Raw genomic sequence first — 72089 nt, forward strand, 5'->3', positions numbered from 1 at the left:
TGCAATTAGATTGCGGAAAGGAATATTTGAGTTACAAGTTTAGCGAATGTCTGATGAGTTATGAAAAGAGTTTCATAACTTACACCTCCCAAAACACCACTGTGAGTGAAATGTCTGTGAAGATGTAATCAAACCATTTGTGACATGGTAAGATCAGAGGTGACATAAATAAATTTGCCATTATCCCCTTTTAAAGTGATGCTTTAGAGACTGTGGCTTTTACACTGAAAAGAGCTCCATCGGGTCTATTGAAATGATGCCATGCACTACTAGAAAAAGGGCTATAGATGGGATTGACACTAATGGCGCACCACCTTCTGATACGCCATTAGAGTTGAAACTACTAATGGTGCACCAGGCGCAGGGTGCGCCATTAGTATCAAAAAAAAATTTAACTAGTGCGCCTGTCCAAACATACTAATGGCGCATCCAGACACAGTGCGCCATTACTAGTTGTAACTAGTAATGGCGCACCTGGCACAGGGTGCGCCATTAGTATCAAAAAAAAATTTAACTAGTGCGCCTGTCCAAACATACTAATGGCGCATCCAGACACAGTGCGCCATTACTAGTTGTAACTAGTAATGGCGCACCTGTCCCAGGGTCCGCCATTAGTATGAAAAAAATTATTTATGCATTAGGAAATAGAAATTGGCTTGCTTGAAAGCAGCTTGAGACAATTTCATAGCCGGTGCATCCTTCCTTGTAACCACTGAAGCTACTAACTGAGAAATCAGCTTGTACACTATGAGTAGCTTATGCATGAGTCCTGATGGAATCACTACAAACACCAGGTCACTAAGACATGTGTTGATGCTCTGAAGTAGGTTTTCACTAAGAGAATTCAAAACTAAGACATGTTAAGTTTGTTCCATAAATATTCTTATATACCATCAAAATAACTTATGTTAATTATGTTCAGTACTGATGAATTTTTCATTGACTATTTTGAACACTGTCATTCTCAAGTTAAGTTTGTACTCTGTAACCTCATAACCTCATAAATATTCTCAATATATCTGTAACCTCATAACCTCATAACCTCATAACTGTTAATTGAAGTTCTAGCTTTGTCCTTATTCAAATTTGACCAAGTCCATAAGAAAAATATATCAAGACCTACAACGCCAAATTAGTTTCATTACACTGAAAACTAAGTTTCTGATTTATTTTGTTATAGAAGTGTATTTAGTTAGTTACTTACTCCTGGTAGCTAATAAGTGGTTACTCTTTGGACTTTGGTGGTGTATATATATAAAAACAGTAGCAAATAAAAAAAGCAGTAGCAAATTAGAAAAACAGTAGCAAAAAATTAGGTATAAAAACAGTAGCAAATATAGCTAGGGCAATTTTGTTTAGGTATAAAAAACAGTAGCTACAATTTGTAAAAAGCATGAGCAACTGAAAAATCATCCTGAAATATAGCTAGGACAAACTTCAGTCTTTTTTTGTTTGTAACAGAAACTACAGTAGTAAATATTTCCTGAAGTAAATATTTTCAGTCATTACAAATATGATGATGCACCCTTAGGTTTGTCAGGTTCAGCTAAGAAAAACAAACACATGTAAAAGCGACAAGGATGGCTCTCAGCCAAACCAAAGCAAGCATTCTCTTTGATTGTTAATATATTTGGGTACCCTTCTTGACGATGGAGTGCCAGCATTGCTGTTACCGTGTGACTTGTTTGCTTATCACCTCTGTTTCCATGGAGGATTACTTTTTTGTGCCCTTCTTCGTTGATTCCAAGTTACTTGTCAAACTCTCTCTTTGTTAGTTTACTTAGTTGTAGAATATATTACTTTTGTACTCCCACTTATACTGCAGTTGGCCGACTTACTTCATGTTTTTGTGTGCAGATTCGTGCTGTGGTTTGACAGCTTTGGGCCAGTTTTCCAGTTACCAGAGTAAGTAAGGTCTGTTTTCATGTCTTGTGCTGCTTTAATTATTGTTCTCTTGGTATGGTTATGCTGTTAATATATCTCATGCCTAGGAGATGATAGGCTTGGTAAGTTTGTGAAACATGTTCTTTTCTCTTATGTGATTGTTGTTGTCAAATTTGCATGCCTGGTTATTTCCCCTATGTAAAGATTCACTTACGTACGAATTTACTGAGTCCCTCACTGGAGTATCTTGTTTCTTTCCATACTCAGAAGGATGTAGTTTGCCCCTTCCGAAAAGTCTTACCAGTCAGTGCTTAGTTTGCTTAAGATAATCATTAACAATAATTAACCAGCTAAGATTCTAACTAAGAATAAAGTTGGTAGGCCTTCCTTGTTTGTCTATCGATTTACTTATGACTAAATTTTTTTGGTCTATCGATTACTATGTGGACTGTGGTTTCTCAAACCATAGGTCCAAAATGTTGCTTGTAGTGTTTTGTCCAAAATGTTGAATGATACTGCTTGGAGATGCATATATTGTTTCACCTCTTCACATGCCAATGTATTTTCCATGTTGTGATGGAGGCCTTTTTTGCCTTGTCCACCCGAGAGGCCCTTGAGTTTGCCGGAATGTCGATTAACTTCCGTTCCGGCAAATTCGGGTACTCCATATGTCCTATTTTCAGCAAAGGTCATGCTGAAATTTTCCGTGAATTTTAGCATGACTTTGCTAAAAATAGGACATATGGGGTACTTGTGACTAATGCATGGGCTGGGGTATCTTAGTAGTTAATTAAGTAGGATCAAGTGCCCCGGCGTACTTGTGACTAATGCATGGCTTTTAGGGTGCCTCGGTGTCGATAAAAACCGAAATGATGAAAGCTTAGGCTTTTAGGGTGCCTCGGCGTCGAAAAACCCTCAATGATAAAAGCTTAGCTTTTAGGATGCCTCGGTGTCGACAAACCCTAAATGATGAGACCATGATCTTGTTCCTTGACAATAACCAACTTTTTGACCAAACTTTGTTCCTATTTAGAGAGAAACATGGCCAACAACGATGAGGCCAGGGGTTCGGGCGTCGACAAGCCATTCTGGAAGCTGTCCCAGGAGATGGAGGAACAACCTCACTTGTATGAGGACGCCGCCTTCCCCACCGATCCAAAGACCACTGATGGTACCGCCGAGGATGACCCCACTGATGCCACCACTGATGGTGCCGCCGAGGATGCCACCACTGATGATCGCGGCGCACGCACAGATGGCAGCCAACCGAAGAGGCAATGGAAGGACCGGCGCCCGACCGTGCTCCGCACCCTCAAGGAGGAAGTTACTGAAGTGGACTCCGACGGGAATCCAATGGCGCCGGAACGAATAGTCAAGGGGTACTCGCTTCAGCTCGGGTGCATTCTCCGGAGCACCGTCTCGATCAACACTGAGAACCTGAGGCATCCTGACCGAGGGAATTTGCGCAACCTCCTCTTCACGAAGCTGCACGAACGATACAAGTTCCCCGCTGAATTTGAAAACACAAGCCTCAAAGGGAATAAAGTGAACAATGCTGCCCTCACGAAGATGAGCAAGGCCCTGTCTACTTGGAAAAGCAATGTGAAGAGAATGATCGAGAAAGGTGAGAGTTATGAGAAGATCAAGGAGAAAAATCCTTCGATCACCGAAGATGACTACAACGACTTCAAGATCATTTGCTCGAGCACTGCAAACTCCGAATCAAGTAAGTGGGGGAAAGAAATGCGGGAGCTGAACTTAGGGGAACACACACTCGGTCCCGACGGTTACAGAGTGGCGGAGCCTATATGGGACAAGGAGGAGGCGGACCGTGCCGAGCAAGGCCTACCGCCCCTCTTCGATAAATACGGTGACAAGCAGACCAGGAACTTTGTCAGGGCCCGGTACAAGAAGGACCCGAAAACAAAGGAGCTTACCACAGATCCGAAGACCAGGGCGCTTGAGCTTGTTCTGGTAAGGAATACACCCCCTCGTAATTATCTCCATATGGTTGCATTCTAATTAATGAAGCCAAATTTCTAAATGGTTCACATTCCTTCCGCAGGCGACTGAAAGCAGTAGCGCGGGGTCGACTAAGAGCAACCCTTGGGACACCACTCTAAATAGGGCGTTGAATGTAATGAAGAACAAGGATAAGCTCAGTAAGCCGACGTCAGCTGGTCGTGTGGCCGGCAAAGGCTTGTCGACAAAATGGTCGTCATACTATGACACTGCTGGGCGAAAGGAGAAAAAGATCAGCTCGGAAAGCCAGGCGCGCGAGGTTCAAGAACTCAGGGCACAGGTGGCGCGGATTCCAGAGATTGTCCAAGAGCAAGTGCAACAACAACTCGGAGCGACGATCACCGCCATTGTGCCTACCTTGATCCAGGGGATTAGTGCGTGGATTGCGGGCGGCGAACAGGGGCCGCCCCCGATTCCTAGCTTCACGGCCAGCAACTCGCAGAACGCGATGGCGGGGTCATTGGTGTCTCCGGCGGAGCCGGCATTGGTGTCTCCGACGCCGGCACGGGAGCTTAATGCACCCGGGTGTACGCCGGCCGGCACCTCTGCAGCAAGTGGCCCCTCCGTCAACTGCACGCCCGCCGTTGGCGGTGCCTCGACATTAGCCGAGCTCGACGCCATCATCACGGTAACTAATTAAGCCTCTCTCGGCCGAGGACTTCATCTCCTTGCCTTTGACTGGGCATCCCTAACGCCCTACATGTTTTCGCAGGGCGCCGCCGACGTTCCGTGCACTCTCCTGCACTTCGTGAACAACGAGTTGGTCGATGTCGCCAAGGGCAAAGTCGTTCAACCGGGCAACCCCTTGTTCCACGGTACCCAGATGCCACCCAACTTGTTTAGGGTTCAACTTGTTCGGGTGCTGCCAGGCTGCGATGAGGTGTTACCTCCGATTCGACCCATCGGGGCCGACGATGATGACGTGATGAACCTCAGCGCCTGCCTGAGCTGGCCCCTGCTTTGGCCGAAGAGCCAGATTCGTTTGGGGGCGGGGGACACCACCCCAAAGACAACACCGCCAGTCGTGCCGGCGCCAAGTCGGCCCCATGGCAAGACCGCCGCAACGGTGCCGGACATCCCTATGCCACTGGATCCAAACATGCATATGGCACAGGATCAGAACGATGACGACGACGATACATTTGCCAACGTCGATCAGTACTTTGCCGATCATGGGGACGGTGGCGACTTCATGGGGCCTCCTTCTCAAGAACCCAACCCAACAAAAGACGTGTGCGATCTAGCTGGTACCGCGGAGAAGCCAAGTTGCAACAGGCGTCGTCTGCAGTTCAGCTCTCAGGAGACGCCTCCAGCTGCCGACTTCACCGAGCCTCATATAGGCGAGGTGCGAAATATGATCAGCCCCAACACACTCAAGAAGGCGGTCTGTGAGCAGAACTCGGTCCCCTTACAGGAGATCAAGAAGAAGGCACGCAAAAGAAAGACTAACAAGGGTGCGGGCCAGCCGGCACCGAGTACGATCCGTGCTCAGGACGGGCCACCTTCAACTGCGGATATCTCGAGGAGGGTGCATGTGGCGGGTAGGCCGATGCTACCGAGAAATATGCTCGATGCTGCAACCGGTGCTATGCGGAGTCTACATGACAGTGTTCTTTCTTTGGAGAAGCGGCGTCTCCGAGAGAAGGATGTGGCATACCCGGTTTTCGCGGCCAAGGTGCCAGAGGGCAAGGGCTTTGTGGATAACTCCATCGGGGGTACGATCGTCCTGCGGTTTGATGACATCCATGCTATGTTGAACCTTCATCCGCTGCACTACACCTTCGTTCGGCTATTTTCGCTGAGTATGGAGATGCGGATCATTCGCGACAAGACCCCGGACATCGTGATAGTCGACCCCTTCTACATGCGTGCCAAGATCTTGGGCAGCGCTGGGGACCGGCAAGTCGCGAGTTCTTACCTCGAAGGCGTCATTCTGGCAAACCAAGATAAGGACAACTTCCTCGTGCCTTACTTTCCCGAGTAAGTCCTCCCCTCAACCGCCCCGTAACATATGAATTCTTAGATTTCGATCGTTTTTCTTTTAAAATTCCGTGTTTTCTGCAGTGACACACATTGCACGCTCAACCTCCTAAGCCCCAAATATTCCATGGCCACGTATTTCGACCCGGACCGTCAGTCGAACGTAGACTACACAAATGTGAAGAAGGTTCTTGATGATGTTCTCCCCGGCTACGTCAAATCTGGAGGCACCTTCACCAGGCCTATTCGTAAGTATGGCAAGCACGTGTTCTCCCACAACACGACGTTCTGCTGCGTCAAGCAGCCGCCTGGCGGTCAGAAGGGTGCCTACTACGCCATCCATCACATGCGGGCGATCGTACGGGACCATCATCAACTACTGCTACCGAGTAGACTCAAAGATTGGGCTGCGAGCGTGTCGGCAATCCAGGACGCGGACATCAGACAAGAATTCTTTCGCATCCAGTCGGAGTTTGCGGAAATCATCCATCAAGATGTCCTTCGTACCTCGGGGCAGTTCTACCTCAGAATTCAACCGTCCAACAGTGACATCGACACAATCCTACAAATGCAGGCTGACAACGCCCATTGTTTCATGACTCACACGATAGATGGCGGCTTCATCCACGCTCCGGTCCCTTGAGTCGAGTCGAAAGCAGTGATGCTGTGTCTAGTTCTGAAACATCAATTGGCTCATGTTGTAATTAAACTTTAATGAACTTGTAGTATGTCTCTTTGGTTTCGAGAGTCCTTCAACTTAGATGTAATCGATGCTATTAATGTCTTGCTTTTCTCTTCCGATCGTTCTGTTGCATACTAATATATTGCTTATGTATTGTCTGTGAATTGGTACTAACGTTTCGTTTGGCTACTGCATAGCGATGCCGTGGTATGTCGTGTACAAGGGTAAGGTTCCCGGAGTCTACGACGACTGGGAGGAGTGTCGGAGACAGGTTCACCGATTCAGCGGTAACAGTTACAAAGGGTACGCCACTAGGGCCGAGGCCGAATCTAGATACGCCCGCTATCTAGCGGGAGAGGGGAGGGAGCGTTGGAGGAACCGGATGAAGACGAGTTTCATCGTGATGATGCTCATCGTGATGACCGCAGCTCTCTTCTATGTGATGGTAGTTTAGATGATCGATATCGACTTGTAATGTGAAGACAAACTCGCGGTCTCGAGACTTGTAATATAATGATTCATACTTATACATTTTGTTCGGTCTTTTCAATTCGGAGACTAATATGATGAATTGTATTCGGAGACTAAAATGATGAATTGTATTCAGAGACTAATCTTGTATTGTATTCGATGAATCTGTTGTTGATGTGTGTTGTCTATATTTTGTCCAATTATACATTTTGTAACCTGTGCAAAAAACAGAAAATAAAAAAATAAAAAAACCTAATATTCATACTAATGGCGCATCACATCATAGTGCGCCATTAGTATGCCAGAGGATACTAATGGCGCATCACTAAACAGTGCGCCATTAGTATGCCGAAGTTACTAATGGCGCATCCAATTGTTGTGCGCCATTAGTATGCCAAAGCACCTGGGTATAGATGGCCCCCTGGGAGGCATACTAATGGCGCACTGTTGTATATACTAATGGCGCATCTGGGGTGCGCCATTAGTATACCAGATACTAATGGCGCACCAGTGGTGCGCCATTAGTAAAATATACTAATGGCATGCTACTAATGGCGCACCACTAATGCGCCATTAATAGCCAAATTAGGTGCGCCATTAGTAGGCCTTTTCCTAGTAGTGATGGTATGGTACGCCCAACCATCTTAAACATTTGGAATATGGGCCTTGTGTAAAAGGTTACAAACCTATTCCAAATCAGACAAGTGCTACTTTGTAGGTTATCCCAAGTTATTGGGTATTCCCCCACCACTATGCCGAGGTAAAGGTTTTTGCCATGAAACGGTATGCTTTTAAAGAGAATAGTTCTTGCAAAAAGGTGAGTGGGAGGACAGTGCAACTCGACGAGATAACAAGTATCTTCATCATCAGGTCAAAGGAAAGGAACCTTGGAAGTGATTCCAGAGTTTCCTACTGCAACTAATACGGAAGCCTCTACATGAGATATGGACTTCGGTCGAACTTGCAGCTGAACAACGTAGGCAAAGCTCGTGCAAACATCTCAGGTGCGCAAATGAGATATTGTTTTTAGACAACAGTATACCTACAATACACAAGGAAGCGTTGATGGGCCCTGACTCCGGCATTGGCTAAATGCCAATATAATCCGATAGTTTCCATAAATGATTCAAGATTTAAATCTTGATAAACCCTTCGAAAGACTTAGAGTCTAACGGATTGTAATGGGACTATAAACTGATACGGATAAAAATGTTTTATCCATTAAACTCGACTTGTTGTAGTAACAAGTTTAAGGAGCTGACTACAATGAGATTGTCTCACCATAGCAATGCTTAAAGTTGGTTCGGGTTAAACTAGCAATTAATACATATTTCAAACATGAGATATGAAACATGGATGACAAAAGAATTTCCATGAAATGGAAATACAACCTAGGACTTGTATGTGATACAATCGAAAGTATTTTCTCGGTCCAGAGGATGCTAGTAAGTATGCAAACTTCAGAGTTCCAGCAATGGACAGAAGAGAGCAAAATGGATTTTGAATCTTCGTTTTTGATGGAATGGTCAAAGGGGTTTGACTTCATCAATGGGTAACGAAGATGCTTGTGGTTTCAAGAAAGTAAGTGGGAGTGTAATAATATTTCTGAAAACCTTGTGTGCTTCACACATTGTTAATTGGAAATAAATTTCTTGACACGAATTAAGACTTCATTTGAAAATAGTTTTTCGATGAAGTGCTTGGGCTAAATAGCCTTGATATTAGGCATAATGATCTATGGAGATAGATTTACCTAATGGGGCTGAGCAAAAATACTTAATGACAAGATGCTAAAACCGTTTAGCACTAAGAACGACAGGGAGTGATTCTTGCCGAAATCACATGGAAAGAGTTTTTGCAAGACTCGGTGTCCCAAAACACTGATGAGAAAAATACATGATGGAGATTCCACACACTCCTGTGTTTGGATTAATCATGTATTCCATGGTATGTAAAACAACCAGATATGTCCAATACTCCCAAGTTGTTGCGAGTATAGATACCAAAGTGATCAAAAGTACTGATCATGGGACAACAGTGAAAAAAGGTCATTGAGTACTAAAGTAGCAACGATGACATGTTTTCTCGCAAGTGGAGATCATGAATAGTTCGTTGTAAAAGGTTACATCGATACAGCCTTCATCATTTCTCCATGCGATTTTTGATTTAAATTCAGGGTTTTGTGTAACACACAATATGGTGGCACATTTAGTTGGAAATTGTTCCAAACAAGTTACTGTGGCGAATGCTATAACAGAGGCGAAGTATGTTGCCGCTTTCAAAGCGACAAAGACAAAGATGTTGAATCATATAGTTCATTCATGACCTTAGTATGGTTCCAAGAAGGCTTTAGTCAATGAGACACTATTGCAGATAGTTGCTCCATAGCTCAGTCTGAGGAATCAGGTTTCGACCAATGATTCACATATATACAAAGCCAAGCCCGCACAAAATATGAATTTTGTGAAAGCATGAAACTGCGAGGATATGCAGAGATACACACCAAGCTGAAGTTGTCAGATCTGTTTGACATCAGGCTATACCACATGCGAAGGACTGACTAGATTACTGACTCTAGTGCAAGTTTGAGTCTGTAGGAGATATGCCCTAGAGGCAATACTAAATGTTATTATTTATCTCCGTGTTCATCATTATGTTTATGTTCCATGCTATAACTGCTATGGTTCTCGATTCTACAATAACACGAGGCTTGGAGGAAGACTCATATGCACATGTGGAATAATAAACAACAAAATGTATTCCTAGTCTGGCCTCTAAGACTAGCTCAAGTGTTGCATGATGGTTCTGTTTTGCTGATCATGGGCATGACTGTGTTGGCAACTTTGGGGACACAATGCTAGTAGAACACTTGTGGTTGAATCGACCCATTTGATGTTTTGCTATGAGATACCTTCTTCACAAGTTAATGGTTAATAACACAGAGGAAGTTTACATTTGCATAATTCCTTGGACCATGAGAGTATCAAGTTTCTTCATGCTTGCTTCATGAACTTTGGGTTTGTTAAACGTCATCCGTAAATGGGTGGCTATTACGGCGGCTTACGGGTTCATGGAAAAGTGTGTCAAGTACCTTCATAGCTCAAGATTGGGATTTTCTCCTCCGACTATGGAGATATATTCTCGGGCCCTCTCGGTGTTACAGTATCCATCATCGTCTGGCCAGACAACGTGTGATTTGATCACAGGGATGCCGGAACACGGAAACTAGAAAAGAGAACAAAACCGGTAACGAGGTAACTAGTATAGTGGAAAAGTTGTGGATCCATGGGGATGCAAGTAAATCTCACCTCGGGTATTTGTAACATATCGCGAAGCAACATGATTAGCACACGACAACTGGAGGTTCACTCGAATATTCATTCGTGTGGGTATAGGGGTCAATAGGGGTGTCCACGTCTCCGATGTTGAACATTGATTGGAAAAGGGTTTCGGTCATGTCTATACTTCACCGAACCTATAGGATCACACGCTTAAGGGTCATCTATCTGCTGAATACTAGACAGGGAGTCTGGGAGAAATTCGCCGAAAAAGATTCGGAGACAAGGGAAGAGTTACGGAGAGAGAATAGCGAAATAGTTTCGTAAAACCAAAAAGTTATTTCGGGGTATACCATTAAGTCAAACTGGTTTCGGCACACACCTGATAATTCTTGGAGGGTGCCAGAATCACTCTGGAAACTTCTGGGAATTTTTCGGGATAAAAAACAAAAATGTTGCGGAGCTGCCGAAACCGCTTTGGTTGCTTTTCGCTGATGAAAATCATTGATCTAAAAATGTTTCGGAACACGTCCAAAATTATTTTAGTGGGTACTGGAATTATTCTAAGACCCACAGAAATATTTTTGGATTTAATGGACGCGAAAAATTGTCTTTACGGATAGTGAAAACACATTCTTGTTTGCTTTTCGCAGATAAAAATCACTAATTCGGAATTATTCCGGAACGTGTCAAAAATTATTTTAGTGGGTACTGGAAATGTTCTAGGCCAACGTAAATATTTTTGGTTCGTACGGACACTGAAAAATGTCGTCATGAATAGTGAAAGGGATTTTTGGGTGGCTTCTTGGAGAAGCCATCTTGAGGGCCTTTTGATATTTCCCCCCTTGGCTTCTTGGAGAAGCCACTCTTGGGCTTGGCCTATAAATAGGGGTGGAGGGGGCTGCCTAAAGGATCATCCCTTGCTCCCATACGCATGACATAGACTTGTCTGGCTTCTCTCTCCCTCAAAGCGAAATAGTTTCTTTGAGCCGAAAGGCTGTCTGGCTTCAGGTGGGAACTAGTTCTGGACGGCGAAACCCTGTCGGATAGATGACACCGTATGTGTGCAACTCTGTAGAGAGATCGTAGTTTCGGTCTTAGTTCGAGAGTGCCTCCCCGAAGGGCTGTCCGAGTGACCGTCCGAGTTTCCAAGGTCCTCCCGAAGGGCTGTCCGCGACACCGTCCGAGGGACTGTCCGACCGCCTCCCGAAGGGCTGTCCGAGGGGCAGACGAGGGAATACATCCTCGCGGTTGGGTGGTTGTAAATCCTAGCTGTGGGGATCTGCACCGCCGATCGTCATCGACTCTACTTCCGCTACGCTACGAGTCGGTAACGAAAAGATCAAACCTTGTATGCAGTCTCCATAGTGGTCCTGGGCTGGTCTGTAGGTCAAAAAAAAATTGTTTTCTGTCGCGTTCCCCTACAGTGTGTGTGTGGGTCTGTTAGCGAGATAGCCGGGAAGTGGTCGCGTCTCTCACACTGGAAACGGCCGCGTCGTTCGCGTGGGAGCGCGACCGGTGCGCTTGCCGGGGAGTGCGGAGCTTGGCGAGTGTGTGAGTGCGGCGCGGCTTGAGCGCGGCGTGGCGCGTCTGTGCGCGTGCGTATAAGGCCCACTCGCCCCTATGTAGTCGTTTCCCAGTCGAGTTCGTGCTCGAGGAAAATCGCCGTATGTGCTGCGGGCGTTCATCGCTGGAAATCCACCATCAGCTTGTCGTCGTCTACCTCCGTCCGTGCGTGAGACACACACACACACACAGAGAGCAAGTCTAGGTTCGTCCCAACACTCTGCTGGTCACCGCAGCCTGAGCACGATGGCTCCTCCGCAGCGACCAGAGAGGAGACGAGCTGCAGCATATTGGGGAGGAGGAACACGGGTGCGGGAGCCGCCACCGCCGTGGCCGGAGGTAACAAGGAGGGAGGCAACGCGGCGGCCGATGGGTGGAGATCGACAGCGAGGAGGGGGTGATGCGGCGGCCTTCTCGGAGGAGGGGGGTTGCGAGGTGGGGGCGGGGCGGCGCGCGTTGTGCTCGATTTGCGGGCAAAACAGAGCCCATGATGTGCTTGATTTGGGGGTGGAAACAGAGCGCGCGCTCGATTTGGCAAAGTCATCGTGATACATGTAAGCCGAGTGTCAACCTAATACACGGTTTATATTTACTTTTTATATATTTTTTGCATTTTTTTATAATCTTTCTTTTTTGTATTTCATCTCATTATTTTTGGACGTATAACAAAGCCCCCTTTATTTCATTATAGCACATATGCCGATGCATTGCAACGGGAGAAAAAATAATATGCAGTTAAAGTTAGAGAGGATTATATATGCAAGTAAACCATGTGTGCACGTGAAAAAGGAACATTTAGCTTCCCGGTTTTGACGAGTGTGAAGTAGTCAATCAGCTATTTTTTCATTCATCGATCGAGGGCATTTAAGAGTTTTGTGACGTCATCGTACACCAGAGAAGGCCCGTGAATTATTCAATCTACCTTTCCTTTCAATCGAGAAGATTTTAAGGTATAAAGTTTCTGAATATTGTAGGAAACATGCATCATTTTTTAAATCCTGAATAATTTTGTTTAAATTATGTACACTTTTAGAAAACTGCGAACAAAATTTGAGACATGATCATCTTCTAAAATTCATAAACATTTTTTACAACAGCAACTTTTTTATAGAAACATGAACTTTATTAGAATTTATGAACATTTTTCTAGAACGGAAACATGTGTTGAAAATTCATAATATTTTTCGAAAATGTGCATCTAGTACATTATTTTCAATTGCTTAAATAAGAATATTTTTCGAATTTGGAACATTTTTAAAATACCATTTTATTTTTAGAAATATCAAACAATCTTGAAAAACAATATTTTTTGAAAAATGGGAAACATTTTTGAAGTTTCGAATAATTTTCAAAATAGCAACAAATTTTTAGAATTTTGAACATTTAAATAATTTGATTTTTAGAATTCTGAATGTTTTTTGAGAATTTTGAATTTATGAAATAAATTCTATAAGAAAAATAAATTTGGAAGGGAAACAAGTGATAGGGGAAGGAAGAAGTAAAACACAGAAACAAAAAACAATGGGTCAGCTCATTATTTGTTGTCCTGTGCGAAGCTCCGACTATTTGGCGCGCTGCGCGGAAAATAGAATGTTCCGAGCTGTGTGGGCGGAAAATAAGTCTGCTGGCTTCGCTGGGCCACAGCGTGCGGCCTACGTACGAAATTATGGAAACACTCTTTTTTTCTTGCAAACGAACGCATAATAATTTAGTACCACCTCGGATAGAAAAAAAAGCATGTGCGTTGCAACGGGAGATAAAATAGTATGTATTTAAAGTCACTGAGATATATATGTGCAAGCAAAACCCTATATGCAAACGAAAAAGGAACATTTAGCTTCAATCTGCTATTTTTCCTATTCACTGATCGAGGGCATTTAAGAGTTTAGTTACGCCATCGTACGCCAGAGAAGGCCCATGAGTTATTCAATCTACTCTTCCTTCCAATCCTTTCAATCGAGGGAATTTTAATGTATGAAGTTTCTGAATATTCAAGGAAACATGAACAATTTTCTAAATCCTGATCAGTTTTTTGAAAATTATGTACATTTTGTTTTGAAAATTATGTACAAAATAAACGAAACATTTTTTAAAATTCACACACGTTTTCTGAAAATACCAATTTTTTATCAAAACATGAACATTATTTGAATTTGTGAACATTTGTTTAAAATGGAAGCATGGGTTGAAAATACATAAGATTTGTACAAAATGTGTATCTTTTATACCCGCACATTATTTTTAACTTTGAAAATCTCACTAAAACAAGACTATTTTTTGAATTTGGAGCATTTTTTGAAACGCCATTTCTTTTTAGAAATCTCGAAAAAAATTGAAAAATAATAAGTTTTTTGAAAAAATGGGAAACTTGTTGGAAGTTCTCAATATTTTTCAAAATAGCAACAAAATTTTAGAATTCTGAACATTTTACCAATTTGTTTTTTTATTCTGAACATTTTTTGAGAATTCTTAATTTACCAAATAAATTGTAAAAGAAAAATAAACTTGGAAGGGAAAAGGAGATAGGGAAAGGAGAGTAAAATTAGAAGTAAAATACAGAAAAAAAATGGGTCAGCCCATTATTGGTTGTCTTGTGCGAATCTCTGACTATTTGTCGCCCCGTGCTGAAAATAGAATTTTCCCAGCTGTGTGGGAAAAAAATAAGTGGGCTGGCGTCGCCCACGTACGAAAATTATATTTCTAGCAGACAAACGCATAAGAACTTAGTAACACCTCGGGTAGAAAAAATTCTTCTTCAACTGTGAACGGATGAAAAATTGGCGAAACACACCTTTCTTTATTAATAGGTATAGATATAGGTTTCATACTTATATTAGGGGAACATAAAAGTCGGGGAGCTTTTTCGACACCCCCGTTTATTTCTTTCTGCGGTACTGTCGTGTTTGTGAGGCAAGTTCGTTTTTGGCCAAAAATGTAGAGGGTACATATTTTTGGACTTACCGACCAACAAAGGCATTCATCTAATAGCATGAATAAGGTACGCAACAACTTATCCTTTTCCATGTGATCCTAATATGGGTACACTAGGGGGTTGGAAGAGTACAAGGCCATCAAAATATTAAAGTGTCGGTGAACAAAGAGAGATAGGGAAATTGCTGGCATAAAAAATAACACCCATGAAAACTAGTCGGGAGAAAATGGGTGAAAAAGAAGGGAAATCATTTTAAGACCATTTTCGCATTAAGCCAAGTGCTCTCAAAGGGCACACAACTTACATGCCATCTAAGCCAAGTGCTCTCGCAGGTCACACGGCTTATAGGTTGCTCCGTGACCGTCAACCACTTCCGTTGTACACACATGATAGATATCTTTGGCGAGTGTGTGCTAAAAGCTGAGAGCTTTTCTGTGTAGAAGCCGTGTACCTCATGTAAGCCAATGGCTTTTCAGGACCACTCAGCTTACATGTACTATATGCATTTTCGCATTAAGCCAAGTGCTCTCAAAGGGCACAGAGAGCATGCCATCTAAGCCGAGTGCTCTCGCATGGCACACGGCTTATAGGTTGCTTCATGTAAGCCAATGGCTTTTCACAACGATGGTAAGAGGTCATCAGGTATACAGTATGGATTGCTTCGGTACAACCTCATCGTTCACAAGGCCGAGTTCATTGAGTGGGTGCCTCTAGGGTAGGATGGCAACAAGTGCACCTGGCTCATCAACCAGCCTGCAATTGCTCCAATTAAGGTAAACACGTCCAGTACATCCCAAATTTATCTTTTCCATAATACAATCGTTCATTAGTTTTATTGTCGCATAGAGCTAATACATCGGATATAAGAGTTTAACTGTCTAGACTTTGTATATGCATCGCAAGTTCGCAGCAACAGCATCTTACCTATTGAACAAAATTTGTATATACATCGGATATAAGAGTTTAACACACACCATTCACATTGAGAAAGACTACGAGCATTGTTTCAAGGTGTTGGTGCGGAATCTGCCTCTTACCGTGAAGAGCTCTCAGTTGCAACTCTTCTTCGGCAACTACGGCAAAGTGTCTAGCGCCAAAGTAATCTACAAAATTGGTTGCGCTGTACAGCAATTCCTATTTGTTTACTTCTTTTGTTCTTTAAATATACAACGCTACAAAAGCAGCATTTTTCCCTATTTGTTTACTTTCTTTTCTTTTCTTTTTTTTTCATTTTTACTTTTATGTTGTGCGGAAATGCGTGACATTTTTCATCAAATTCGATGAACCTTTTCAAATTTGATGAAATTTTAGATTCGATGAACTTTTTTCCAAACTCGATTAACGTTTTTTCAAAATCGATGAATTTTTTCCAAAATTGTAAAACCTTCTTTGAAAAACCGATGAACTTTTTTCCAAAATTGACGATTTTTTGTTTCAAAATCGATGAACCTTTTTCAAAACTGGAACTTATAAAAATCGTTGAACCGTTTTCATATTTGGTGAACTTTTTCACAATTCCTTTTTATTTTCCCAATTTTGGTGAACCTTTTTGAACCCAAGAACATTTTTGAATAAATCCATAACCCCTTTTTTATTTCACAAAACACCGAAGGCCGGTCTTTTTTCGGAACCAGCGGCGCATCAAAGAAAAAAATGGAATGCCAGGAAGGCGAGTTCATGGCGCGAACGATTTGTTTTGAGCGAGCGAGCAATAAAAGTCTGGAGCAACCGAGAGAGAAACTTTAATGGGCCGCCGCCCACTCCTGCTCACATGAGCGCCCGATTTCCTAACCGGCGCTAAGGGCACCGATTAGAGGTCTTGGGTTGTACCCTAGAACGTGATGTGGCCCCACGGTCTCAGGTTTCTCTCCCCCGACACATCCCCACCAACGAAACGAACCTGAGGAAGATGGATTTCAATTGCAGTTTTTATTTTGAAGGTAGACCCCTAATAATAAAGGGGCTATTGCTTCTGGCGGTACTTCATGAAAATTAACCTCAAAGTTCAAAATATTACCTACCAATGCCACACATAATAATTGATAAAAACACCATTTTACACAGGGGAATCCTCTGTCTGGGGCGGCCCATGCTATACTGCACTATGCGTGCTGAAAGAAGACACAACGCGGCCGTTTGAGCCGGCCCGTGTTTCTTAAATTTCATTTTATTTATTTTTCTTTTATATTTATTATCATTTAATTAATTTGGGACTATCGAAAAGTTCTGAAAATAAAAAAATGAGGTTTTTGAAAGAAATTTTTTCGAAATCATAAATTTTTTGTGGATTGAAAAACTATTCGTGATTTCGTAAAAGAAATGTTTGACTATCCAAAAAATGTTCAAAATTTTGAAAACATTGGTTTGAAAAGTCAAAAAATGTTCATAATTTTTTAAACAGTTCGTGTACTAAATTGTTTAAGGAACTTGAACAAAATTTTGCTAGTTCAAAAAATATTCACGAACGGATAACTATTCCTAAAATTCAGAAAATGTCCATGACTTACGAAATAGTTTAATCATTCATAAAATATTCGCATATTCAAAATATGATCATGAACAGTTCCCCAAAAAAATGTTCGTCATTCTAGAAATGTTTGCCGCTTCAAGAAAATTGTTTCAAAAAATGTTCCCAATTTTAAAGACAGTGTTTGCAAATAGTATAAACTGTTCATGATTCACAAAATGTTCTTGATTGAGGAAATGTTCGAAAATTGTGAAAGTGTTCATGAATTTGAAAATGTACACAATTTCATATAGGTTCACAAGTTTTAAAAAATGTCATGATTTAATTTTGTTCATGATTTCACGAAATTAATATTGATAGTGTATCTCGGTGATGAAGCAAAATATGGTCATGGCCGTGTGTGATCATGATTTTTTTTCATTTCAAATTGATAGTGCCCTTTTGCTAGTACCAATAATAATTATTATAAGAAGAGTAATAAATATAATAAAGTGGCTATTGCGTCTGGCCGTACGTCATCAAAATTGCTCCGAAAGTTGCAAAACATTACCAACAAATGCCACATATAAGTGATAAAAAAATGTTTCACACAGGGGAATCTAGGGATCTCCTATACTGCGCTTTGCGCGCTGGGTGAAGACGCAGCGTTCAATTTGGGCCAGCCTATGTCCTGGCGGCCTGTTTTTTATATTACTTCTTTTATGTTTTTTTTCTTTGTGTTTTTCCTCTTTTGTCTACTTTTAATAAATTGTGAACTCAAAAAAGTTCCGAAAATTAAAAAAATTATCATTTCGAAATAAATTGTTTAATAAATGATCAAATGTTTCTGTATTACAAAAATGTTCGTGATTATGTAATATAATGTTGTTTATTCAAAAAATGTTAAAAGTTTGAAAAACAAATTTCATAATTTTTTATAAAATGTGTTTTATAAAATTTTAATAAAATTGAACAAAATTTCATGAATTTAGAAAATGTTCATGAATGGAAAAATATCCTAAAAATTAAAAAACTCTTCGTGACATAGGAAATAGTTTATTGCATTCAAAAAATGTTTGTTGATTGAAAAAAATTTCTTTAAATAATTGTTTTTGTTAAATCATAAAAATGTTTGTAAATTTAAAAAATACATCCACCAATTTCCAAAAAAAGTTCATCGATTCTAGAAATGTTCGCTGATTCAAAAAAACTGTTTTAAAGATGTTCACAATATTTAAAAAAGGTTTGCAAATAGTATAAACTATTGATGAATTCAAAAATATTCTTGGTTTTAGAAAATAATCTAAAATTGATAAAAGGGTTCACAAATTTGAAAAATGTTCACGATTTCAAATATGTGCATGAGTTTAAAAAAATGTTCATGATTTTACGAAATTGAAAGTGATAGTGTATTTCGCTAATGCAGTAAAATGTAGCCAGTGCCATTAGAGATTATGATTTTTTTTCTTCTCGTTGCAAGGCCCGGGCCATTATGCTACTGTTAACTAAGTACTCAAAGAGGCGTCATGTATGGTTGGGCCAACCCCATGATCCTCTAAAAAAACACATCTCCACCAATGCACCAGTGAGGTCGTTGTTCATGTCTGGATGGTTGGGCCAAAGCTGGAGAAGAGGAGTCCGACGGGCACCGGAGACATGTATCTACAGTGTCGAACGTACGGATCAGGTCCAGCCGTAATAGTGGCCAGCAAGGTCATTCATCGACCTGATCCGTTGTCGTTGATTTCGTATCTCTATATTAGGCAATCTCACCATACCTCGTCTATTTTACTGTTATATATATATATATATATATATATATATATATATATATATATATATATATATATATATATATATATATATATATATATATAATTTGTTGATATAAATAATAAAAATATTTTGTCATGGATACCTCATGAAGGTATCAATTTTTATGTATACATGTATTCATCTATGCGTACAAAATTCACAAGCCGACGAGTCACATTATGCGTATGTAAATATGTATATCTCTTTCTTTTTATTCATTCATTCTCACTCCACCAATTAATGTGTGTCTTAATTCTATTCAAATGAATAAATAAAAATGGGTGGACGTACCAGCTATTAAATGCTAGGTGCCTAGGCACCTAGGTGCCTCAAATTATATATATATATATATATATATATATATATATATATATATATATAACAGAATATTATTTTGTTACCGCTCGGCCCTATAAGGATGCGACGTGCATGCCATAGCAGAAACTTCCCGACCCGACCCCAACCTAACCCGCCTCCTACCGCTGGAGGCAGCCGTCGCGGGCGAGCGAGCGACGGCAGCAGCCGGAGCGAGGGAGCCCGCGGCGCCGTGACGGGTCGCTCCTCCGACCCGCGTGCTGCCGCCGGCCGGCCGTCCGCACGCCTCCCCGCCGACGGGCTCGCCGGCACCTCCCCACACGCCTTCCCTCCGACGGGCGCCGGCCCCTCCCCGCGCACCTCCCCGTCGACGGGTACCGGATCCTCCCTGCGCACCTCGCCGTCGACGGGTGCCGGATCCTCCCCGCGCGCCGTCCCAGCCTCCCTCCGCCGCCGCGCACGGCCATCCCCGCCCCGCGCCGCCACCCCGAGCCCCTCCGCCGTGCGCCGCCACTCCGAGCCCAGCCGCCCTGCGCCTGTCACCCCCCGCCTTGCGCAGCATCCTACCGACCGGATCAGCCGCCGGCCGAATCCAGCCTCGCTCCCGAGCTTCGTCTTCTTCCTCGCCGAGACACGCGACAGCCACCCCAGTTCGGGCATAGTAAGTACCTCAGTACGAGTTAAAAACGGTGGTCTATTCGGAATAAAAGAAATGGCAGAAATTCAAATTGTAAAAAGTTCAAGTAAAAAAAGAAACCCCATGAAAAATCCTGCTTAGTAAGTATCTCAGTACAAGTCGTAAAATAAGAGAAGTTCAGAACATCGTTGTCAAAAAAAATTGAGTTCAAAAAAAAGAAAACAAAACATTTCAATAAACTTTTTAACAAAATCACGTTCAAAACTAACTTTAACCGTATTTGAATTCGTATTTAAACCGTAAGGAATTAGAAAAAACTTTCTATACGCAAAAGTTGCGCATTTTCCATAGCTTTCCAACGGCGTATCGTTTACGTCAGCCGACAAAACGTTTGCAAAAAACAGCGAAAATATTTTTCGTCCAGAATTTCACTATTTTTCAAATTACTTTTAAATCATATAGAATTTAAAAAAATAGTAGATATATGGAAGATGCGGATTTTCACAAGCTTTCGAACGCCATCTCATTTGCTCAATTCCGACACACCGTTTGAAAATTAAGTCCAAAATACGATTTGCGTTTTCGGTTTTGAAAAAACGGTTTTTTCAAAACTGCTCTTAAACCATAATTTTTTTGCAAAAAAAATTTATAAAATTGTAATGTGGATGTTACACGCCCCGTTTCGACAAAAAAATTGCAAAAAAAAATTGAACTAAAGAACATGATTTTTAACAGAAACAGAAAGCATCAGTTTAAGCGCTCGAATTTCATCAGTTCAGCCGCTTGAATTCATCAGTTCATGTAGGGTAACAGAATAACCCAGATATATATACTAAAAAAATGCCCTTGCGTTGGAACGGGATATAAATATTCTAATACGCTAGCTTGTGATTTATCTGTCAATAATAATGTGATTGTGTAAATAAATGTTCATCAAATTTTCACCGTGAATTATCATATATTTTGATTAGAAGTTTGGTAAGTAAATTAAAGTGAAATTGATTCAGAAGGTAAGTAAATTAAGGTGACTGATTATCATATACATGGAAGGTTGGACGAAGGGTTGGTGAGAAGAAAGGTGAAATGGAAACCTTATATTCTTTTTAAGTAGTAATGATACATGTATTCATCCGTGCGTAGAAAATCCACAAGCCGACGAGTCACATTGTGCGTACATCCATGTATACCTCGATCTAAAGAGGATGCATGTAACATGTATATCTCTTTCTTTTTTATTCGTTCATTCTCACTCCACCAATTAATGTGTGTTTTAATTCTATTCAAATCAATAAACGCAAATGGGTGGACTTGCGAGCTATTAAATGGTAGGTGCCTAGGCACCCAGGTGCCCCAAATAATATATATATATATATATATATATATATATATATATATATATATATATATATATATATATATATATATATATATATATATATACTAAAAAAATGCCCGTGGGTTGCAACGGGATATAAATATTTTAATACGCTAGCTTGTGATTTATCTGTCAATAATAATGTGATTGTGTAAATAAATGTTCATCAAATTTTGACCGTGAATTATCTTATATTTTGATTAGAAGTTTGGTAAGTAAATTAAAATGGAATTGGTTCAGAAGGTAAGTAAATTAAGGTGACTGATTATCATATACGTGGAAAGTTGGACGAAGGGTTGGTGAGAAGAAAGGTAAAATGAGAACCTTATATTCTTTTTGAGTAGTAGTGATACATGTATTCATCTATGTGTAGAAAATCCACAAGTCGACGAGTCACATTGTGCGTACATCCATGTATACCTCAATCTAAAGAGGATGCATGTAAACATGTATATCTCTTTCCTTTTTATTCGTTCATTCTCACTCCATCAGTTAATGTGTGTTTTAATTCTATTCAAATCAATAAATGCAAATGGTGCCCCAAACAATATATATATATATATATATATATATATATATATATATATATATATATATATATATATATATATATATATATATATATATATATATAAATAATGCCCGTGCATTGCAACGGGCTATAAATATTCTAATACGCTAGCTTGTGATTTATCTGTCAATAATAATGTGATTGTATAAATAAATATTCATCAAATTTTGACCGTGAATTTTATCATATACATGGAAGGTTGGACGAAGGGTTGGTGAGAAGAAAGGTGAAATGGGAACCTTATATTCTTTTTAAGTAGTAGTGATATATTCTCCTGATCTACAATTTGTTGATTTTACGCTAAGCCAAGGGTGCGTGCACGATCACGGCTAAAAACGTCACCCGGCTTACTCTAAGGCGTCAGTTTGCCGACAAATACTGTTTAATTACATATCGGCTTACCGTAAGCCGTGGGTGAGCCGCAGCACTCGGTTTACCATAAGCCACGGATTGGACGCCCCCATGCCGCTTGGCGCCATGGCCAGGCTCGATTCACCTTCAACTTAGGGAGATCGGACTGGAGGCACTTTCGGGGGTGGAGAGGAGGCGGCACTCGATCAAGACTCGAGGAGGGAAGGTGGCGCTCAGGTTACTGATATCTCGGGGCGTGGAACCTATGATGACTCGCATCAGATCAGGCTGATGAACGGGGGTGGTTCTAGCTAGTTTATTTTTTATAGGACGGTGTGTTGGTTTTCCCCAATCGGAGCCCCACGATTTTGGGGGCCGTGTGCTATCGCACAGTTCGCACAACCTTGTTGACGGGCCTGCTCAAGTGGTGGCATGAAGAGCAGGCAAGTTGTGGCGTCTAGGTTGTGTGTGAGTACATGGGCGTGAGTGCCTGGTCCCTTGTATATATACTACTTTCAGTCAATGAGAAAACGGGCCGTGAGGGCTAGAGGAAACGTGTAGTGCATATGTTCTCACCCCGAGCAAGTGGCAAAGCATTTTCTCCTTGGTGAAGTGTGTGTATGTGTGTGTTCTGTGTTCAGTTCTTCTCACTCGATGTGTGTTCTTGTGTGAGGCAAAGAAAGAAGAGAGTTGTGTGAGGCAACAAGAGGTAGAAGAAGAAGGGTGCTGTGAGAGGCAGCACCAACAATTGGTATCGGAGCCTTGTAGATCCACGGCGCTGATGACGGCGTCGCGGATATCATGTGGGGTGGAGAACTATACGTGAGGTGAAGCTGTCGGTCAGCGTGATGCCGTTGGTGGCCAGTTGCGGTGCGATGCCGCGAGATGGTGATGGCGTGGCGATCGGTGCAATGAAGGCGTCGTCCACGTCAAGAGGTGTCTGCTGCGTACGGCAAGACAACATGGTGATTGGTGCGGCGAGGGCATCATCCACGACAAGATGGTGCATGGTGACCAGCCTTTTGCATGTAGTTTAGTCTAGCTTATCAAGTGTCCAGTGAATTTTCATCTGTATGCGCGAAGTACGCGAGATGCTGGGCTGCCGTGCGATGCCGATGGTGCCGTGAGATACGGCGACGACGTGAGATGCGGCAAGATGCGACAGTGGCTGAAGCGTCACGAGCTGCTCGTTAAGATTGAGCCAAGTGATCTAGCCAAGTCATAGTTTGTTAGTAGACGCAGGTTGGTAGCTACATGTGAGTTGTGAGCTAGCTTTCCTCATGTATGTAGGTTGTTCGGCCACAAGTGGTTGCCGGGTCTTGTGGAGCATGGAGATACTTTAGGACAGTTAGTGCATGAAGCTAATTAGTGGAGTAGTGGCTCAAGTGATGGCGTGAAGAGCCGGCAGGTTGGGGCGCCCAGGTTGTGCGTGAGGATCTTCTGAAGATGCCATCATGTCTTTCATTTCATTCAAGCACTATGCTGATCCATTATAATCTCTCTTTCTTTTTTTCTCATTTTATGCTGGTGCTCTCTCCTTTTGGTACCTGTGAGTTTATAAAGAAAGATGCATGGTGTAGGGGCTGTGGAAGCACTCATTCATCACGCCCGTCTAGCTCATTTGGTAGAACGCAACCTTGACGGAGAATGCCCTCCGTTTGTTCTTGGCTTCTGGTGTTTCAGAGGCACTTGCGGGATCATGTAGTGAAGATGCTTCATCCACCAAACTCAAGCATAAATATCTATTTAACCCATATTTTCTATAAATAGAAGCATATAACCCAAAGTCGATCAAAAACAATATCATCGAATCAACATGTATTTTATTCATCACGGAATACAACAGCTTCCTTGCCGGGATATTATTTTATTTTAGGCCGGAGTGCACAATATATCGGCACTTACGTACTCACACAAAGACATAAGTATATATCCCTTTCGCATATATGGTAGCATAAACAGTTCACAGTTCTGGGTAATTGTGCTTCACCAGACGAGCAAGTGGAAGACCATCGGGCATAGGTGCCACACGGCAAACAGTAAGCCCGTCTGTTATCTTCACCTGGCTCGTTCCACTGCTGAAAATCAAGTCAAGCAGTGCACCTGCAGCAATCCCAATGACCACACCAATTCCGAACCCGACGACTGCTCCGACTACCGTGACAGCTGCAGAAGCGATTTGGATGTTAAGCGCTATGAATCCAGCTTCTACAGCAGCAGCAGCTAGGTCTCCCACCACAAGGCCAACTGCTGCAGTTAAAGCAGTCACTGAATTCCTAACCACTGCCTCCAGCTTATCCTCTGCAGTGAATATGTCCCACACCATTACACCTGCTGTAAAAACCAAAACTGCAACCCCGAATTTTCCCAAAGCTTCAAATGTGTAAGTCACCACGGGTTTTCCTTGTCCGGCTTGTGCAATAATATTGTCATATACCTGGAAAACATGCAGTTAGCAATAATCCTGCCACTAAATCCAGTTAGTGTTCAGGTCTAAGTACGTTTCCTTATTTGACATGTTAATTGACCCGTACGTGTGTCATAGTTGGCTTGCATGCCATATGCGCAGTCTTGGTACTAGCAGGTTTGTTCATGTCCGTGTAGGTTAGTACTAGCTTAGGATTAGGTTTCTAGTCTGGTTAGGAGTGGTGGTGTTGGTTATGGTACGTGTCAGTATTTTTGTCTGGCCGTGTGTGTCTAGGCTGAAAGCTTGTAACGTGAGATTGTATCCTGAAGAGAAGAAAAAGAAAAGAAAAAAAAGAAAAAAAGAGGAAAGAAGAGAGGCACAACACGTGCCTTTTGCTAAAAAAATTGCGTGACCTGTTCGTGGTGATTTGATGTGATTGATCCGCGGACGAAATTCCAACATATTTAGTACCAAGTTCTCACCATACATGGGTTAAAAAAATGGACTTGAAATCACCAAATTCAACTACTTCAATTCAGTTTAGTTTAGTTCAACAAATTGGAGCTCTGAAGAATACGGCATATATCCGTTCTATATCTTGACTCTTGATGAGTTGAAACATATTTTTTTATGTCCTGACTTCTTTCCTTTTTAAACCTTTTGTTCACACTGCACAGTACCACGAATCCTTTTATATATAAAAATTAGAATAATATTTAAGTACTGAGACAAAAATTGTACTATGACACCTTAAACATTGTTAATTAAGCAATTAATTTGTGATAAACTTATAAAGGGCAAGGTTTAGAGAATAAGTTAGTTCATACCTGTAGCTTTTGTATATCACCCAAGTTTTTGAAAGCCCCCCTAAAACCAAGCTTTGCCATATTACTGCAAGGAGGAAAGCAATTGAAGTTACATGTACTACCGCAAAAGTACTGTCATTAAGTCTAAAGAGTAAACAAGGATTGTATTCTCTAAGTGATTTAAAAATTTCTTTTATTTGTTCTCAGGAATGTTAAAAATATTTTAGCAATGTTAAGCAAGTACAACAGGATTTCTACAAATTTCAGCAAAGTTCAATATCTTACTATTTTCATAAAAAATCAATTTTGGTTTCCAGTTCCCATCATGTGAAATAATAATAATAATAGTGATAACAGTAATAATAATAATAATGATGATGATGATGATGTAGGGACATACTCTTGCACAAGATCTTCAAACAAGATTTTGCTTTCCTTGAGCCATTTTGAGAATTGATTTGGTACAAAATGCTGAAACTTTTTGGCATTGTCAAGCGCAGCTTTCTTATACATGCCGGCCTCAAGAGCAAGGCGCTGAGCTTCCTTCTGCTGGGTGGCTGGATTGAGCCACTTTAGCTGGTTGATGAGATCATCACTGTGGGTCTTGAGCTTGTCAAGGTAGGTGAGACGTGTGTTGTAACTACGGATGAATTGGAGGGATGTGCCAATAGTCTTGGTGCAGTAGTCATTGACATCCTTGGCAATTTGTTGCTTGGCAGGATCCTTGGTTTGCGCTATCATGTCCTGTGCACTTTCAAGGACATGGTACACCTTATCACGGGCATCTTTCGCATCTTTGAGATACTTTTGCTGCTCCGCATATGACTCGAACTTAAGCTCTTGAAGCTTCTGCACTTCTTGTCGGTGGATCAACTCAGCTAGCTTATGTAGCTGACCTGGACTTAAATCAACTGGATCACGAGACATGATGTATGCCTGAAGAAAAAAAGATACAGTAAAAAAAAGTCGAAGTGAGAGACGGAAGGATACAAGACACTAGGATTCGATTGCATAAACAAAAACAAAAATAACCGCGCTGCCCTTGCCGTAGGGTACTGAGTTTGGGCATGGGTCTTCTTGAGTTTCCAGTAGCGTCTACAGTGAGGGCTGGATCGACGATAGTCTTCGACGAAGTCGGAGTCGCTTGCTCGGAGATTAGGGAGGGCGATTAAGTTAGTTGGGGAGAAGTGATGACCATGAAGCTGGAGTGCTAGGTTATTGGGGTCCACTATGTTGAGGTGTGTGGAGTTTTATGTGTGTGCTGCTTAGTGGTTTGTGATCATTGCCGTCCGGTTTCCATTAATTAACTAGGTAACTCTCTTCCTTAATTAAGGGATGAGGGAAATTCTTTTGCCCCCGTTCAAAAGAAAAGCATACTAGCTAGGCCAGCAGCTGAAATGGTACTACTCGAACTCCAGATCAGATCTACCTCCATACATCATCTGGGCTGGGATTGGGGAAGGGAACATACTAGTATTACTACTTGGGAGTAAGAATCAATCAATCATAAAGTAAATTATGACAGTACGTCAGTGTGCACAATACAATACGAGCTGAGGAATGAATAAAAACTGAATAGTGATTAAGATTATCAATTCAGGTGGGCGTGTACTCCACATTAATAGATTGACTCCCCCCAAGAAAGAAAAATCCATGCATGGATTCTAACAACATGAACAGACAGGGGAGGGGAAGGAAAGGGAAGGGAAGAAGCACTCACCTTGGCCTTGGGGTTCCACGGCGACTACAGCCGCAAACAAGGAAGGATCAGCTTCGATTGACCACAAGGATAGGCAATGAAGGGGCTTGTTGTCCTGTCCTGATCCGAGACTCTCTCTCACGCCCACAAGACAGAGAATGGTTGTTGGTGTTTATAAAGAAAGAGAGGCAGAGGCCGTAGTTGGAAAGCCAGGGGCAGGGGCATGGGCATGGGCTTCTGCTTAGATTATACTAACCATTTGTGTATTTGGAATGAGGATTGCAACTTTGCCACTTCCATGCATTTTTTGTCTTATTCCTAAAGTTTATGCTGCTTCATAAAACACATGGCCTTTCCCCCTGCTAACATTATCTAATTTCTTAGAGTTCCTCCTTCGTCCTAGCCGTCAACGTGCACACATACGTCTGCTGCACCATGGAGGTTGGCTCGGAAGAGTCGGGAGGGGGTCCCTACAATCATGGCCAAGGCAGGGGCGATCACCTGAAAGAGTGGCGTGCCAACGGGAAGGCGGAGAAGATGCCTTCCAGATGGAGTTCGCCCATGTCGGACTATATGAACATATTACTTCAAAGACATGAAACAGTATCCTTAAACCTTTTTCATAATAGGTTTTTGTTATCTATGAGCAACCTAATCATATGTTCACGTTTGTTTTGTCGGTTCATATGTTCATATATAGAATAAGTATTGAAGTCACGCCTTAAAAGTGTGCCAGTGTCTAAAATATTGTGTACTGGTTGTAATGGAGAGTATCATGTCTATGATACTAGTGTATGATACTACATCTGTAATATATAGTACCATATGTTGGTATCATAAAGAGTTAAATTTATTGTCATGCATGACACAAAGTAGCACATCATTTAATATGATACGGTATCATATGATATGATACTCAAGCATTTCTTTCTTCATTTAATTTCATGCCACCTCATCAAAATAGCTTAGGTGGCATGTATGATACTCACATTTTATGGGCAGCCTTATACAATAAAAGCAGTGAATAGGATAGAAATATGTGCAAAAGATGAAAATAAATGATCAACTTTTTTCATGGTTGCAATAAAGATGTAGCCTTTGCATTTGCGATGGCCACCCTGCTAGTTGCGGAAATAGAAAAAAAAATAAGACCTGGCAATTTTGACAACATACTCAATATTCTGTTGTACTCACATATAAAATTTTGCCAATGTAGTGCTGACTTTGTTTTTTTTTCCATGACACCATCAAACTCATTCGTTGGCGAAACATTTTACATGAGTAATACATGATCATGTTTCTTGCCAAAAAGAAATCATGATGTTTTCAAATTAGTTTTGCAATTACTATAGTATCTTTGAAAAATGGTGCATATACAGGCAAGTTCTGGACGTCCTCCTCTCTCCCTCTTATATCGTCCTCAATGCATCTCTCTCTCTCTCTCTTCGCCTTCCCCACAGGGGTTGGTATCCGCCCTCGCAGTAAGAATTCTGATGTGAAAATTTAGCCACAAGATACTTGTACTATCATGCCTGTGTGCGTACGGTGGTGAGCCAAATCTATAGCGAGCGTCGAGGCCATCGGTGCCATGGCCGCGGAGAATCGGAACTTCGTCGAGGAGCAGCAGACACTCAACGAGACCGCATGCAATGCTCGCGTGGCACCCTCGGATGCACAGACGGGGCTGGCGGCGCGGGCATTCACGGACGAAAATGCCAGCAGCTGCACGTCGTTCCTGCTGCTACGCGGAAGAAGTCGGCCCGTACATGTTTATCGCTGACCTCGCCTCCACCGACGACAGCCTGGTAGCGGACTCTAACCAGGAAGAGTAATGCATGGGAGACTGCAGCGCCTCGTGGCTCAGGTGGGATAGTCTGCACTAGTAGAAAAAAGGCCTATTGTCCCGGTTCGTGAGGGCCTTCTGTCCCGGTTTGTGAATCGGGACTAAAAAGTCGTTACTAATGTCCTTGGCCTTTAGTTCCGGTTCTTACGCGAACCGGGACGGGGGGCCTTTGGTCCCGGTTGGTGACACCAACCGGGACCAATAGGCATCCACGCGTCAGCATCTGGCTGGAGCTGAGGTTTTTGTTTTTTTAGGGGCTGATTTAGGGGTTTTGGGGGTTAATTTAGGTTGTTATTAGGTAGCTATTAGAGAGAAGTGTCATCTCTTATATCTCCGTGCTTGGTTTACCAACGCTACGTACTGCTATGCCTAAACATGGCTTAGATTGAAGTGAAGGCAACATGTGGTGCATGTCGAAAGTAATACTAATCCTAACTTGATCAAGTTTGGATTGTACTACTTTCGACATGCACCACATGCATGTTTCCTTCACTTCAATCCAATCCATGTTCATTTCACCCGCTGATATATAATAACTCTTCATGCGCGCATCATGCATCATCATATATAATAACAAGTCCTACTAATCATCATCATACAACTTCTACTCGTTATTAATAACATGTCATACGATCATCATCCTCATAGTCATCGAACCAACCCTACTTAATTGTTCTTAGCACATGATCATCAGTATTAGGTAGGACCGAAATACCCTCTTTAAGGTAAAATAGTATAAAACAATATAGACCCTAACTCTCCATTATGGAGAATGGAGATCATCCTGTCTCCAATTTTTGCGCTTCGCTTCCTTTTGCTTCCAAGAACCTCCTTGCGACTGTTCATACATTTTTTCCATTCTTTAATTTGCATGTCTCCACTTCTTTTAGAAATCCGGTATGGACAGTTGAGATTCGTAGGATGACCTGGTTGTACGTTCAAAACATCAAGCCTACCATTCTGATACATCAAATGAGGCACACAATCCTCTGAGATTATCTGTTGAAAAACATAGTAATAACTTCATAGTTAGCAATGATGTACTAGTTTTAGAAGTATGCAAAATATGCACGGATGTCGTAATATTAAGAAATCTTACCAGGGTATCTCCATAGTAGTTACCGTAGTTCAACACGTGCACTAGTGGCACGTATTGACCATAATGTGGAGGAGTTTTACAATAGATATTGTAATTCTCAAGATCAGTACAAAATCCGACCAGATGAGTTTTCTCCTTATAAGTTAACTCAGAGCCATCGGTGTAGTAGGTCTGTCTACCATGTTCCGCACATTGTTTGAACAATCAAAATAAGCTGTCAATGAAAATAAGCTGTCAACTATTTTGAAATGAACAATATAAATTAGCTAATAACTATGTTTGAGAAACTCACATAGCGGTAGAATTGGAGGCGTATCAACAAGGACCCAAATGTCCATATTGTCTTGCTCGATGTCAGGATCACCAAGATCCATGGTGACAAGCATACCCTCATCAAAACCATACATCTTGCAAAATGCTTCCCAATTTTTGAAAACCAAAATGGGTTACGCTCTCAGAATTATACAGATTTACTTCAAAATCTATATCATGATGGGTCCTTAGGTGAATTTTTCTTGTTTCCATACTTTCATGGTCTTCAAAACCCATCCTCTTCAAGACGTAGCATCTTGCATGGCATGGGATAAGCTAGCCAAATTGTAAAAGATGAAAAGTACACGTTGAAATAGTTGAAGTCGTGCTTAATTACGAAAAATAACACTTGTCGTCGTTGCATACCGTTTCAACATCGAAGGTCTCCTCCAGCTTAATACTGAAGCGCCGATCTTCGTCCAGGTGAGGCCTATCGCACTGACCTCGGTCGTCGTGGCACCAGTCGCACTCCCCCGGGAGACTTTCGTCGTCCGAGTACGGCATTTCCTATGTTCATAATTCAAATATTAAACGTCTACAATTAAATATTTGTACTAAAAAACCTAAGTTAGAACATTATTATTCATCACGGGTTGACTATCGGTTTGTCGAGTCTTTTCTTGAAACTCTCAGCTCACGTGGTGTATACATTCGACCGTTGGTGATGGTCGCTCCTCCATTTGTCCCCGAGTGCATTACACCAAAATGTCTAGCACACGGAAACAAAGGAGAAGCGACCCCCACGACAACAGTCGGGATTCTTCGTCCTCTCATATATATATGGTGGAACTCTCCCTCACTGATTCCTCTCTGACATTTGCGACCGTCGGTGATGGTAGCTCCTCCTTTCGTTCTCGAGTGCATTACACCAAATTGTCTAGCACACGGGAACGAAGGAGAAGCTACCCCCACGACAACAATCGGGATTCTTCGTCCTCTAATATATGGTGGAGACTCGACAGACTTACAGTCAACCCGAAATATCGTTTAATTATCTTTCTAAAAGAGGATTTGGCTCGTCTCACCTCGATGTCGGAGGGGCGGTGACGGGGACGACGGCGGGGATGATGGAGGGGCCGGGGGCTCCTAGATTTCTGCGAAAACAAAAACCCTATAAGCTATCAACTAATCATAGTGCTCTCCAATTTTAGCATTCAAAGTAGGAGTAGTTTTCCACTTTGAGCATTCAATAAGCAAAATCAAATCACAAAATAAAGTAGTATTCAAATTAGGATGCATTCAATTATAAGCAAAACTACATCATCTCCATGCGTCCGTACATCGTCGAATATTATCACTAATACACCTCGAATACTATCATACATATAGCATCGCTAGTACAGCTAGAACAGTAGCGTCCGACGGGTATCGGCGCGGGCGGTGGACACCCAAAGGGACGGAACCATCACAGGATCATAGCTCCAGTGAGATCCCTGAAGAACCTGCCAGGTATTGTCGAACCTGCCCTCCAACGCAACCATGTAGTGACGGACGTGCTGGTCCTCCTCGCTGACACGGTGACATACCACCTCCGCGGTGTCCGGAAGCCTCGGCACCGTCACTGGCCCACGCGACCGCCACCAAACAAGGATGGGGTCAACGACGGGCTGGCTCCTCACCAACCTACGCCCACCGGAAGGTAGCACCTCCCAAAACCAGCCCGGCGGAGCCCAGTCCCGGACATGGCCCCTCTGATCAAGCCGGCCTCCTCCGCCGAGTCGACGACGAGGATGCGGGATAGGCATCGTTGACGTCGATGCGGGAATAATTGCTTTAACTAAAAAAACAAACTAGTTCTATTAACTTCCTTGCTAAAAATAAACTACTTCTATAGTAAAATAAACTAGTTTTGTTAAATCAACTAGTTCAACTACTAATTAAGCACTTACTATAAATAAATAAAGTAGTTTTATTAATTAATCAACTAGTTCAACTACTAAGCACTTACTATAAATAAATAAAATAAAGTAGTTCTTACTAAAAATAAACTACTTCTATATATAGTAAAATTTAATAAAATAGTTTTATTAATTAATCAACTAGTTCAACTACTAAGCACTTACTATAAATATATAAAATAAAGTAGTTCTTACTAAAAATAAACTACTTCTATATATAGTAAAATTTAATAAAGGTTGAAAGTTGGCATGGTATCATCATTTCATCCACATAGCATCTTCAAGAAAGTTTAGAGGGTTACGGCAAAAACTGGATGCACTTCGTGTACAAAACGGACAATCTCTTTCAAAGTATCCGGATTTCATACGGAAACTCGTCTGTTACAAAGGGATATCATTTTTTAAAACTTATTTGAACTCCTGACTTTTTTTGTGTTCAAAATGCACCATTCAAAGCCACATCATCATTTTTCAATCCTTTCTGACTTCATTTGTTATTTTTCATGCATTTACTAATTATTTTGAGCTATAAGACCCTAAAATTGAAAAGCATTTCAAATGAACTCTGAAAAGGTTGAAAGTTGGCATGGTATCATCATTTCATCCACATAGCATGTGCAAGAAAGTTGAGAGGGTTACGGCAAAAACAGGATGCACTTCGTGTACAGAACGGACAATCTATTTCAAAGTATCAGGATTTCATAGGGAAACTCGTCTGTTACAAAGGGATTTCATTTTTTAAAACTTATTTGAACTCCTAACTTTGTGTGTGTTCAAAATGCACCATTCAAAGCCACATCATCATTTTTCAATCCTTTCTGACTTCATTTGTTATTTTTCATGCATTTACTAATTATTTTGAGCTATAAGACCCTAAAATTGAAAAGCATTTCAAATGAACTCTGAAAAGGTTGAAAGTTGGCATGGTATCATCATTTCATCCACATAGCATGTGCAAGAAAGTTGAGAGGGTTACGGCAAAAACTGGATGCACTTCGTGTACAAAACGGACAATCTCTTTGAAAGTATCAGGATTTCATATGGAAACTCGTCTGTTACAAAGGGATTTCATTTTTTAAAACTTATTTGAACTCCTGACTTTTTGTATGTTCAAAATGCACCATTCAAAGCAGAGACTGATTTTGAATGGTGCATATTCAACACACAAAAAGTCTGTAAAGATCGCCAACCCCAACATAAAAAAATGAGCATAGATGCGCTTATAGAGAAAGTTCAACCTAAATTCATAATAAATTTCTATGAATTTCAGAGAAACTCACTCTGAATTTAGGTCAAATTCCCTGTATAAGGGCATCTATTTTCATTTTGAGAGGAGCTCAACAAGGCAAAGTGGAACGGGCTTATAAACCGGTGTGAGCGCCCTTCGGTTGGCGAGGTGGGACTAAACTCTGGCGGCAACGAGGACCAACCCTTTAGTCCCGGTTTGTGGCACAAACCGGGACTAATGGTCATGGGCCAGGGGCGAGGCGCATTGGTCCCGGTTCGTGCCTTGAACCGGGACCAGTGGCCCACGTGGCCCGGCCGGCCCCCTGGGCTCACGAACCGGGACTAATGCACCCCATGGGTCCCGGTTCATGCGAAACCGGGACTAATGGGCTGGCCAGGCCCGAACGAAAGCCCTGTTTTCTACTAGTGCTGTGTCCCATGTCCTAATCTACCTCGTTGATGAACACGCCTTCAATTCCCAGGGCTTACGGCCATCGGACATGAAAATGGCAGTGAATAACAAGGAATTGGAGGATAGGCATCGGCGAACATTTAGACTAGGTTAACTTCTAGATGCTTTTTATAATAAAATATATTTAAAATGTAATGAACTTGGTCCGATTTAAATGGAAATTGTCCTCCAAATCCGGTGTGAAATATATACGCAGAGGGTTGGATGGTCAGCTCCCGCATCAGTGTCGACGGATGCGCGGGCTGACGGATACAGTGTCCCTTTTCCGTGTCCGTGTTGAAGTTGGCCTTATCTGGAAACAATGGGCAAAGATTCCTTCCGATGGACATCTATCTATATCGTGCATGCTTTAATAATCTGCCATACCGATTGCACTGTGATGCCATGCCGCATGGACGTCTAGCGCTAGAGAGGAAGTAGTTTTGTGGGAAGCAACTTGTTTGCCCTATGACAATGCTGTTGGTGGGCATCTTTTTATTGGGGAGTGAGTTTATCTCGGCACAACGAGCAAGGATTCCTCACGATGAGCATCTATCTATCTCGTGCTTCTCGAGTGTGCTATGCTATACTATACTATAGAGTATAGTAGTAGTATACTATACTATCCGACTATCCCCGTGGGCCATGCCAGGCTTAGCTGCCTTGGACAGTAGTAGGAGCTCCTCCAGGAATCAAGTACTCACTCTTCCGGCAAGGGACCTCGCATTGCATTGCATTGCCAACGCGTGTATAAATACTGGCAGGACTACATGTACAAATTCATTCATTCATTCTCTCACAGCCATCGATCCATCTAAACTAGGTGGAGCAGTACATACACAACAAAGCAAGGCATAATGGCCTCAGGAGTGTTTGGTACCCCCATTTCGGAGAAGACGGTGCTAGCCACTGGAGAGTATAAGGAACCAATTACTCAAAAGGATGTTGCAGACTATACCATGAAGATGATCAACGCCGGTGGTAAGGATATTAACGCACAAACCTTCGTCGACAACCTCAAGGAGAGGTTTGTTTCTGTCTGTCTTTCTTTCTTTTCTTCTTTCGTTGTGCATCATATATTTCTGCTTCTAGCTTGTTGCCATCCAAACAAATTTCTTTTAGAGAGAGCTTAATCTGATCCATATTTTGGCTACACTGGTATATAGGTACGGTAACGGAATATCTGTAAAATGCCTCATCTACAATGCCACCGGTGCCACTTTGAACTTGGCTAACTACAAAGATTGGCACGGCCATATCTACGATACACCCTACCCATCAGATATTCAGAATGGGCAATGGGGGGCATTTCTCCACGTCCACCCAAGTGGTGCTGCGGTTGGTTCAGCTGGTGCCGTTGTGTATCGTACCAAGGTCCCCTCCAGCAGGAGCTCCTGCGATTGGTTGTTCTCCTGGACCGTCCCCTACATTGGTGCCAATGGGGTAAATACTGTGATTTATCTCCAAATGTTGTATCTTACCTTTTTCTCTTTGTTTATGCTCCAAACTAATTTTAAATAAATTTATATGTAATCAAAAGTAAAAGGTGAAATTCACTTGGCAGGTGATGCATTTACAAAGCTGCAAATTATAGTTCTTTTAATTAAGATATTATAAGATCTTGTTTCATTAGTCTTGATAAGTACATAAAAAAAATCATATTCCTATATAGTTATATGAAAAAAATTAATGATTTAAAATATGAATTACATGCGTGCCCATTAATAGTGTGAATTTTATTTAGGGACAAGGGAATATGTTAATATTCACATCTCAATTCATATGAACTTAACTCGTACAAATAAATAAACTAACCTAAACTTAATCAAATTGAATTTACTTAGTATATTTTTCAACTGAAAAAACATGGCATATATCCCAAAACTCTACTAGTGCATGTTCTAATATTTTATGTATGTAGATCTACACCGAAATCCGTGAGGAAGGGCACTATCCAAGTGTGGGAAGCTGGGATTATATCTATGATGTGAAGCTGGAAAATGCAGATCTCAACTCTACTGATAAAAACTATGGATATGTTTCCAAGACTAACATCGGTGAAGGCTCTACCATGAACGCCCGTGGAGTTTTCCAGTTTCCCTACTAGATCTCTTTGCGAGCATCGAGGGGTTATTGTGGTCTTCAAAGTCTTTTGTGGCGAGGACGTTTGGAGATATTATTTTCCTTTACTGTCTTTGTGGTGCATTTCCTAATATTCGGTGTTCATGAATAATCAAGGAAGAAGACAATAAAAGAGATGTAATGTGCAATTTTATATTATATATCAGTGTGAAACCAATCCTTTTCTAATGGAGTGCCAATAGGTGGGTGCTGGATTCTCACTCACAAGTTTATACCACGTTGAAGTTCTAATACACCGTTTTGCAAATAAATGCTTTAATATACCTATATCGAAATCTATGTATTCTTAATGTGAAGGCTTTAGACTAAAAAAAATAAGTTTCAATAATATAATTGTGAGACGTTACGTAAATTATGGATGTTCATAACACCTATAGTATAATCCAAAATACTTAATTGAACTAATGCTTCATCACCTGATTATAATGAATATGTTCATCCAATGAACAGCTCCAGTTGTTGGGCCCTGGCTGTGTCATCGTGCACATATCCAATTAGTACGATGTTGTCCGCTTTGGAGCCAAACACCCACGGATTTATTCTTGGGCTTCTTCCTAAAATATAGCTAAATTAGGTAATCTTAATGTGAAGGCTTTGGACTTCTTACTACGAATTTTTTTATTAGAAAATATATTGTACTTCAATTTCTTGACAGAAACAGATGTTTCCATGAGATATAATTGTCAAATGGTATGTACATTGTGGATATTAATAACTACAACAATCCAATAGAAAATATTTAATTGAACTAGTGCTCCATCACCTAATTATAATGAATATGTGATCCAATGCAGAACTCCAGTTGTTGAAACAAGTACCTTCTTCCTTATCTAGCCGATATGGGAACTGGTTTTGCATCCTAACAACAATAATATAGTGAAACCGGAATCGTTGGTGGGAAAGGACAATGGTTCCCCCCTACAGGGTCCAAACGCAGCTAGAGAACATGTAAATCAAGAGAACCTGTCGCCCAGTAAGCCTGATTGAGTTGGCTGCCTATAATAGGTCCACTCAGTCAATCGTAGGTTTGCCAAAAATAGGTAGAAAATTGGATACAAAGACATGAGTGCCCTAGGAATATGTTGCACTATCCTAGGTATCAATGACAATTACGCCCATTTTACTATGGGGTAGGGAGGGTATGTGAAGTAGGACATGTATTTGGAGCTCTTGGGTGCCCGTGAACCACGAGTGCGTATCTGGTGATACGACACATCATATCATACGGTGATCCAGTATTATATTGGGCACTGGATCTGTACCGGATGGACATGATGGAGCATACTCCCATCCCATTTGCACAATATGCATACTGCACCCTAGACTTATCTTGTAATTGAGCGACAAGTCTGGTCATCTTCGCCTCGTATTTGGTCCTGCTCGTTCCCCCACCGCCACCGGGCACGTGTGGGTTGTTCCACCGCTACTAGCCACCGTGACGGCAGTCCCATCTATTGTTGCTAACCCCAATGATACACAGCTTGTTTATCTCACGCGCGGTACCTGTCCGTTGCTCAGATTCGATACAAACTCTCAACCTAAGCGGGCCAAGACAAACCTCTCTCCACGGACACCGTAGTTGGAGAATGTACGCAGCAAGGACCGGGAAGAGGCAAAGCCGTCTTCTTCGTTGCATCCTGGGCCATTTTTCAATTGTTTGATTTCTTGATTTTGGTTTAGTTTTAGCACTGGATGTCTGCGCTGGGGGAGTCGGTGTCGATTGGGTGATTCCTCTCCGAGCCGCTGCAGTGGCGTACGATGGCGCAAGTCCAGGCTGTGCTGCCGGCTACCATGGGATATGTCCAAACATCAGCAGATTCTGAGCTGAACCTATTGGGGCAAGGCAAGTTATTTGTGTAGGTTGCAGCGGTTGAAGTTTGATCTACATGCTCCAAATGTGTTTGACATATGCATCCTCCAAATGCGTTATATCTGCATCCTCCAGAGTTGTACTCCATGTTTATTGGCAATCTGTTACTCGGAAAGTGCAACACATATCGAAGGTGTCGAGCTCTATCTGGTTACTTTATCCTCTAATCTCATAGTGTTTGTCCAGCATCTACTTTTTAGAATATATATGATTGTTTTGTGAGCTTTTTCTCCACAATGTAACCCTTGATGACATTCGCAAAATAAATTTAGCGGTTAATCAGTTGAAGCCTGCCATGAAAGTATTTACAGAAGTCTTTATGTTCTAATGAATTTCCATTAGGAAATAAGTTTGAGCACATATAGGCACACAAGAATGCACTACTTTCTTTGGCAAATTCCTTTGGCGAGTCATGGATAAGTTTTAGACAGGACTGGAGTGTCACAACACTTACACTTGATGTGGCTAACTGTCGTGGTATTTTCGCGGGAGTAGGCATGGGGTACCGCATCACGGCAGATGCCATGGGGTGGCTTGAGGTGAGGGCAAGACTGCAGTAGAATATCCGAGACGGGTATGCGAATAGCACGCGGGGGTTCACCCGTTTCGGGGCTCTCCGGAGAGATAATATCCCTATTCCTGCATGTTTGATGATATATGTGGAGTATATGTAGCAGTATAAAGCGCTCCTGTAACTGTATCTGAGATCAGTGCAGTGCGCATCTGGCCTCGTATATGTGTGTGAGCACAGGTGTGTGCATGAGTGCTCTTGGCACTAGTAGCAGTGTAGCATGGAGGTATGCATGCGTGAATGTGTGTGGCCAAGAGGCCATGGTGGAGCCTGTGGCCGTCAGCCTACCCTGGTGCTCCTTATAAAGGGAGCCCAGGGGACAAGGAATGGCCCGCATGACCAACTATACTATTTGGAAGACAGCGACGTGACGCATTATGCCTGCTACGTCACTATTAGTCAATAGTGTCTGACTATTGGCTACAATGTCTGCTTTATCAGCAATAGTGTCCGTGGTACGGCCATTTTGTCGGTGTCGGTGTCGGGTCGGAGCTGCGGTTGACTTCGTGCAGCAGGCCGACTGGAGCAGTCGGACGAAGAACCGGCGGGAGCAGCCGGGTGGCGAGCCGGCCGGGGCAGCCGAACGGGGAACCGTCTGGAGCGGCCGAGTGGCGACCCTGCCGAAGCAGCCAGACTGAGGGGCGTTGGCCGCCCTGATGTCTTGAAGCGTTGTTTGGCTGTCTTTGGGGTACCCGGGGGTCATTCCCCCGACAGTAGCCTCCAATCCTCCGGGAGAATTGGAATGTCGGGCGGAGTATTTTTGGCGGGTGTTGACGTAGAAGATGTTGATGACGGCCGGCTACGGACCGCAGCCGGGGCGGCTTGCCTCCGGAGGGGGTGCGCGAGCACACCCGCTGGGTGTAGCCTCCGAGCCTCCGAGAAACTTGGAAAAGTTGGGCGGACGGTCTTGTTGTTGATCATGAAGCCGACGGCGATGTCGAGAGTGCCGGGCGCGGACGTGGGGTCCGCCGGCTGATTGGCGCGGGGCCCTGCCCGGCGCGGACGTGGGGTCTGCCGGCTGATGCTGCCGGGCGCGGACGTGGGGTCCGCCGACTGAAGCCGTCGGGCGCGGACGCGGGGTCCGCCGACTGATGCTGTCGGGTGCAGACGCGAGGTCCGCCGAGTGGTGATGTCGGGCGCGGACGCGAGGTCCGCCGACTGATGCTGTCGGGTGCAGACGCGAGGTCCGCCGAGCGGTGATGTTGGGCGCGGACGCGAGGTCCGCCGACTGGTGGTGTCAGGCGTAGACGCGAAGTCCGCCGACTGGTGTTGTCGGGCGCGGACGCGAGGTCCGCCGACTGGTGTTGTCGATGACCGCCGGCTGCGGGCTGCAGCCGGCGCAGATTGCTTCTAGTGGGGGGCGCGCCAGCGCACCCACTGGGTGTAGCCTCCGGGCGACTCGAAGAGTTGGGCGGAGGGTTTTTGCAGTCGATGTAGCAGAGGCAGCCGGGAATGCTAGTTGCAGCCGGTGTCGGGCCTGTAACCAGCCTCCGAGCCTCCGGGCGAGGAGGGGTTCCCCACGGAGATTATCATGCAAAAAGACAAGATTAGTCTGCGCAGATGTATCAAATGTTTGTTTTTAGCATTGCAAGTTTTATGCGGAGGGTGTCGACTCGGTTTCGTCCGAGCCCCCTTCAATCTTTTTCATGTTCCCTCCGCTCTTTGGCTTGTGCTCTCGCTAGCCGGACAGCCGCATGATGGTCTATGGCTGAGAGCGGGCTGCGGAGTGAAGCGCACAGTATTCAGACTGTGGGAGCAGATTCCACGGAGCAAATACTTATAAAGAAAACGGCTGGGTCGCCCGAACCGTTTTCTCCCCGGACGTTTTTCGCGTGGGTGGCCTCCAGCGTTTGCTCTTGCTAGCCGGGCAGCCGCGCTGCGGTCTGTAGCTAAGACGAAGAGTGAGCCTTCGATACAGTGCACGCTGCTAAGCCGCATGTGGGAATGAACGTCTCAGGCCAAGCGGTCAGCCTCCGGGCCAACTCTGGCTGGCGCCGGGGCGAACAGTAGTGCAACTGTAATAAAATATGGGAATAACCCCCAAGCTTCACTCGGGGTTATCCGTGTTTGCGCGGTGCAAAAATATGCGGGTGGAAGCTCACATTGGTTTTGACGTATATGGGGCAGAGGTTGACGAAGACAGCCGGTGCGGCTTGGAACTCGCGGAGCACGCAGGCACACCCGTTGCGGGTAGCCTTCGAGCCTCCGGATGCTCAAAGGGGGGTCCCGGCCGATCGGGCCCGACCAGTTAGGTGTCGAGGCGGACCGGCCACCTGGCCGGCTTGGCACAGTAGGCCGGGCGCTGGAACGGGCAGGCTGGGCTGTAGTCGGAGCAGCGTCGCGGGCGGGTGGAGGCGTCTGGCAGGGCGGGTCACGACTGGCTATCCGAGTGGCGAAGCAGGCGGACGGGCAGCCGGACGGACCCTCCAGTCGGCCCGGAGTTGAAGCAGACGGGCAGCTGGCGAGGCAGGCTCGGCAGACGGACGGTAGAGCAACGTCGCGGGGCACAACAACATTTTCCTTCTTTTTCTCTAGGCCGGCTGTTGGCAGCTGGATCCAAACTTTCTTTTTGGTCAGCTGGCCCTTAACTTTTCTCTCACCCGGCTCAACTCTTTTTCTTTGCCCGCCCCCGCGTGGGCAGCCGGCCACATCAGTGGGGGAGAGGGAGCCGGCCAAGGCGCGCCGGGCATAGCCGAGGGCGGGGCGAGGAGGCGCACGCGGAGCCGGCGGCCGGACGACGCGCGGGACAGGGCGAAATGGGGCAGCGGAGCCGGCTCGTGCGGGGAGGCGGAGCGGTCGCAGCCGGGTCTGGCTGCGGCGGCGAGCCGGCGTTGGAACGCGGCAGGGGGAGACGGGGAGCCACGGAGGAGGACAGCGGGAGCCGGCAGCGGGCTAGCTGGGGGCCGGCAGCCAGCTAGGCCGACCGGGTGGTCGCAGTCGGCGCATAGGAGGCGGACACGGACGAGAGCCACAGGGTGCTCGCCGGGCTCGGGGCGGTAGCCGGCATGGGGTCGGCGGGAGGCCAGGTGAACGCGAGGCCAGGCGGCGAAGGGGAGCCGACCTAGGGCCGGCGCGCACGGCGCGGAGGCTGGAGCAGCGCAGCCGGCTAGCGGCGAGCCGGTCGCGAGGCGAGCGGCGCCGCACGCGGCGCGGTGAGGCGATGGGGAGGCGGCACACGGTCGGACCCGGCGCGGCGCGGGAGATGTAGCGGACGGCGGGGCTGCGGGGTCGAAGGGGAGGCAGAGCGCAGCTGCGCTAGGGGAGCTACAGGGGATCGGCGGCGCGAGGGGAGACGCGGACGGGGCCGCCGCGAACAGTGCTGAGAGGGAGAAGGCAGGGGCGCGGGCCTTCAGCTTGGGGGCGACGGGAACCTGCCTGCGGCGCTGCAGGAGGAGCCACGGAGGCTCGCCGGCGAGGGAGACCAGCCGGGTGGCCACAGTGATGGGGCACGAGGCAGCGGCGGCCTGCCTGGGAGAGGCCAGCAGGGCGAGGGCGTGCTGCACGGGGAGTGGAGGCAGTGCAGCAGCTCGTTTGACGGGTCTGTAGCCACGGCTGGGCGGAGGAAGAGGCAGTCTACAGGCGCAGGCGAGCGGCGCCATGGTATGGTCGATCTGGCTACACATGCCATGTCTGGTGGCCGAGAAGAGGTTGCAGGGGAGCTGCAGACCAGGACCGAGGCGGGTCTGTAGCAGCGTGTGGCTGCGGGAGGGGAGCAGCAGAGTAGCTACGGGAAGCTTGGGCCTGACCGGAGCGGATCCGACCTAGAGCCTACCGGCGAGGCTAGCGTGCGAGGCGCCGTGGTTGAGGAGCAGTAGCGAGGCACAGCCGCAACTGCATCGTTGCTACTAAGGATAACAAGATGGGATCTATATCTCCGCAATAGATAAACAGATCTTTTCTACATCATGTCATCGTTTTTATTGCATTACTCTGTTTTTTCATGAACTTAATACACTAGATGCATGCTGGATAGCGGTCGATGTGTGGAGTAATAGTAGTAGATGCAGGCAGGAGTCGGACTACTAATCTTGGATGTGATGCCTATATAATGATCATTGCCTAGATATCGTCATGATTATTTGAAGTTCTATCAATTTCCCAACAGTAATTGTTTTTCCACCATTTGCTATTTTTCGCGACAGAAGCCACTAGTGAAACCTACGGCCCCCGGGTCTCTTCTCATCATATTTGCCTTTGCGATCTGTTTTACTTTGCATTTATTTTCAGATCTATTAAACCAAAAATACAAAAATACCTTGCTGCAATTTATTTCTTCCGCAATCTATTTATCCTATCTACCACTTTTATCTCACGTTATTTGCCTATCTTGAGGCGCCGTACCCGAAAAGGATTGACAACCCCTTTTACACGTCGGGTTGCGAGTATTTGTTATTTGTGTGCTAGTGCTGTTTATGTGGTGTGAGGAGGTTCTCTGTAGCGACCACGATCCCAATGGACCAAAGTCTCTGTGCTTAAGTGCCATCCCTGGATCGGTAATGCTGACACACACAGTACTCGAGGAATTATAACAGAGTTCAATCACACACTTATTACATCGAGCCCTCAAAAAGAGTATGATTACACAAATAATATGGCTGAAGGCCATCTAAACTAAATAACTGCGGAAGCTTCGAAGGTAAATGAGTCCCTCAACTCCAACGGCATAGCTGAGTGCATGACAACGACCCATCGCCCCTTATTCGTCGTCTGAGTAGTCTGCAACATGAGACGTTGCAGCCGTGTAGGTCAGCACATTCAATATGCTCGCATAGTTACAATGTAAAGCAATGAATGCAACAACTATATCTACATGTAATATTTGTCTGGTGGAGGCTCTAAGTTTATGATTTTGCATAAAGCCAGTTTTTCCCTACAGCAAAGAAATTAATTTTATTTACTACTCCCAAGTTGAACCAATATTTGAGAAGGTTCCTCCAACTCAAATCCAAATTAAACAAGTATCATCATTAACCCAATTCAATTAATTAAGGAGTGATGATATCAACAATAATATCCAATTCCAGATACTCAAGATGTCCATAACCGGGGACACGGCTAACCATGATTAGTTTATACACACTACAGAGGTTGCGCACTTTTCCCCACAAGACTCGACCGCATCCATGATCGGAAGATCGAGACATAGTCTTTCTGAAGCATTAACTCTCTACCCCGGGCAGACCGGTACACCTACTTTCCCCTACATCTGCTAGTCCACCTCTTCGAGAGCTCATACAGCTTACTCAACTACGTCAGAGCCCATAATGGCTTGTGGCTGCACACGGAAGTTTCTTGGCATGAAATATCATATGATCCCTTTGAGCCTGGGTGGCGAACCGACGAAAAATCACATGGGTACTCCAGGATTTCCCAAAGGGACAAACAATGGATTCTCCAGGTGCCCCAACCAATCCACCCAGATGTGTATTAAAACTGCCACCTTAATGTTATCCAAGATTAGTAACTCTCATAACTTCCATGTGAATCACCATCCAATCCCCGTCTACGAGCATGGCTAAGCAATAATTGAGCATAACGTATACTCCCGGGGTGATAGAAAGGTATTAGGTTTCTACCTAAAGTACTACAACCAAACCACATGTTCCCAATCCTACTCATGCAAATATTTGAGGGATATAACTAATGCATAGTAAAAACTGGGTATAGAAGAGTATGATCAAAGTGTGACTTGCCTTGCTGACGATCTGCAAACTCTAGGTATTCGTAGTAACAAGCTTTGCACTACGGGTAATCTAGCGTAGACAAACAGTAGCATACATAAGCAATCACTCAAACGAAACAAAGAGAAATCGAGAAAAGATCCAAATCAAACTCGAAACAAGCAAACGACTAAACTAAACAGAAAACAAAACGTAACAACATTATTTTCATGTGGATTAGATCTTAACAGTAGGTACATGCGATTAGCTACGATTTGCAAAAAGAAACAACTCAAAGAGAGTTACGAAACTCAAGATACAAATGAAACAAGATCGATTACTAATCTGAACTAAACTCAAATTTTAAATTGTAAAAATCATATTAAGTTGGTTTATTGGAAATAAGAGATCGTTACCAAGATTTAGGCGTTGGTTTCATCTAATTTGGATAAACGAGCAAAAACTTACGCTAGTTTTAAGATCAGGGGCTAAATCACAATAAAACATATTCGCGGATAGGTGCCTGGCGGAAAATAAAACTAAAAAGAAAAAATCTACAGAACGAACGTTCACTAACAGATCGTAACGAACGAATTCGTTTGTTATTATAAACAAAAGGGTGAACGTTCATTAACTAACCTAAAACAAAAACGAAAAACCGATCTAACCTAATAAACCAAACTAAACCGAGAAAACCAAAAAAACCAAACGGTTTTATACCGGTCAAATCAGCGGCGAGGTCAACGGCGAGATCCGGCGGCGGCGGGGCGAGGCTCCGGCGGCGGTGGGGCGACGGCGGCGCTGCGCGGGGCGACGGTGGCGGAGGCGGCAGCAGCAGCTAGCAGCGCGGGCGGCGGCTCTAGGCGGCGGCAGCGGCTCTCGGCGGCTTGGGCGGCGCGGGGCGACGGTGGCGGAGGCGGCAGCAGCAGCTAGCAGTGCGGGCGGCGCCTCTCGGCGGCGCGGGCGGCGGTGCTGCGGTGGCGGCAGTGGATGCGCGAGGCTGTGGCGGCGGCTTTGAGGAGAGGAGGGGGGCGGCGGCTGCTCCTTATAAAGTGGCTGGGGGGCCTTGCTTGGGGAAGGGGCAGCGGCGCGAGGTGGAGTTCGGGCGGACTCCGTCGGCGACTCGGGCAGGCTCGGCCTTCGGCCCAGTTCGGTTCGAAAACTTTTTTTAGGTAATTTCGCCGCGAAGAAAAATCCTAATAAAATATAAAAAAATACTAAAAACTCCAGAAACAATTTTTACTGTCCAAACCTAATATTTAGTACAAGATGAACCTAATATTCAGTAGCGAGTTTTGTGCACCCGCGCTACTGCTAATTAGCAGTAGCGCTTCTTTTTGAGCCGCGCTGCTGCTAAGATTCTGTATATAAGGTTTTCCCTAGTAGTGGATCCCAATGGACCGAAGTCTCTGTGCTTAAGTTTCATCCCTGGATCGGTAATGCTGACACACACAATACTCAAGGAATTATAACAGAGTTCAATCACACACTTATTAAATCGAGTCCTCAAAAAGAGTATGATTACACAAATATTATGGCTGAAGGCCATCTAAACTAAATAACTGCGGAAACTTCGAAGGTAAATGAGTCCATCAACTCCAACGGCCTAGCTGAGTGCATGACAACAACCTATCACACCTTATTTGCCGTTTGAGTAGTCTGCAACATGAGACGTTGCAGCCGTGTAGGTCAGCACATTGAATATGCCGGCAGAGATACACTATAAAGCAATGAATGCAAGAACTATATCTACATGCAATATTTGGCTGGTGGAGGCTCTAAGTTTATGATTTTGCATAAAGCCAGTTTTTCCCTACAACAAAGAAATAAATTTTATTTACTACTCCCAAGTTGTACCAATATTTGAGAAGGTTCCTCCAACTCAAATCCCAATTAAACAAGTATCACCATTAACCTATTTCAATTAATTAAAGAGTGATGAGATCAACAATAATATCCAATTCCAGATAGTCAAGATGTCCATAACCGGGGACACGACTAACCATGATTAGTTTATACACTCTGCAGAGGTTGCGCACTTTTCCCACAAGACTCGACCGCATCCATGATCAGGAGATCGAGACATAGTCTTTCTAAAGCATTAACTCTCTACTCCGGGCAGACCGGTACACCTAATTTCCCCTACATCTGCTAGTCCACCTCTTCGAGAGCTCATACAACTTACTCAACTACGCCAGAGCCCATAATGGCTTGTGGCTGCACACGGAAGTTTCTAGGCATGAAATATCGTATGATCCCTTTGAGCCTGGGTGGAATACCGAGGAAAAATCACATGGGTACTCCGGGATTTCCCAAATGGACAAACACTGGATTCTCCAGGTGCCCCAACCAATCCACCCAGATGTGTATTAAAGTTTCCACCTTAATGTTATCCGAGATTAATAACTCTCATAACTTCCATGTGAATCACGATCCAATCCCCGTCTACGAGCATGGCTAAGCAATAATTGAGCATAATGTATATTCCCGGGGTGATAAAAAAGTATTAGGTTCCTACCTCAAGTACTACAACCAACCACATGTTCCCAATCCTACTCATGCAAATATTTGAGGGGCATAACTAATGCATAGTAAAACCTGGGTATAGAAGAGTATGATCAAACTGTAACTTGCCTTGCTGATGATCTGCAAACTCTAGGGATTCGTAGTAACAAGCTTCGCACTCCGGGTAATCTAGCGTAGAAAAAAAGTAGCATACATAAGCAATCACTCAAACGAAACAAAGAGAAATCGAGAAAAGATCCTAATCAAACTCGAAACAAGCAAACGACTAAACTAAACAGAAAACAAAACCTAACAGCATTATTTTCATGTGGATTAGATCTTAACAGTAGGTACATGCGATTAGCTACGATTTGCAAAAAGAAACAACTCAAACGGAGTTACGAAACTCAAGATACAAACGAAACAAGATCGATTACTAATCTGAACTAAACTCAAATTTTGAATTTTCAATCATGTTCAAGTTGGTTTACTGGAAAGAAGAGATCGTTACGCTAGTTTTAAGATCAGGGGCTAAATCGTGATACATCTTATTCGTGGATAGGTCCCTGGCCGAAAATAAAACTAAAAAGAAAAAATCTACAGAATGAACGTTCGCTAACAGATCGTAACGAACGAATTCGTTCGTTATTATAAACTAACGGGTGAACGTTCGTTAACTAACCTAAAACAAAAATGAAAAACTGATCTAACCTAATAAACCAAAGTAAACCGAAAAAAACCGAACGGTTTTATACCAGTCTAATCGGTGGCGAGGTCACTGGCGAGATCCGGCGGCCGCGGGGCGAGGCTCTGGCGGCGGCGGGCGACGGCGACGTGGGGCGGCGGCGGCACGGCGCGGGGCGACGGTGGCGGAGGCGGCAGCAGCAGCTAGCAACACGGGTGGCGGCTCTAGGCGGCGGCGGCAGCTCTCGGCGGCGCGGGCGGCACGGGGCGACGACGGCGGAGGCGGCAGCAGCAGCTAGCATCACGGGCGGCGGCTCTAGGCGGCGGCGGCTCTCGGCGGCGCGGGCGGCGAAGCTGCGGCGACGGCGGTGGATGCGCGGAGCGACGGCGGCGGCTTTGAGGAGAGGAGGGGGCGGCGGCTGCTCCTTATAAAGGTGCCGGGGGGCTTGCTTTGGGAAGGGGCGGCGGCGCGAGGTGGAGTCCGGGCGAACTCCGCCGGCGGCTCGCGGTCGGACTCCTCCCGCAGAGGAAGGCGGCGGCGACTTGGGCCGCCTGGGCCTTCGGCCCAGGTCGGTCTGAAAACTTTTTTAAAAAATAATTTTGCCGCGAAGAAAAATCCTAATAAAATATAAAAAATCTAAAAATTCCAGAAACAATTTTCACCATCTAAACCAAGCATTTAGTACAAGATGAACATTTTTCTCGACTAAATGCAATTTTCAAAAATGCATGTTTTTCTCTAATTCAAATAAAATAGCAAATAAAATACGAATAAAATAATAATTTGTTTAAAATTTCTTCTCCAATATTTCTCATCTGTTGTAGAAGTCATTTGATCTTCTCTCATTTATTTTTATTGTTGGGAATAATTGGAGAAAAAATTATTAAAATCAAATTGATCCTCTTTTCAAATTTGAAATAAATTCAGAAATGAAACTTTCGTGAAACCTCCAACTCTCTCATTGGGTCCTTGAGTTGCTTAAGATTTCTAGGATCTCAACTAAATGCAAATAAAATATGATATGCATATGATGATCTATGTATAACATCCAAATTGATAATTGGGATGTTACATTCTCCTACTGGTTCGATAACCTTGGTCTCATCACTGAGGGAAATACCTACCGTCGCTATACTGCATCATCCCTTCCTCTTTGGGGGAAAACTGATGTAGTTCTAGCAAACATCAGCATGACATTTTGATGATACTCTTCGAAGCCCAATTCCAATGATAGTTTTATTCATACTCTAAAAGATATAAGTGAAGTTCATAGAGCATTCTACAATTAATATAGATTAACCAATATCCAAGCTCAAAATATATAAGTGAAGGACACGAAACATTCTATAAAGCCATGCTCAGAAGATTTAAGTGAAGCACAAAGAGCATTCTATAAAGCCATACTCAAAAGGTTTAAGTGAAGCACATGAAGCATTCTATAAATCAATGAAGGAATAACTCATACTAGCATGGCGCATAAAGAAAAACAAAAGAAATAAACACAAAAGACAAATATCATGTGAACAAAACAAAATCCGAGGTATACCGATAATTGTTGGAGAAGAAAGATGGGATGCCAACCAGGGCATCGCCAAGCTTAGATGCTCGAGTATATTTGAACTCTTGCCTCTCTTTATTCTTCTCATATTGATAACTCCTCGATCTTTGAACACTTCATCCACATAAAACTTAACAAAAAAAATCTTGTGAGATCCGTTAGTATAATAAAGCAAATCACTACCTTTAGTACTATTGTAAACTCATTCCAATTTCATATTAGCATTATATCTACTATATTCCAACCTCACCAGGGTTCATACCCCCTGATACTACTCATAGATTCATCAAAATAAGCAAACAACACCTAGGAAACAGATTCTGCCAAAAACATGACAGTTTGTAGTAATGTGGAAACTTCATATACTTCTGTAACTCCAAACACTACTAGGAAAAGGCATGTTAGTGGCGCACCTATTTTTGCCATTAATGGCACACTATAGGTGCGCCACTATCACCACGCCACTAGTAACAAGTACTAATGGCGCACCTCTGGTGCGCCATTAGTATACCAGATAATAGTGGCGCACCTGGTAGTGCGCCATTACTACCTTTTCAGGTGCGCCACTGGTAACTTTTTTTATTATTTTTTGTCAATTTTTTTTTGAATTTGGAAGCGGGAAAATAGTAATGGCGCACATTCTAACCCCCACGGTGCGCCATTACTATTTTGAATTTTGAATCTGGATCTGGATCGCGATTTTTTTGCCCTTTTTTTGCTCCTTTTTTTTGCTCGTTTTTTTGCACGATATTTTTTCAAATTTTGTTCTCGTTTTTTGATCTTGTACGTTCTTTTGCCGGAGAGGAGGGCCGAGGAGAGACCGTGAGGAGGAGAGGAGGGAGGAGGAGGAGGTCACCGGAGAGGAGCTCGCCTACATCATCGGAGAGGAGGAGGAGGAGGTCACCGGAGAGGAGCTCGCCTACATCGCCGGAGAGGAGGAGGAGGTCGCCGGAGAGGAGTTCACCAGAGAGGAGAGAGGAGAAACCGTGAGGGGAGGGGAGGAGAGGAGGGAGGAGGAGCTCACCAGAGAGGAGGGAGGAGGAGAAACCGTGAGGGGAGGGGAGGAGAGGAGGGAGGAGGAGGTCGCCGAAGAGGAGGAGGAGGAGGAGGTCGCCGGAGAGGAGGAGAGGAGTATGGTGGAGGAGAGGAGGGGAGATGGAGTGGAGGAGAGGAGAAGATGGAGTGGAGGAGAGGTGGAGTGGATGAGAAAAATGAAGAGGTAAGGAGGAAAGGACCCCGCCCAGCCATATATACGGCAAAGTAATGGCGCACCGTGGGCAGGTGCGCCATTACTAACTTTGTTATTTTTTTGATTTATTTTGAATTTTGAAGGTGGGAAGATAGTAATGGCGCACCTTGGGCAGGTGCGCCATTACTAACTTTTTTTTATTTTTTGATATAGTTTGAATTTTGAAGGCGGGAAGATAGTAATGGCGCACCATGGGCAGGTGCGCCATTACTGAGTTTGATTTTTTTTGAACTTTTTTGCCTCTCCAGATCTTGAAAGCCCCGTAACTTTTTTTCTGTTAGGTTTTTGAGGATTCTAAAAATCTTCAACGGGGTTTCCACGGTTGAATTCGGATATAACTTTTCGTGTAAATGATTTTTCATATAAAATACTTTTTCACCGGAGTTCGTATGCAAAAGTTACGCCCATTTTACAAATTCTCGAGAGATTTTGCAAAAAAGTCGAAAATTCATGTTTGTAAATTTTGCTAACAACTAGACCACATATCACATGAGAATCTTATTTTCTTTTATTTTTTTGACATTTCTATCATTTTCTTTTATTTTTTTGAAACTGAAAAGGCGGTCCAGGGGGGTGCATTTGGTGAATTTTTTGGCCACCTCAGAAAGTTAGTAATGGCGCACCACCTAAGAATGCGCCATTAGTAACCAGGGTTACTAATGGCGCACCTGGTGTGTGGTGCGCCATTACTAGTTTTGAAAAAATATATAAAAAAACATGTTAGTAGTGGCGCACCAGTGGATAGTGCGCCATTACTAGTTTGAACTAGTAATGGCGCACTATCCCCTGCTGCGCCATTACTAGTTTTAAAAAAAAAGAGTAAAAAAAATGTTAGTAGTGGCGCGCAGAGTGTGTGGTGCGCCATTACTAGTTAAAACTAGTAATGGCGCACTATACCCTGGTGCGCCATTACTAGTTTTGAAAAATAAAATTGTTAGTAGTGGCGCACCGTGGGTGTGGTGCGCCATTAGTGATATGGACACCAATGGCGTACCTACACATGGCCACATATATGGTGCGCCATTAATGTTCAAATTAGCTATAGCCCTTTTTCTAGTAGTGAAATATTTTAAAAATTAGGACAATCTAAAATATTTGTATAGTTGTACTTTGCAAAAAGTTTTAGAAGCTTTTGACATTTCAGTAAAAAATGTAAAGTCACGCACTACAGCCAAAGTTTCTGTGTTTTGCACTGCTCATAGCAAACAAGCAATCTAATCATCATAAAACCAAAACTTGAGACATTATTTTTATAATACAATGAATATATACAAGGGGATAATTGTTTGAAACCTTCATGAAAATTCTACATTGTTTCCATGAGCATGAACAGAAAGTGTTCAAGGTCGACCCTCACTTCTCCAATGCATAACCTTCCAATCACTTCTCTTTTTGAAAAGATTTTAGGCATAAGAGGCAAGCAAATTTTCTTGAAATTTGCATTTTTTATTTTGTTTGTTTGTTTCACCCACAACTAAAGAAAACAAAAACAAAAGGGAAGACAAAAATCTAATTAGTTAAGAAAGCAAACAAGCACACACGAGAATATCAACCCCACGCTATTGCTCCCCGGCAACGGCGCCAGAAAAGAGCTTGATAATCCCCAAGTGCAAGGAATCATCGTAGCAATTTTCAAAGGTGGAAGTGATAAGTATGGAGTGTCGAACCCTCGAGGAGCTAAAGGGAAGATCAATATTCTCTCAAGTATCATGAACGTATTGCAACACCCTACAGCGGGAATCCTTCACGTGTGCGTGGCACAGAAAGCACCATAGGACAGCACCAAAATAAAACATACAGCGGAAACCAATCTAGATATCAATCAACCCAAAGGACAAAAGAAATCTACTCAAAACATCATAGGATGACAACACGTCATTGGATCATAATATGTGGCATAAAGCACCATGTTCAAGCAGGTGATTACAGCGGGCTGCGGGCGAGTGGACCGCGTAAAGAGATGAGGGAGATGATGAAGAAGGTGATGTTGATGAAGACGATCACCGCGGCGATGGTTCCCCCAGTGGCTATCCGGCGCCACCGAGAGAGAGGGGGAGAGAGTATCCCCCTTGTGCTTCCTCCCCATGGCCTCCCCCCTAGATGGGGAGAGGTTCTCCCTCTGGTCCTTGGCTCCATGGTGATGATGGCCCCCTCTGGAGTCCTCCATGGCCTCCGGTGATGATGGCCCCCTCCGGAGTCCTCCTCCATGGTCTCCTGTGATGATGGCCCCCTCCGGCAGGGTGCCAGAGAGGGCCTAGATTGATTTTTCGTGGCTACAAAGGCTTGCGGCGGCAGAACTCCTGATCTAGGTTTATTTCTGGGGGTTTTGGTATTTATTGGAATTTTTGGCGCCGGTCTGACGTCAAGGGGGTCCACGAGGCAGCGGCAAGGTAGGATCACCCTCCTGGGGGGTAGGGCGCGCCCCCTGCCTTGTTGTTGCCTCGAGATTCTTCTGGTCCAACTCTTGTGCTTCGGGGTTCTCTTTTTGTCCACAAAAAATCACCGTAAATTTTCATCCCATAACGAGAACTTTTATTTTTTCACAAAAAAAGACACCACGGTAGTTCTGCAGCTGCAGGACGAGACACTAAACACCAAGTATTATTCCGCATTAGTGCATCATACTCCTCACGCATAGCATTGTACATGTTTGGGTCTTTGAGAGCGGTACGGTAGGAGGAGGGGATGGGGCTAATGGCAGGAGCAATAGTGGTGTGGAGAGGGACCTGCTATTTGGGAAGTGCAAAGCCGGTTTTTGCCCGTGTGTCCATGCTGTGGGTTTTGTTTGGGGGAGCGACAGGAATGGCGTGTGGAGGGAGGGGTGGCGCACGGGCGGGGGCTGGCTGGTGTGCACTGCATGGCGATGGGGTGCACTGCATGGGTGAGGCGGGGGCTGGCTGGTGTGCACTGCATGGCGACGAGGGTGCACCGCATGGGTGTGGGTAGTGTGCACTGCATGCTAGCGGGCGTGCGGCAGGGGGAAGTGGCGGGCCCGGGGGAGCCGGCTGGAGGGGTAGTGGGGGTGGGCTCGGCAGTTGGCGGCTCGGGAGTGGGCGTTGGGGTGGAGAGCACGTCACGCGAGGGAGATGCGGGGGACGCGAGGGAGTTGGTCGGGTCGTTGGCGGCAGGTGCGGGCGCAGATTCCGGGGAGGATCGGTACAAGGTAGGTGGGATTCGTGGATCGGGAAGGATCAGGGCGTCGGGATCATTTGCAGCAGGTGGTGGACATGCGGGAGAGGGTGTAAGGAAAAACAGTCTCATCAAAAGTGACGTGACGGGATATCAAGAATTTGCGAGTCTGGAGATCCAGGCATCGGTAGCCCTTGTGTTCGAGGGCGTAGCCGAGGAAGACACATTTGGTGGAGCGTGGGATGAGTTTATGGGCACTGGTGGCGTAGGTGTTAGGGAAATAGAGACAGCCGAACACACGCATATGGTCGTACGAGGGGTGGTGTCCTAGGAGGCGGTAGTATGGTGTTTGGGACTGGATGGAGGAGGGCCATCGATTCAGCACGTAGGTGGCCGTAATGGACGGCTTCTACCCAAAACGGTGGAGGGAGTTGGGCGTGAATGAGCATGACCCTAATGATGTCGTTTGTGGTATGGAGAAGGCGTTTGACTTTACCGTTTTGCGGTGACGTGTGAGGGCATGAGAGAAGGAGAGAGGCACCATGGCGAGTGAAAAGCTGACAAACTTCGGTGGTGAGAAACTCGCCGCCGTTGTCGCATTGCATGCACTGGATAGGGACACGAAATTGGGTGAGTACCCAAGTGTAGAAGTGGTAAATTGTAGCGGCGCTGTCGGACTTGTGACGTAGTGGAAACGTCCATGAAAAGTGCGAGTAGTCATCGAGTATAACAAGATAATACTTATATCCAGAGAAACTACAAACTAGAGAAGTCCACAAATCGCAATGTACTAATTGGAAAGGAGCGGTGGTGACAGAGTGACATGAATAAAAAGGCAACCGGGGCTGCTTTCCTAATTGACAAGAAGCGCAAACACTAGATTTTGCATTGTCATTATTACAAGAAGGAAGGAAATTTTTGGCTAAAATGGAAACGGAGTTATTGCTAGGATGGCCCAAACGGAGATGCCATAAGTTGCCGACCACAGAGAGCGCACGCTGGACGCCAACGTTGCTGAAGAAAGGGTACAACTCGCCGTAACTATTGCACCTCATCATGATGCGCCTGATTAGAAGGTCCTTCACAGTGAAACCAAACTCATCAAATTCAATTGTACTCCCTCCGTAAACAAATATAAGAGCGTTTAGATCACTCAAGTAGTGATTAGCGTTTAGATCACTCAAGTAGTGATTAGATCACTCAAGTAGTGATCTAAACGCTCTTATATTTGTTTACAAAGGAAGTACAAGAGTTACCACGAGTAAAACGTCGAACAGAGATGAGGTTTTTGATGATAGTGGGTGAGACCAGAACGTCATTTAGCATGAAAAAGGAGAGAGAGGTGGTGCCAACAACGGTGATGGGAAGGCAATGATACCGCAAGAGTGATGCATCAATGGGGAAGAATAAGAGGCGAGTGTGTTCATCTTATTCTTACCGGTGACGTGTGATGAGGCCGCCGTATCGAGGAACCATTCTTGGGCGCCACCAGCCTGCTGCTGAGCCATGGATGGGTTCCGGAGGGCGGTGTAGAGGTGGTTGTACTGCTCCCAAGTCGGTGCGCCCTGCGGCGAAGGAGAGATCATCGGGTAGGCTGCTGCGGAGGAGGAGGCTGGGGACCGAGCACCCCGGCGGCGTTGGGGCAGACCCACTGGCCACGCTCCTGCGAGGTCGGCGTGCGGGATAAGGGCGCCATACGGGCCAAGTACCCTGTGTACGCCCCAAGCGGAGGAAGTGCGGTGCCGCGCCCGGACAGGAGGACCCACCCGATGAGGAGCCGCCGACAGGAGGACCGTGGCCACGGCCGCCCGTGTCGGAGTTGGGGGAGGCAGCCGAGTGCCTGCCCTTGTCGGTGGTGGTGTTGTGGCCGCGCTCGGAGCTGCATTCGGTGGAGCCACGTTCGGTGATGGTGAGGCCGGTGGGGGAGTGCTCGGGGCGGGCATTCAGGCAAGCATGCTCGTTGGCCGCGATCTCCTCCATGAGAAGAGGCGAGCGCGCCTGGACGAAGGACTGGAAGGGCGACTACATAGGAAGCAACGTCGCCATGACGTGGAATTTGCGGCTCAGGCCGCGAATCAGCTGGAGGGTCAGCGTCTGGTCGGTGATGCACTCGCGGACCTCCCCGAGCTCGGTGGCGAGGGACTTGAGGCGCCGACAATATTCAGCGATAGAGAGGTCGCCCTGCACGAGGTTCTGGAACTCGGCGCCGAGGATGACGGTGCGGCCCGCCTGGTTATCTCCGGGGATGCCACGCCGTCCATGAGCTCGTCGTCGACAACCCCGTCGAACCACAAGACCATCGTCAGGTCGTCGTTGCACCAGATGGCGCTCTGCTGGAGCGGCGCGGAGGGCACGTCGAGATGGTGTTGCACGTTATACTTGCAGCTACAAAGTAAAAGAGTTGACGAGCCATGGTGACCGCGGCGGTAGGAGGGACGGCCACGGTAGGTGCAGCAGTGGCCGCGGCAGGAGGCACGGAGACCGCGGCGGGTGCGGCGATAGCCATGGGGATCGCGGCCAAGGGATCCAAGGCCGGGCCGTCGAAGTTGGCAGAGCGGCTGCGGCGGAGGAGCCCGTTCATGGCGGAAACGAGAAGGGATCGGGAAGCGTCTGATACCAAGTTGGATTGCCGAACTCACTCTATGTTTATTCCTTGCCTCGATGGGCTGATATATACAGTTACAACGAGGTGACATACAGGAGGAGGGAGTGAGGCGGACGTTGCTAGATTTCACGATCGTGGCTGTTAGCCACTTGAGCCAGGTCGTGGGTGGATGGGCCTTCCAACATTAGCTACCATGTTGTGGGTGCAGCTAGTCCCGTGCGACTAGCCAACTAATCAACCTCAAGTTCTCTACGTATATTTATCCGCATGTTTGAACAAGAACACAGAAGAAGAAGAAAAAGGAAATTTTGGAGCATCCAGAAAAGACTGAATGTATTTTCGATAGCACAATTTTTTTCCCTATGAGTTGCATGAAGAGCATTCTTTTTTTCTGTAAGAGATGCATGACGAGATAACCCAAAAAACTGTTTGCATATGATTGTTCAGACCAGGAGCACAAAATGACAGAATATGAGAAGTAGTACCAGAAAAAACTCGACTAAAGATCTGGAGGGAACATCCACGTGGGAGGATGACCACCACCTAACACGTAGTACCCTACCAAGGTGATCCCCTCGACATCGTTGTCAACAATTTCATCTTCCTTGTAGTAAACACGACAATCGTCGTTGCTGGAGCTTGTCAGGAACTCTTGGGCGTTGTCAGGCACCAATTCTTTTTGTTTGTAGCATATGTGGTGAGAGTAGTAGATGTGGTTTCTCCGCAGGCCGTCGCGCTCACCTGTGGACACATGTATCGCCTTGGCGCAACCTGGCCCCAAGAATAAGGCATAGTCGCCTAGGCTGGTCACCTCTTCCCAGTTGTACATATGACGTGCCACTGTCCCTTCCGTGTCAGCATAAACGAGCTCGAAAACCATGAAAGAAGAACCATGGGTATTGGACGACCACGATCGCCGTCCCCCGGGCCTCCTCGTTGCAACAACAAGCTTGCCACGTAGCTCAAGAATATACACGGCATGCGCCTCTGGATCGTACTCGCCTCCCAGGTAGAGGTGCTCTATAACGTTTTGCATATAGAGCCGTTGGAGCCTGAACATGAGCACACCGTATTCCAAGCTTGCCTCAAACTTGACGATCACGTTTGTAACTGATCTGAAGCAGTAGAGATGGCCATTGCAGAAGGTAATATCAACGACCATGTCCCTGCAGAAGCTTTGTGGCCTCCATGCACACCTTGGACCGCCAAGCGCGCAAATCACAACTTCATGCTTGTCGGTCACGGCGGCGAGGATACAGCCGCGCGAGGTGGGCGGCGAAGATATTATTGCCTTGAGTGGAACAAACTGGTTATCAGAGCATTGGCGCGTTATGATCCTCATTTGCTTCGGGGTGAGCGTCGTCTCGGCCCAAGGAGGCAATGACCCAGCCGCCGTCGTGGCTGCCAACGAAACGCCTGCCAATGGCCTGGTGTGGAAGCTGGAAACGTGTCAGGACCACGCCAGCTTGGAGGCAACACAAGTGCTTCGCCTTGTCGCGGCCGCTTGGGTCGAGGATCAGCCAAGGAAGGACGTGCCGTGGCGTGTGCCTTGACGCGACGGCGCGCAATGACGTGCACACAGCCGCAAAGTGGACGCGGTCCACCGCACAAGCAACGAGCCCTAGGTAGACTATGTTGAGGAGGTCGGCGGGGAGGCTGGACCACCGCTCTGCCCCAGAAGCAGACGAGGACCACCGTATGCTGCCGTCGCCGCCGGCGGCCGTGTGCGTCGGCTCCTCCATCTTGGTGTTCTACCTAGGCTTTTAGGCATGGCATATGCAGTCCGATCGTAATTGTAGATCGATCGCTGGATGGTACAAGTTTGATGCGATAACCTAACGAGCCACGGCGCGCATGCAATGAAGACCTAGAACGGGCCTGCGCAGGCTCTGGGCCTATCTTATCCAGCACACGCCCAGATGAGACCACCTTAATGGCTTGATAAGCTATTCTCTTTCCTTTACTTTCTGTAATATAGTTCATGAATGTAGGAGCTCAAATTTTAAAGCTCACAATTTAGCGAAGCATGCACTTACCCTAGGAACTGGCCGCCATGTTTGGTTGGGGCACCCAGAGAATCTTCCGCCCGTCCCTGTAAACATTGTGACGAATTAATAAAGCTTCGTGAAATTGTCTAAAAAAATGCTATTCAGATGCATGTTCCTGTGGTTTGCCTCAAACAAAAAAGATGTTCCTGTGGTAAAAATGTTACTCATGTGCAAATTGCGAGGAGACAATAACACTGCAGAAAACAAGTAAAGATGTTTGAAGGATCGGTAATCAACCGGATACGTGCAGATACGTGCAGGTAGTACAGATATCCATACAATGAGATTAGAGGGAAAATAAGTATTCTTGTGTTTTATCACCGGCCAACCAATCCAGAAATAGTATCATCCAGTACAATACATATATTTGCATTGGCTTCTGTCATGCGTTCTTACATCGAAACATTCCAAAGCAAGTAATCATAACTCAAAATGACAAAATAGGAGAAACAGGACCATAACAAATATAGCTAAATATCTAAAGGAAAAAGCCACATGGGAGGATGCATGAGCACCACCCACCACATGGGAGGAGGAGGCATCACGATATAGTACAATACGGTAGCATCTCCCAGCCCACCGGATAGGGGGCACCCAATCTCCTCCCTCCTCGACCCGCCGCTACCACTAGCCTCGACCCACGATCTCCTTCCTCCCGATATGATCTAGGGAATCGAGCAGCCGCCGCCTCTCTCCTCACCGCCGGCGGAGCTTCACGGGGCAAAGCCTAGGCGAAGGACGATGGCATCGGCGGGGCCTTCCTCCGCCACGGCTCCAGGATGCGGTTACAGTGGAGATCCGCGTGGTTGTCCTGGATGTGTATGTTATCCGGCGTCGGCGGCGCAACGGTGAGGGGCCTCCGCTGTCGATGGCCCACCAACGGGTGGAGGTGGTTCCGGGAAATGGTGCGGCTCCGGTCATGCCGTTTCTCGGCGGTAGACGTCACCCACGGGGCGTGTTGGATGATGGAGGAGGTCGATCTGCTGGTCCAGCCAGGGTTGGGCGTGAATTTGCCAGTGGAAACTTGGTTCGGCCTCGGCTAGAACCGTGAACGGCAGCACCCGCGGGCATCCTTACCTTGTTGTAGGCGATGTGGGGTAACTCACGTTCCATATGTGCCCCAGTGGAAACCCCTGATTCGGGTTTCCGGTCCAGGTGATTGCGAGGTTCCTGCATCGTCACACCATGGGGCCATCACCTTTGGGGTTGTTGGTTGGGCGCAGGTCTCCTTATGCTTCTCGCGCGGTGAGCAAGGTGAAGTGGAGTGCCATCTACAATATTGAGGACCGTGAGTCTTGGCAGCAAGGTGCATCAGGGTTTCGGCGCTGGATACCGTTCGATGGGCGCACGTAGGAGGCAGGTGTTGTTCGGCTTTGTGGTGGCGTCGCAGAAGGGTCTAACAAGATCAGTGCATTAATTGCTCCTGAAGGTGAGACTACCGAAGAAGGCGGCGACCTATTCTATAACATGTGCATGCGGTGCATTTTGAGGGTCTGCTAGACCGGTGGGTGCTCCCGGCTAGCTAGCGGGCGGCTTGGTGGGGGCACTGGATTTCTTGGTGTGCGTGATGGGCGGTCAGGGCACATCATCAATCTTGTAGGTATGGTGACATTTTTTGCTAGAAAGGTGGCTTTGGATTGATCTATGTATTTATTTTTTAAGACCTTATCGAATAATGCAATAAAGATGGATGTGTGCATCGCTCGATGCAGAAGACGAGGGTAGTCCACCTTTTCGGAAAACAAATATATTAGGTTACTAAGCTCCCTCTATTTTGAATATCTTGGTGCATTGGGAGCAGTGGGGGTTATTGTTTCTTTTTGAGAGTAAGACACATCTATTGAGATGGTTTTCCTGGTTCTAAGAAGGTTCTATAAGATATTGCCTAGTTTTTTTGTATTTTCTTTTCATATCTTCTCTACTGGCTTTAATAGTTTTCTTTTTTATTTTACCTTTTTCAGTTACCTTTTCTTTTTATGATTTTTCCTCTTTTAATTTTTTATTTTCATTTTTCATATTTTAATTCATGAACAAAAACAGTGAATGTTTTTCCAAATTAATTATTATTTTTAAAATTCACATATATTTTAAGTATAAAAAATATTAAAAAATTGTGAACAGTTTTAATATTTTCAACTTTTCTGAAATTCATGAATATTTGTTGGAAGCTATGAATATATTTAAAATTCACAGTTTTCTCATCTCATTTTTTGAAATGCGTGGACATCTTTTGATTGACAAACCTTTTCAAATAAAATAGATAGACAATTTTTTCTGAGCTACCAGTTGGGCGCGCGGGGAAAAACCATAAGGACAGAGCAGGCTGGAAGCCATGCTGAGCGAGAGCTCAAGCTTTTGACAGAGCTTTTTCGAGACATTCCTGATCCCGGATGCAATAGTATAGCCATCCATGGACCCGTCCGCAAAAATGAGAGTTTCTACATCTCCCCTGTACCCAACTAAGACACTGCTCTTCATTGTAGCCTGAAATAAAAATTGAACTGTTGGACAAGAGAGTACAACATATGAATCTAAGGTGGCACGGTGATAAGTTTCATGAATCATGACGTTTTTTGGCAGCACACTTCTTTCCAACTTCCCGCATATTTAGATTAATGTCACACACATAAATGTGTGTGTCTTCTTCCATATAAGTAAGAGAAGCCTGTGTAGACCTGTGGCTCACACTCTTAATTCTTTCCACTACACGAAACGCGACATTGCCTGGAGTTAACATGGAAGTTACTTCAAATTTCATGATGGGTGTTTAGGAGAATTGACAATAGTAAAATACAGCAAAACCTTTCAGAAAAAGTTCTTAGCAGCATATAACCTTTCAATAGGAGTAACATACACAGTACACTCAACCTACAACAAGTTGTGCAATACACCCGCAAAAAAAAGCAAGTTGTGCAATAAACATCACGCAACAAGGTGCTTAAGTACTGCATCGCTTCATGGATACATGTGATCCTCTATTTGCAATTTTATAGAGGAAATATGAACACCAAATCATGCATTTCCACAGAGAGGAAGATTTTTAGATATGAAGGTTGAACACTGTAGTAGCTACAGATCAGCATTGGTACAGAAACAAAGACGGCTGACTGCTTGAATCTATCGGCGGCTCTCTATGTTTTTATCTTATAATTTATCAGATAAGTACTCTCTCCGTAAAGAAATGTATGAGCGTTTAAATCACTACTTTACTATTTTAAAGGAGAGTGGGTATACAAGAATGGGTACTCGGGTTATTTATTATCTCCCACCGGCCACATCGAGGTGCTTCATCCCATGAAAAGGATTCAGCTTTCCGATGAGCCCGCGAAAAGAAATCACAAGAATCGCCCTACCAGTGAATGGATTGAGCATCCATCCAAAGGAAAGCAAAGATTTGGTTAGTGAAGCAAGGAAGGAAGCAACCTGTCCTTCCATAGCCCGTGGAGGTCCTTCATGACGTCGTAGCTGCTGCTCAAGACGAGACGTTGCTCTTCTCATCCTCCCCAACCTGCTTGAATCCTCGCAACGTACCGAAGCTGGACGAGGTGTCGGCTGTGGAGGCCGCTTGCAGGGCCATGTTTGCTCCTTGGCGGGGCGAGATGGCTTGTCCGAGCCTTGATCGACGGGAGGCGACGACGGATGTGTGCGGACATGCGAGCGAGATGTACTAGGATATATTATTATTGTTTTAGCTCAAAAAAGGATTATCGTCGTCACCATTATCATCTAAAATATCTTCTAGATAAGAACCATACGTTTTTATGAGGTCATAAATTTTTCGTACATAAGAACCATGATTTTCTTGTTATTTTTGTTAGAAAACGTAGTAGAGAGCAAAACAAAATCGCCCTATGAAGCCAAAATCCAAGATCATGTATGAAGGGAAGGAGATTGGATCTAGATTGGATTGCTTCCCAACAAAGTGCAACAGAGATGAGAGTTGGTGAGCCGAGTTGATGTCCGCATCCTTGTTTGTTTAGCAATACCCTATGTTCAGAAAAACAGGATCGTCATGCAACACATAGGCTAGTCTTAGAGGCGAGACTATGGAACTAATTAGTGTTTATGTTTCCACACATGCATATGACGTTTCCACCTAATCTCTTTTATATGCAGATGCAAAACCCATTGCAAATCATGAACATGGAAATATAATAATCCATTTCTTTTTGGCAGGGCACGTTTCCAACATTTTTATTGTTAATATGGTTACATACCTAAAATAGAGTTAAGATGCTGTCTGAATCAATACTTATTGACTTATCAAAGGGAAAAACATCATTTTATTTCGTTAGTCAATAAGATGTGTGACAGTTGAGGTGGTGGAAAATATCAGTAAAACTGTAGAAACGACGTGAGGCGAAGTAGGAGTGATGTACCATTACGAATAGGAACCTTACCTAGGCAATGTCAACTGGGAGGGGTGCCAATTCCGAACATTTCGTGTGGCAATTTATGTCGTGGGAGGGTGACATCTTTCGGGAACTTTCATCTCCCACCAACGTAAACTTCCCATAAAATACGTTCGCTACCACCCCTTCCCAGCTGACGTTTGCCAGGTAACAAGTTCGTACCAATATGGGTGACTACTAGTCGTTGGATCATTTGCATTAGATGGATCACACTTCAACAAAGTTATTTAGTGGGCACCAAAAGCAATGGGATCGTAGGATCTGACGACCAGTAATGCAAGGACTCGCTCTATCTCTATTGTGTCCTTTGCAATAGTGCAAGGGGCCCAACTAAGAGACTCGGTCTATTATGAAGTACTCTAATGCTTGCGTCTTCTTTCCTTGCTTTTTGGTATGTGATTCCTTTTCTTTGTCCGTTCGAGTTTTCGAGTGTGAGAGGTGATAGGCCGAGGCTTGGAATTTTTCAATATTCAATATTAACCATCCATTAAGACTAAGAGCATGACATAATATTATTTGGTTTTAGAGGCCAATTCTAGACTTAGCGACAATTGGGTGAGAATAATATACTTTTCACCACAATTTCTAACTTGAAGTCACTTTGCTAGTTGTGTAAAGTGGTGAACACTCCAAGTAGCGACCATTGGTTGGTTAACTAGTGGGGTGGTTATACTTTGACCCACCCATGTGTCTCATTTTGTTAGTGCCATATATACAACGTATGGGGATTTCACCATGTGTGACTAGTTGTTGCACCTTATTCACACGCTTCTAATACTCTGCTGCACCACTCAAAAGATGCATGTTTAATAAAAATTAGCATTATCACGTCCAAGAGTTTACGTTGGAGCAAATGCAGGTGAGCATATTGAATAATCAAAACTTTAGGTGTAGAAAACTATAATATCATGTGCATTTTTTATTCTTCGGTGATTACTATTAGCGTTGCTACTTTCGTGCCTAGTACATAGCATAGACACGTTAACAACTTGTTCTAGACCTTGCAAGACACAATTGACTACAACAAATGGGTAAAGAATTGCATGAATGGTCTAATTCACAAGCTAGAACTTTCTAGAAATATTCTTACCTACTCATGCAGTAAAAACCTTGATTAAAATATCTGATAGACCATATGATTTAAAGATATCTACTATATAGTTTATGCAATTGATAAAAGTTAATTCAGGAAAAGATGTGTCACCAAATACAACCAAAATTCAGTACAACACAAATTTATTTTTTAATGGTATATATGCATGACAACTATTTAACAAAGCCCACTATAACATATTTTGGCAAAACAATAGCGGTTAACTATGCTTAATAAATAATATAAAATATATAATTGTTTGAATTTAGCATTAATTACAAGAAAAGAGTAACATGCAAAAAATCATGTATAAAGAAATAAAAGAAATTAGTATAAATTATTGTGTTTCTTCACCGCCTTCCCCTCCCGCAAATATTTCCTCCTACCCATAATCGCATCTAAAAACAAAGACAACAATTTGATCATATAGGGCATGTTTGTTCAAAAGGTGACTTGTGTGTGCTTCAATGAGGTACCACTTATCCGAGTCGACCCCTTCTCACCCTCCACATACCCGACCCTCTGTTGTTATGTTGGCTATGTCCTGAATATGAGATGGTTTTATTTAACATGACCCGGTGAGCTCCATGATTTGCCTTGGTCAGCCTCAATATGTGGCGAGGACATGTGAAGATGGGAGAATCCGTGTCTGGGATAACACCAGAGATCTTTTTCCTCCACGTCATCGAGAAGCTCCTAGACATCATGCAGCTGACGATGTCGTCATGAAGCAACACTTTAGTGATCTTCACATCTAGGGCTGGATATATCGATGTTTAAGTGAGAGCAATCATTGTGATTATGTGTCTAGTCTGATGTTCGTTTTACCTATGGATAAGGTATTGGCCTATTTGTGTCATATCTGGTCAAATTCTGCCTGAAGTTTGTGCGCATGTGAAAACCCGATGCACTTTGGGAAAAATTCTTAAATTTGTTGAATAGTTTTGCTCTACCGTTTGTTGTTGATCTGGTTAGTATTGATTACTGCATGTTGTGAGATTATCCACTCAGGGCCTTGTCTTGATTAGTATTGTTAAAACTAGGGCCTTGGCATCAGTTTCTTGCTGTTTACAACTGAGACAACATCCGGAGATGGTGCTATGCCCAAATAGAACTCTTGTACATGGTACTAGAAGTAGTGGTTATGCACGGTAGTAGAAAGTATGCATGCAAAGGTAGCAACCACAAGAGCAGAATAAGAACATGAGCCAATGGTTCTCAGCAAAGGACAAGAGCACCTGCGCCCTGTCCGACTCATGCTCGCGGCGATGGCAAACAACGGAAATGGAGGAGCTTGGCCACCACTAGCGGGCATGACTGTATCAATCTAGTACGACTAGGAGTGTATCTTTATTTTGCAGGAATACTTTCGATCTCTTAAACATCAATCATGGCAATACAACGAACAGTAGAAATAATAGAAATTACATCAAGATTTGTAGACCATCTAGCGACGACTACAAGCACTTAAGCGAGTCGAAGCATGCCACCGTCATCACCCTTCTCGTCGGAGTCGGGCAAAACTTGATGTAGTAGACAGTCGAGAAGACATCGTGCTAAGACCCCATAGTGCCAGCGCACAAGAACCGCAACCGCCGTCCATGAAGTGAAGCATAGATTAGAAGGATCCAACATGAAGACACACAAACATAGACGAACGAAGTTAGGATCCGAGTGGATCCACCTAAGACAACCACCGACCGAATACCGCGGGATCTGCCGGAGACACACCTCCACATGCCCTCTTTTCCAAACTTAAAAAATGATAATGAATTTAAAAATTGTTCGTGAATTCAAAAAATATTTGCGAATTTGAAAAAATATCCCAGTCCATGCAGGTGGGTTTAGTGACCCACACCAGGAATAAGTTTCCTCGTCCATGCAGGTGGCTCCCCCCTCTCTCTTGTCTATTCGATTTCCTGGCAGGACCCAAAGGGTCATGCCGTTTTCCTCATATTTTCCAATGGAAACTTGCGAAACTATAAGTTTAATTTTTCGTAAAATAAAATTCATGCATGGGTGATAATTGATACGTGGCCAATGTATCAACTTCTCCAAACACTTTTGCACTTATTTTCGACTCGAACTTGCATGATTTGAATGAAACCAACCCGGACCGACGTTGTTTTTAGCAGAACTATTTTGGTGTTATTTTTGTGCAAAATAGTTCTCGAAATTGGACAAAATTTTACACAGAATTACTTTGGAATATAAAAATACTGGTGCGAAGAGTTACCAGAGCGGGTCCACCACAGAGCCAGGGCGCGCCCCCTGAGCTTGTGGGCCCCATGATGCTCCGTTTGCCATACCTCCAAGTGCATAAGTACCGCCTTCCTGAGAAAAATAATCAGTGAGAAAGTCTCATCATGTTTTACGATATGGAACCATCGTCACCTCATGTTCTTGATCTGGAGGCTTGATTTGGTGTCTGTTGGGAGCTCCGAAGAGGAAAATTTGCCGCCGCCATCATCAGCAACCCTTCTTCATCAACAACCTCATAATGCTCACCACCGGAAGCGAGTAATTTGATCATAGGCATACTAGAGGTAGATGAAGAAGGATGATATTTTCCATATAATCAAGTCAACTTGTTAGGGCTTGATCCCTAGTATCCACTATGTTCTGACACTTGTATTGCTATGACTCTGCTATGCTTTCTTACTAGGATCCGAGTGCCATGATTTCAGATCTGAACCCATTCTATTTTCGTGAATATATTTGAGTTCTTGATCTTATCTGCAAGTTATATGAACCTATTATTGTTCTGAACTGTAGACCTCAAGGTGACAATAATTGGGATACTTGCCGGGGATGACTGTAATTTGAGGAGTTCATGCAGTTACTATGTGTTAATGTACTATTGTTGTTCTCTATTAAAAGGAGAACATTAATTACCCTTAGTTTCTGCTAGGGCCCCGCCGCCACTGGAGCGTAGGATAAAAGATGTTATGCAAGTTCTTTTTATAAACATGTATGACTATATACGAAATACATGCCTACATATGATCGATGAATTGGATGAATTGGAGATATTATGTATCACTCTAGGTTGTGATTGTTATATGATGAATATCATCCAAATTATCCGCCGCTACTTGATACGTCTCCAACGTATCTATAATATATGAAGTATTCATGCCATGTTTACAACAATTTTATATGATTTTGGTATGATTTGATTAGGACTAACCCGGACCGACGTTATTTTCAGCAGAACTACCGTGGTGTCGTTTTTGTGTAGAAATAAAAGTTCTCTGAATGGGCTGAAAATTTACGGTTACTTTTTATGGACCAAAAGAGACCCCCGAAGCACAAGAGCTGGGCCAGGAAGTGGACGAGGAGTCCACAAGCCCTCTAGGCGCGCCCATCCCCCTAAGGCACGCCCCCTGGCTTGTGGACATCTCGGGCACCCCCTGACTTGTTTTTGATGCCAAAAATTCTTATATATACGGAAATCCCCGAAAAGAACCCTAGACGTGAAGTTCCGTCGCCGCAAGCCGCTGTAGCCACGAAAAACATGTCGGGAGCCCGTTCTGGCATCTGCCGGAGGCCACCTTCATCATCCCGGCGGTCTCCATGACGAGGAGTGAGTAGTTCACCCTCGATGCTGAGGGTATGTACCAGTAGCTATTTGTTTGATCTCTCTCTGGTGTTCTTGATTTGGCACGATCTTGATGTACCGCGAGCTTTGTTACTATAGTTGGATCATATGGTGTTTCTCCCTCTCTATCTTCTTGTGATGAATGGAGTTTCACCTTTGAGGTTACGCTATTATCGGATTGAATACTATTATGGATTTGAGAACACTTGATGTATGTGTTGCGTGGGATACCCGTGGTGACAATGAGGTGTTCTATTGATTCACTTGATGTATGTTTTGGCACTAAACTCGTGGATTCCCGAGGTGACATTGGGGTAATCTATGCATAGGGGTTGATGCACGTTTTCGTCCTTGTTTCTTCGGTAGAAATCTTGGGGAACTCTTTGAAGTTCTTTGTGTTGGATTTAAAATTATGAATCTGAAGTTGTTTGATGCATATCGTATAATTGACCCACAGATACTTGTGGTGACATTGGAGTATCTAGGTGACATTAGGGTTTGATTGATGTATGTCATATGGTGTTATTTTACTACGAACTCTATGGCAGTTTGTGACACTTATAGGAATAGCTCAATGAATTGATAAAAAATAATAACTTTGAGGTGGTTTCGTACCCTACAAGCAATTTCATCTTTTGTTCTCCGCGATAGGAACTTTGGAGTGACTCTTTGTTGCACGTTGAGGAATTGTTATGTGTTATCGTTGTTGAGAGATTTTGCACTAGTGAAAGTATCAAGCCTAGGCCTTGTTTTCAAGCATTGAATATCGTTTGTGATCCGTTTTATCACATGCTACTTTGCTGTTTTTATAATTTTTCAAATTACAAAACCTATATCTACTATCCATATTACACTAGTATCACCATCCCTTCGCCAAACTAACGCACCTATACAATTTACCATTGTATTGGGTGTGTTGGCGACACAAGACTCTTTGTTATTTGTTTGCAAGGTTGTTTGAAAGAGATCAATTTCATCATACACTTCCCACGGATTCATAAATCTTAGGTCATCCACTTGAGGGAAAATTGCTATTGTCCTACAAAACTCTGCGCTTGGAGGCCCAACATGAGTCTACAAGAAAAAGGTTGCATACTAGACATCACTACTCCATGCCTACGTCTTGCTCATATTGTCTTTGCGAGGTTACTTTTATTGGTACTACTGTTGCAACAGCTACAAAACTGCTAATGTTACTATTGCTACTGTTATCACTCTATCAAAACTATCATATTACTATGGTACTAACACTTTGCTGCAAAGAAACAACTTCTCAGGTGTGGTTGAATTAACAACTCAACTGCTAAGGCTTATAAATATGTTTTGCTTCCCTTTGTGTCGAATCAATACATTTGGGTCAAATACGACCCTCGAAGACTGTCACTGCCCTCTATACTTGTGTGTTATCAATAATACACATGAACATGGAGGGTGGAGTTATCCAAAATAATTTGTTTTTTCAAAATATGTCCTTTCTTAAAAAAATACATTTTTGCTAATTAATGTGCTCGGATTTTCAAAAGAAGTTCTCAAATTTTAATAAACAACCCAGGTGATTTTTCTAGTCCATGTATGTGCATGCATAGATTGCAGGGCTTAAATCAATCACTAGCTAGGGCGAGGTAAAAGAGGGTGGCGTGGGTGAAGAACCCTGTCGCGGACAAAGAGGCTACGTTAGACTGGGTGAATGGCATTCGCCTTGGACACCATAGATAAGTCCATGGTCATCGTTCCTCTTCATGGTCGTCCTTCCTCTTCACCTTCGACGTTGAACTATGGCTGTACGAAGTTGTACAAAGCGAAGCTCGTGGCCTGTGGGTCACCAGCTTCGCTTCGTACAACTGCGGGCCATGTAGTTCAGGGCACGTAAGTGGACTTTGTTCTGTACTGACCCTGAGCAAAATACTAACCAAGCGTCAGGTTAGAAGTAGCGAGACCGATTGGAAGTTGGCGCCCAGAAGCCTGGACACGTAGCTGAGTAAGGGCGTTGGCGGATAGTTGAGAAAATTTCAAGCTTGTGTACGTTTCCTTCGTGTATGTTCCTCTTAATGAATGAACAAGACTGACGTCACATTTCATAAAAAATAGATTTTCTGTGCAAGATGGAAGGTTGACCTAGGTGCATGAAATGTATGTATCCATGTTGCCAAGGTTTTCCGAGAAACACAATAACGTAGATGCTCACATACATACAAATACACTCATCTCTATAAACGCACGCACATCTAGTTGGCGGAGCCTTGTTGGGCGGGTCAAATCTATATCTATAACTATACCTCTATATACCTACCTACTAATAAAGCAAATACATATTCTTAGTCCGTCAGGCATATTTGCAGAAACCCCCCTATATTTTTTTATATAAAAACCCGACATCCATAACTAATTTTCCCCCCAAAAAGAAAAAAAATGTTCGTTTACGGGCCACGATACACCAAGTGGGCATTGTAAAATCAGATAAAAGAGTTGTAAGAGTTGTGGGGAATCAAACTCAGAACCTCCCATATGAGGTAGAGCTGGGCAAACCATCTGCGCTAACATATTTTTGTGATTAATATCATCTCGATAACTTATATACAACGTTACCAATTTATTCACTTTCACAACTTATCTGAAATATTAACAAGCCTCGGCGGGAAACAAAGAACAGATGAAATTAGAATCAAGACCAGAAAATAATTAACTCGAGGGATGGGATTGTGTGTGCGTCTGATACATTATACTTCCATCGTGGAATTAATCTATCTAAAGACCTGATTAAAATCGACTGGAAAAAAGAATAAGGTGCAACCTGTGACCATGTATGTGTCCAGAAATTCATGGTTCACTTAATTAACGCTAAAATTGCTTTCTCCTAACTAATGTGAGAGGGAAGCCTGGAACGGGCAGGCGCCCATGAGCTGTCCAGTGGTGCTCCTCGTCCACGGCTTCCCGGAGAGCTGGAGGTCGTGGCGCAGCTAGATGGTCGCCCTTGCCGTGCTCTCGCGGCCTCACCCCCGACCTCCGCGGTGGCGACTCCGGAACCCCCTTCCGCCCCGCTGTCTACGTTCCTCAACCTGTGATGGGTTCTACATCACACGGGGTACAACCCCTGTGTCTTCTTGTTCTTCAATTACAGTGAATTGAGTTCCCTGTAATGAAAGTTCACACAACAAATCGAATCTCAGCGTTAATGCTGGAGCTGACTACAATGGAGACCTAACTACCTCTCCGGGGGCTCTCTGCTCCTCACCATCATCATCTGCCACTGTGTCATCTTCTACCCCTACCCTACAAACAAGACTAGCAAGCAGTCATCATCGGTTCATCATCGGGCTCTGCTTCGAAGCAGCAGCCTATCTTCTTCGTTATCGCCGAGTAACTTAAAACAAAACCTTCATTTGGTTCCCAACTTAGCTAGGTGTCCCTTGACTAATTATTCATTGCATATATTCATGTTTACGTCGTGTTCGGCTTTGGAGATGCTGGTGGGCGCGACCAAGACGCAGGCCGCCAACATCCGGCACCAGCAGTCGGTGCAACCTAATGCCACCGTCAGCTGCCCGTCGGAGACAGCCAGGATGGATGGCCACTTTGGTGGAGGCGCCCTGCAGGCTCTCGACGCCGCGCTCATCTGGTTCGTCTGCCAGCTGCTCGCCCTCAAGGACGACGACAGCAATAACAAGTAACATGATGGTGACCTTTTAGCCTCAACGGAGCACACATAATCCTTGCTCAAGCATTCCCATCACAGTCAGCTGCCATCATGGCGGCCCGGTCAGCCCTTAGATGGTGCCACCGTGTCTGCGGTGAGTTAAAACCATGCCACTTTGTAATGAAGTCATTTAAGACAGATGGGAAGACATAAATCAATAGAGTTTACAGGACAAATCTAGTGGCATTTCAATGAAATTTTTTATATATTATTTGTTAGAAAGCGCTTTGTTAGTTATGCTGTAAAAAAAGTGTGGGTCAGTACAACAACCCAAAGCAACCGTTAATTACCTACACCTTAAACAGCCCAAGGAGCAACTGTTAGTTGGATGACTATAGTGGAGTGGTTGTATGCTTGTACCTACCCTCACCTATGTTTCTCATGTTGTTAGTGCGAGACGATGTTTATGTTGCTGGCATTATGTGTGACTAGTTGCTTGCTACACTTTTATGTGCTTTCATATTTCTAGTACTCTGCCGCGTCATGTCAAAGACCGTTTGTTTATTTAAAAATCAGTAGTTTCATATCAAAGAGCGTGCATTTACTAAAATTGGATACCAATGGTTGATTTGACACTTGTTTTTTATTTCATTTAACACTGGAAACAGAAATGCGGTTAAAATTGTACATAGCCCCAAGCATTCAACTATGCCTCCTAATGCAAGTGGAAAAGGATAACAATCCTCAAACTGTAAAAGTATACTCTGTGTTACTATTTCACTATATCCCATATCACCTTATGTATTTTTGATAATGAAAGTTGGTTCAGGTTGGCTTTGCCCATTGTAGTCATCGGCAAAAAAGAAAAGGAAAAAGATACAGAAGGAAGCACATACCTATTTTCGTTTCGGTATTCTGAATCTACTAGTCTGAGCAGCATGTTTGTATCTCTGTTGTGTGTCGTACAAATGGCTTCAGCTTTAAACTTGTAGATGCATGGCAACCAAACACTACTAGCCAAACATGAGATGACGAATCCAAACCCAATCTTTGGGGACGAGGAGGAAAACGGAGATAAGGACTACTTCGTTATAGGAGAGACAATTGTTGTGGCCAGATGCGAGGGAGACAAAGACAACGACATTTAACAAGGTGGGTTTTGGCTGCTCTTTGTATGGCCTTTTGTGTGGGATTTTATTTTATATTTATCTGACCGGCTAGCCAACTGAAGGAAGTAAAAAGCATAGCCAATAATATAAT

General features: G+C 44.3%; 2 protein-coding genes across 2 annotated transcripts; one reads left to right on the forward strand and one right to left on the reverse strand.

Annotated features, from left to right (window-relative positions):
* Positions 1–24128: 24128 nt before the first annotated feature.
* On the reverse strand, positions 24129–27438 carry LOC123075998 (uncharacterized). Its single transcript, XM_044498470.1, has 4 exons — positions 27259–27438; positions 25939–26474; positions 25560–25623; positions 24129–24762 (listed from the first exon to the last, which is right to left on the reverse strand). Exons 2-4 carry the CDS (start codon positions 26463–26465, stop codon positions 24289–24291), a joined length of 1065 nt encoding a protein of 354 aa, XP_044354405.1. The 5' UTR covers positions 26466–26474; positions 27259–27438; the 3' UTR covers positions 24129–24288.
* Positions 27439–34842: 7404 nt separating this feature from the next.
* LOC123075999 (23 kDa jasmonate-induced protein) lies at positions 34843–36377 on the forward strand. The gene is made up of 3 exons (XM_044498471.1): positions 34843–35094; positions 35234–35510; positions 35989–36377. Exons 1-3 carry the CDS (start codon positions 34925–34927, stop codon positions 36172–36174), a joined length of 633 nt encoding a protein of 210 aa, XP_044354406.1. The 5' UTR covers positions 34843–34924; the 3' UTR covers positions 36175–36377.
* The last annotated feature ends 35712 nt before the right edge of the window (positions 36378–72089 follow it).

The sequence above is a fragment of the Triticum aestivum genome, chromosome 3D (assembly GCF_018294505.1).
Source record: "Triticum aestivum cultivar Chinese Spring chromosome 3D, IWGSC CS RefSeq v2.1, whole genome shotgun sequence".
Classification (NCBI taxonomy): Eukaryota; Viridiplantae; Streptophyta; class Magnoliopsida; order Poales; family Poaceae; genus Triticum; species Triticum aestivum.

Excerpts from the sequence above, each read along its gene's own strand:
- LOC123075999 (XM_044498471.1), top strand. The coding sequence starts at position 34,925 with ATGGCCTCAGGAGTGTTTGGTACCCCCATTTCGGAGAAGACGGTGCTA. Across the intron at positions 35,095-35,233 it reads GTCGACAACCTCAAGGAGAG|GTACGGTAACGGAATATCTG; the intron begins GTTTGTTTCTGT and ends ACTGGTATATAG. Across the intron at positions 35,511-35,988 it reads CCTACATTGGTGCCAATGGG|ATCTACACCGAAATCCGTGA; the intron begins GTAAATACTGTG and ends TTATGTATGTAG.
- LOC123075998 (XM_044498470.1), bottom strand. The coding sequence starts at position 26,465 with ATGTCTCGTGATCCAGTTGATTTAAGTCCAGGTCAGCTACATAAGCTA. Across the intron at positions 25,624-25,938 it reads TTTGAAGATCTTGTGCAAGA|TAATATGGCAAAGCTTGGTT; the intron begins GTATGTCCCTAC and ends TCCTCCTTGCAG. Across the intron at positions 24,763-25,559 it reads GTGATATACAAAAGCTACAG|GTATATGACAATATTATTGC; the intron begins GTATGAACTAAC and ends CATGTTTTCCAG.